This window comes from Aquarana catesbeiana, linkage group LG13 (assembly GCF_042186555.1).
Source record: "Aquarana catesbeiana isolate 2022-GZ linkage group LG13, ASM4218655v1, whole genome shotgun sequence".
NCBI classification, from domain to species: Eukaryota; Metazoa; Chordata; class Amphibia; order Anura; family Ranidae; genus Aquarana; species Aquarana catesbeiana.
The window spans coordinates 92368105-92440193 of record NC_133336.1 but is presented as its reverse complement, the minus strand read 5'-3'; the positions used below and the strand labels follow the sequence as shown (position 1 = coordinate 92440193).

Below are 72089 nucleotides of genomic sequence, written 5' to 3'. Positions count from 1 at the left end.
CTGCCCCAGGAAGGCCATGTTCATTGGCCAGGAAGTAAAGGAGGCTAAAGAAATGAAGAAGATTCTAGAAGGTTCTAGAAGTGCAGTTGTGGACAGGGGATTGCTGGGATTGGTGTCTCGCAGAACTATAGTCAGTCAGACATGTAGATGGGTCAGTTCAGGTGCAGGCAGAGACATGGTCAGCAAACTGGTAATGTAGTGGTCCAGGCAACTGGCAGAAACATGGTTAATAAACAAGCAAACCAGGAATACTGATTCTAACTACACTGGTCTGGCAACACTGTGGCTGGGGAGGTGGTGTTTGGGGAACTGTGAATAGCCGCACTATTAGGGCTTCACATGTGAGGTCGAGGGATTGTAAAACATCACAGTTGAACTGCAGTTTTACCGCCCCTCAACCGCTACCCCCTTTAGCTGCAGAGGCAGCGGCTAGGGGTGTACACCTGCCATGGTTGAGGTACTTAGCTTCATAGATGCAACAGGAATTATACCCCATGTACACCCACCGATCATGACCCATTTAAGTGAATAGGGTTGCTTGTGATTATTTACCATAGTGACACTGTACTACTCTGGGAAGGTGGTCTGGATGTTTTTTTTTTACACTGTGATTGCTTGTTACAGTGATAATCACTGTAACAGCAATCATTTTACCTGTCATGAATGCCTTTCATTCATGACAGCTTGCTTACTATTGTGATTGCTGTGATTGGCTACAACTATCGCATAGTACAAGGCCGCTGTGAATGGTCCTGTACTGTGTAAGCACTGTGACAAATCACAGAGATCACAATAGTAAGCAAGCTATCATGAATGAAAGCCATTCATGACAGCTATCAAGTGATCTCTGTGATTGGTCACAGCAATCACATGATACCTGGGCTGATCACAGTGGCCTGGTACCAAGCACAGAATTGTGCTGCTGTGCACCCCAAGGTATCCTCCCAGAATTAGAAAGCATCTGCCCGGCCGTATTATTAAAACGGGCCGGGTGGGAAGTGGTTAAATAGACTCAGATGAGAAGATACCAAATAAAACTGCACTGTGATTTACTGCTTGAGAAGTTGCAGGTTACGCCAGTGTTTGTGAATGCAGCAAAGGAGACTGGTTGGCGCTCTCATTGGATTGTGGAATGGTAGTCATCTGATTCTATAAAAATAAAACAAGGTGCACCAGACCAAAAACAAGTGAAAGAGTTCAAGATAATTTAAATTGTTGGTAATTAGATCATAGAAAAAGAGTTGCTGCATCTCCATTGTCGCCCAGCAACTGTTGTTACTCTGTAAAGAGAGTTTATTACTGGTTCTAAAATAGATCTGGGAGATCATCCAAGTTGTACCCTGTGTTGAGCCCTGAGGAAGGGGACGTGGTATTGATCCTGAAACATGTTGGATGTTTTTAGCGGATTTATTTACCAACAGTTAAAATTATCTTGGGCTCTTTTGTTTTTAATCTGCTTGTTTGAGGATTTCTTCATCTGACTACATACAAGTTTGAAAGTCCCCAGCCCCTTGTTATGTTGAATAATTTTTTAATAAGAGTTTGAAAGCATTACAGGTAATCCAAAAAGAAAAAAACATACATGTATCCTGTAATAGTAATTTAGCAAAACACCCATATACCTAGAGTGAAATACTTAGAGTGCAGTGTGAGGCAAGAGTGGGCATTGCTTAGAAGGCATAACAAACAATATATGCAATAATCTCTAGCCGAGTACAGTAGAGGAAACATTAGTAAAATCCAAGGATTCAGTAGGCATAAGACCTAATAGATACATCCATAGTATGTAAGGATACAGGTGCATTAACATCATTAGAACAACTCTTCTAATACCTGATATAAAATAACGTAGAGAAAAGACAAAAGCTCAAAGCTCAAAGAGAATAGTGAAAGAAAAAGAGAGAACATGGGAAATAGAAAACAAAAAAACAAAAAAAAGGGATAATGGGAAGAACAAGGATGTCCAGTACTCATGGGAGGCACCTGGAACAACCAGATCCTCAAGTTGTCGCAGAAACAAAGGTGTCAAAAGTGGAGGAATATCTGAAGTGGGAACACACCATCCACATGAGGTTGTAGGATTCAGGCCTATCATCATCCCATGCAATCATACATTCCACAAAGTCTGGTTAATTTCAAAGGCCCAGCGCCTCTTTAAATATGCTTTTCTTGAGTCATCCGATTCAGCTGTTTTCAAACTGATTGGGTGGCGATATCATGTCTTCAGTGGACATTCCTCTGTCAACTGCTCTCAAGCATATGCATAGGTTAGTCTGATTGCTATTCTTGTTGTGCAAGAGATAAATGACAACAACAAGACTTGCATCTCCTTGTCATGGTCACAAAGAACCTTTTACTCATTTAACTCTTCAATTGAGGCATGCAAAGTTAAGCCGCCATGGGGGGGGGTGGTTACTAAAACTCAAGCGTGCAAAATTTGGTGCAGCTATGCACCAATCAGTTGTCACTTGTCAAAGCTTAATTGAACAAGCTGAAGTTAGAAGCTGATGGGCTACCATGCACAGCTGCTCCAGATTCTGAGTGCTCCCATTTTAGTAAATCTCCCCCAGTTCCTCTTCTCGGGGAGCAGGCTGACAAATCTGAGCGAATTCCTATGCTCCTTAGCCATCTCTGTAGTCGCCATCAGACAATATGGGAAGATTATTTGGAGAATCTGATTAGTTCCTATAGGAGAGCACAAATCATACAAACCCAGTTCTTGCCTCATTGATGATTGAGGCTCAAAGTCACCACACTACATTACCTAATGATTGCTAGTGATGCCAAAACTGGCTGTCACCAAAATGAATTCGGTATTGTAGTTCTGTTTTAAAAAGTTGCAAAATGAACACAAAATTTATAACAGGCTGGTTTGCTTCAAAATAGGAAACCTAGGATTTTTGTTGTTCATCTAGAAACACAAGCTTTAAAGAAAATAGTTTGAAGGATCTTACAAAGCTCAGCTGTTGAGATTGTTGCATGCAAAAAATGGTTAACATTTGTATATTTCATTTTGCCATTGCATCAACAATACTGTATAAATAGTATATAAAAAAATAAAACGTAAACATATTAAAATAGTTTTAACTTTGATTCTATATATGGTTAAAAAACAGATTATTTCGAGGTTCCTGATTTTGAACATCTCCCAAATTGAGTAAATAAAGTTAATGAAACACTTTCAACAATTCAACAATTCAACAATTTGTTTAGGACACAAATGTAATAGAATCAATCCTACAATGATCAGAAATTTTATTTCTAGTGCTATACAAAGCCATACAATGTAAAAAAATATACAAAATATCAATTTCACTGAATAAGGTGGATTTAAAAATAGTCAATAAATTAGAATCTGATCTGTATTGTGTTATCATATAAAAATAAAACAAATTATATTAATACATCGCAAAATTGAAGCATATATAAAGTTTTTGGATCATCAGCTGAAAATGGGAACTAGTCTTTACAGTTTTAGTAACCAATAGATAACATTTTTTTGAAGTTGGTATTATAATGAAGGTTCTTCATCATGTGTTGTATACCTTTCTATAAAGTGTATCTATTTGTAAATTATAAACCGACATATAGGAAGCAGTCTATCACCAACATTAACACAGAAGTTGTTTTTCCCACATACCATAGTTTTACTATTTGTTGATTTTGCAGAAAATCTGTTATTTTTCTTCCAGTAATAGGAGTCAATGCTAATTCCTCTAAATAATTTCACATAATTGTTTTCACCCTGTGGACAGGATAGTCTTAAGTGGACATATACTGTAGTTTTAAACAGGCTTTGAGTAAATGGTAAACACATTTTAAAAGGTTAAAAAAGCATAAAGATTAAAAAACCGTAAGAGTCTACAATACAAAACAACTTTGAAATTAACAAGATTTGGAAATTTGACCCATAATCTCACCTGTTAATCTATACCAAAGGCAAAGTACCTATATGTGAGTAACTTTTATATACCTGTGCAATCAAATACATCGCAGCGCTCATATAAAGATTTAATAGAATATTAACAGGCAGGTCCAAGACATACAGAACCATTGCACTGCAAACATTTTGTTAAGCAATTGTTTCTATGTAAAACATATAGGAGTCGATTCACTAAGAGTTAAATAACAGCTAATCTTATGCTGTAAAATACCACATGCGGTAACAATTGTGCAAGTGTTCAATTCACTAAGAATTTGTAGTTAAATACTGTATGTGGTATTTGTTCGATTTAGCAGTAATTACTGTATTAGTTAATGCGGTAATTTTCTGCATTGAGCTGTTGCTAAGGAGCGGGCAGGGAAGCCGGCCGCCGCGTCCTTAGCAACCGGTGACTCATCAGCTGTGAGCAGGCTTTCCCACTCACAGCTGATTGTAAAAAAAAAGCAGACAATTAAAAATTATTTAAAAAAAACAGCGTGGGCCCCCCCCAAAATCCACACCAGACCCTTATCCGAGCATGCAGCCTGGCAGGTCAAATAGAAAAGAAAAACCGCGCTGCAGAGCAGATAGAACCACAATAAAAGCTGCACTAAAAACACACCAATATCAGTGTTTACCAAAAAAAATAAATAAAAAATAAAAAGTGCGCTAACAATATGAAAATGCACAAATATAAATGCATATAAGTAATAGTGAAAACCACAATCTACTGAGAACAAATGAATAACTCAATAAATAACATGAGTGTATACGTGCAAATCGTGATAAAATGGCAAAATAAAACTCGTAAAAGATGTACATATGAAGTAAAAAAAATGTGAAAACGTGAAAATTACAGATCCTAATCCGTGAATTCAGACATGAAAAGTTCATCAATAAAAGCACTTCCATCCACAATGCAGCTTTGCCACCACCAATATCTCTATGAGTAGGTCGACAAAAGAGAAGGATGTGCAAGGTAGTACAACACAGCTGGCGATGACTCCAATCAGTAATAGTCGTAAAGGTGGACTCTTACCCTCCTTGTTGGACCCCCTCGCTGGCAGGGTCTATCCAGCATGCAGATTTTGCCCTCTGCAGGGACCGTATGTTGAGAAGATCTCCCCAGCAGCTGTCAGAGATGCTGTCTTCGGTCCGGGCTAATCCAAGTGAAACGCCTGGTGGGGGGAAAAGAAAGCTCTCTTGCTCCCAATATGGCAAAGAAAGAGAGCGGGGCTCCAATAGTGTAAAAAAGTTTCGAAATTTATTAATAAAAATAGTACAAGCCAAACCGGAGAGTGCACGCTCCGTAAGGTATGAAAAACAATTAAAAACAAGCCGGCATATAAAACTCGCAATAACCCGTGCATAACATGGGGCAATCGTGACGGCTTACGACGTAGCCACGCCCTACATGTTTCGTCATTAGTTGACGTCTTCAAAGGGGCCCCTCCTGAACCACACCAGGCCACATGCCCTCAACATGGGGGGTGGGTGCTTTGGGGCAGAGGGCACAAGGGGGAGATCTCCAGGTGACATCACCAGACAGCCACGCACCATGGCTATATAAGAAATGACAGACAACGGGAGCCAACACAATGGAGGCAGCCAGCATTGGAGGAAGACCGTGTTTTTTATTGTTAGTGGGCAGTGGCGGTGGCGAACAAAGAAGACATCACCGGAGAGAGAAGGGGGAGAAGAAACACGGGAGGGAGAAGACAAAGGAGGGAGAAGAAACCACCGGAGAGAGAAGAGGGTGAAGAAACACTGGAGGGAGAAGAAACACTGGAGGAAGAAGAAAGCACCGGAGAGAGAAGAGGGAGAAGAAACACTGGAGGAAGAAGACACGATTTTTAATAAAGGACATGTCAAAAACCGTCTCTTGTGTTTTGGAACACTACATTTCTTTTTTTTTGGTGAATGGGTAGGGGTACAATGTATCCCATACTCATTCACATAGGGGGGTAGAGCTCCCCCTGCCCAAAAGCACCTACCCCCCCCATGTTGAGGAGGATGGTTCTCGTCCCCCCCTTTTATGACCTACCGGGCTGTATGCTCAGATAAGGGTCTACTATGGATTCTGGAGGAGTCTGCTTTTTTTCCAATCATCCGAAGGGCTTGGTATGGACAGGGGGGTGACCCCACATTGTTTTTTTTAATAATTTTTAATTGTCTGCTTGTTTTTACAATCAGCTGTCAGCGGGGAAGCATATAGCATGAATCATCCAATTATTAAAACAAAGTGACAAAAGTCCATGTGCACAGCCAAACAAACGATGAAGTCACATGATGTGACGACACGCGTCGGGATTGGAGCAATAGGTATCATCAAGATTTGACAGAAGGATACGAGAGTGGCGCTCGTGGTTTGTTACAGGTTGCTTTTTTATAAAACTGAAGGGTTTTGGACAACAGGTGTCACCAAGATTGGATGGAAGCATATGAGCTCAGCACTCGTGGATTGTTGCCTATTTTCACATTCAAAAAGTGAGTGTAACTTTTTTTGTCTGCCACATCCACCCTCCCTTCTTTTAATGGGATTACGCTATGGGCATTTTTTCTTTTTTGCTTAAATCCCGCATATTGAGACCACTAGAGAAGGATTAAGTCAGTAAATGAAGAGGGAACCACTGAAGACTGTCACCTGTGATTGATTCATGCTGCATACCTTACGGCAGTAAGGTGAGAGGCTTGTACACACACAGGTGTCTTCTCAGAAGACTTGTTCAGCACTGGCTATTTGCCATTTCATGGTGGAGGGATTCACTTTGTATGTAAAAAATCATTCAGACTGTCACAGACTTTTTTCAGGATCACATTGTCTGATTTTCTACAATTTGGATTACGTTTGTCTGGCTGTGCGCATGGACTTTTGTCACTGTTTTAATAATTGGATGATTCATGCTATATGTTTTATAATTATTTATTAGCACACTTGTCATGCTATTCTTCACTTGGTAATGTAATTACTTGATATTTAATTGCACCTTTTTTGTATTTACGTTTATACAGCGCAGCATCATTATTTATTAATTTCCCTTTTTTTCTGTCAAGGATCAGTTTAACAGGTGTTTGCTGCAGTGTACCCTAGGTCTTTATATTCTTATATTCTAATTTTCTGATAGCGTGGGAGTCATCTATTTATACATCGGTTGTTAAGGATGCGGCGGCTGACTTACTGCTTAGCAACCAGCTTTTTGTCAAAAAACAGCCTGGTAGTCCCCCGTTTTTTTTTACCGCATGTATTAAATATTGCATGCTTTTTAATACTCTGGTCCATTTGTGAATTGGACTTAAGAGCTTTTCATGCGGTATTTACCGGCACATTTTTTATTTTTTTGTAAATACAGTATAATTGTAAAATACTATACTGTTGAAAACGTATAATTTTTACTTTTCTTTTTTACTTTTGTACTATTTACTATTACTTGTTACCTGCATTAAAACTTAAAAATGTAATTGACCTTGTACAAGAAAAAGAGTTTAATGAAGTATATAAAAATATATTTCCTGACAGACTTCATGGCAGACTACGTGTGGGTTAACCCCGCCTCCTCTCCAATGCTATAGGACCCCACTCCCATAAATTTGAGCTCACCACTAGAGACTGCGTTCCTTTTTTGTTCTCCTCTTCTGACCTACAAACAATGCACTTACGTTTTTCAGATGTCCAAATCGATCAAGGTTGTTGCCGGGCATACGTCCTAGTGGTGTGAAGTGCGGCTCCAGGCCCCTATGTCCGATGGTGGGGACGGCCTTTCGTATGCCCAGGCAAGGAAGTGGTGGATCGGCTGGCAGGTCTGAAGATTTATCTTTCCTCCATGGCAGAAAGTTTTTGTATGTGATCGTCTGTCTCCCCCATTTTTGCGCAATCCTCGGGCGAAACCGAGGTTTAATTTCACTCATGCACAGTACAGCCAGGGGACCCGTCAGTCGTGCAGGCGCTCTATGGCAGGTCGCCATTGCACAGGCGTGGATGGGGCGCGGGCGGTGACGTCATTACAGCGCGGAATTTAAATCCCTGTTAGCCTTGGGGATTCCTGTGGGCAACTTGCTACAGCTCCTCCATGCACCAGGCTTCCAGGTGAAGGTAAGCTCCAGCCTAGGGCTATGGTGTAGGGTGAGGGGGGGTCTGAGATTACTCTTAAAGGGGAAGCTACATTGCATTTGCATTCCTTTCTCCTAGGACGAGTGAGTGCTCCTACAAAGCTGCAGGATCGTTACCTATTCGTCCGCCAGGTTGCCATGGACAGGTCACTGCCTCCGTGCGGCCAGCCCTTACACTCTAGGTACGTTGGGTGTGAGAAGAGGGGGCCAAGTCCACACTGGTATGGACATATCCCCTAAAGTCATGTTTTATTTGCTCTTCTTTTAGCCCTTTCAGGTCAGACCATCAGTTTATTGTCCAAAGCGACAGGGACCTTGCCAGGCTGCAACGTCAACCTTCCTCATCCAGGTCCAGACGTGACTCTCCATCTAGGACCCACCAGACAGAGGAGATGTTCCCATTCCTGCTCCAGACAGAGGATATGTTCCCATTCCTCCTCCAGTCACCGCACCCACCGCCATGACAGCCGCTCTGATCTCAGAGCCTGCTGGGGATGTGAGATACGAGTCCCGGAGGGCAAGTTACTGTGTGATTCATGTTATGCACAGGCCGTCCGGGAAAAAGAGATGGAAAACCAACAAATGGAGTCTCTTGTTAAGTGTGTGGTGCAGGAATCCCTAAAGAAGTGGGATACAACCCACACGAGGAGCCAGTCCACCACTCTATCTGGCTTCCTGACTGATGATGCCCAGGAGGATCCGGGCCCATTCCAGCCTTACAATGCCTCCCCCGGCTCTTCAGATAGCGAATTGGAGGGAGATGATTTTGTCTGTGGCCTCGGCTTCACTCTTGTTTCCCCACTAATTAACCACTTGCCAACCGCCTCACGCAGATATACTGCGTCAGAATGGCACGGGCAGGCAAATTCACGTACCTGTATGTGATCTGCCTCCCGCGGGCAGGGGTCCGATCAGACCCCCCCGGTGCCCGAGGTGGTCGACTTCTGCCCGGGAGCGATCAGAGGTGAGGGGGAGGCCATCCATTCGTGGCCCCCCCTCGCGATCGCTCCCAGCCAATGAAATCCTTCCTCTGCTGCTGTATAGTAAACAGCGGCAGAGGAAGTGATGTCACCTCTCCTCGGCTTGGTATTTTCCGAGTGCAGTATGGATCGATCACTGTTACTTACAAAACACTAAACACATAACTGCAGCGTTCGCAGAGTCAGGCCTAATCCCTGCGATCGTAAACAGTTAAACAGCAAAGGCAAACGCAAGCGTCGATCTGGCGTCAAATGTAAACAGCATATGCACCATGCATGTGAGGTATTACCGCGAAGGTCAGATCGAGGGCAGTAATTTTAGCAGTAGACCTCCTCAGTAAATCTAAAGTGGTAACCTGTAAAGGCTTTTAAAGGCTTTTAAAAATGTATTCAGTTTGTCGCCACTGCACGTTTGTGCGCAATTTTAAAGCATGTCATGTTTGGTATCCATGTACTCGGCCTAAGATCATCTTTTTTATTTCATCAAACATTTGGGCAATATAGTGTGTTTTAGTGCATTAAAATTTAAAAAAGTGTGTTTTTTCTCAAAAAAATGCGTTTGAAAAATCGCTGCGCAAATACTGTGTGAAAAAAAAATGAAACACCCACCATTTTAATCTGTAGGGCATTTGCTTTAAAAAAATATATAATGTTTGGGGGTTCAAAGTAATTTTCTTGCAAAAAAAAATTATTTTTTCATGTAAACAAAAGTGTCAGAAAGGGCTTTGTCTTCAAGTGTTTAGAAGAGTGGGTGATGTGTAAACATAAGCTTCTAAATGTTGTGCATAAAATGCCAGGACAGTTCAAAACCCCCCCAAATGACCCCATTTTGGAAAGTAGACACCCCAAGCTATTTGCTGAGAGGCATGTCGAGTCCATGGAATATTTTATATTGTGACACAAGTTGCGGGAAAAAACTGAAAATTCCTATCATAATACTTACCGTAATTTTCCTTTCCTGATGGACTCCATGGCAGCAACGTGTGGGTTAAGTCCCGCCTCTACTACCCTATAGGACACTACTCCCATAAATCTTTGCTCCCTGCCCCCGGCCGTGTTCGGTAACTAGCCTACTTCAGCCATTCGGGGAGGGAACTCCTGCTGCCATGGAGTCCATCAGGAAAGGAAAATTACGGTAAGTATTATGATAGGAATTTTCCGTTTTCCTGACAGACTCCATGGCAGCAACGTGTGGGAAATAACTCGCCAAACACACGGGTGGGCTAAATGCTGAACAAAAGATTTATTTAACACTGTCAGCCGGCAGCACTTTTAAACCAAATTTAACAGAAGATAAGGTTGCTGGCTCAACACAATAATGGGTCATGAAGGTATGAATCGAAGACCAAGAAGCTGCTCTGCAGATCACATCAGGAGCAACATGACGTGAGGCCGCCCAGGACGTCGAAAGACTTCTCGTAGAGTGAGCTGTAACCGCCTCAGGAGGAGTCAAGCCTTTCTCTCTGTAAGCCCATTGGATGGCTTGAACCACCCAAGCCGCGATGGATCTGACAGAAGCCCTAGAGCCCCTGTTTTTCCCATGGAATAGAACAAAAAGAAATTCAGATTGACGGAAAGATGCCGTAACTTCCAGGTATTGATTGAGAGTAGCTCCTACATCGAGAGGGTGTGGATCTGGACCTCCAGTGGATTTGAAGGTAGGGAGAGTGATATCCTGGTTCTCATGAAAGACCGAGGTAACTTTGGGATTTGTCCCAAGCATTGGTATTAGGACCACTCTGTCCGGAAAAAAGGTGATGAATGGTTCCTTGGACCCCAGGGATTGAATTTCCGAGACCCTCTTCGCCGAAGTTATAGCTATCAGGAACGAAGTCTTGAGGGTTAATTCTCTGACTGAGAGAGAGATCTGTTAAGTTGAGCAAAGAAATCCAGGACTAACGGAAGATCCCATTTGGGGAATCTGGGTTTCCTCTGTGGCCTAAGCCTGACTGCTCCTTTGAAAAATTGCTGGACCAGAGGGTGCTTGGCCCATGCGACTCCGGAGAAAGCTGATATTGCGGACACCTGGACACGAAGAGAACTGACGGACAGTGAGATGTCCAGACCCGTCTGCAGAAAACTTAGAACGTCCTGAATCACCAGATTATCACAGGAGTTGGACCTGGAAGACATATGGCTGCTAAATTTCGCCCAGATCCTCTCATACACTCGGTTGGTACTATTCCTTCTTGAACTAAGGAGAGTGGGAATTACTTCATCCGGGCAGCCTAGCGCCTCCAACCTTCCCCTTTCAAAAGCCAAGCCCTTAGGCGCAGGTGATCCGGGCAAGGGTGTAGCCTCGACCCCTGAGACAGGAGGTCTGGTCTGGATGGAAGAGGGATCGGATCTCGGACACTGAGGAGTGTTAGGAGAGGGAACCAGGGCCTGTTGGGCCAGTAAGGAATTATCGCTAACACCTCTGCTGTCTCTGCCCTGAGCCTCTTCAGGAATTGGAGAATGATCGGAGTTGGCGGAAAGGCATAGGCTCTGTTGAACCACCATTTCTCCGTCAGGGCGTCCACCCCATACGCTTGAGGGTCCCTGTACCTTGAATAGTATCTTGCCATCTTTTTGTTGCAGGGGGAGGCGAACAGGTCGACTTCCGGAAGGAACCCCAACGAAAGAATCCACTTGAATACTTCTTCGTGGAGAGACCACTCGTTGTTGTCTAGGAGCCTCCGAGAAAGGAAGTCTGCCTGAACATTCTGAACCCCTGGAACATATGTCGCTGTCAGATCCTTCAGGTTTTTCTGGGCCCAGGACATAATTGGCTCTACCTCTTGTAGTAAGGAGAGACTTCGAGTCCCCCCTTGCCTTCTTATGTATGCCACTGCTGTGGTATTGTCCAGTCTGAGTAGGACCGAGGAGCCTTGAATGAGATGCCAAAACGCCAGAAGTGCCTGGAAGGCTGCTCTCAGCTCCAGGATGTTTGACACTATCCCTCTGGAGGGGAATTCCCAAGTGCCCTGAGCCACTTCCGCCAGACAGTGGGCACCCCAGCCCCTGTTGCTGGCGTCTGTTGTTATAGTCACCCAAGAAATGGGAAGGATGGAATGGCAGTTGGAGAGGTTCTCCCGTTGGAGCCACCATAGGAGAGAGTGCCTCATGGATGCAGTAATCCGAATCAGCTGGGTCTTGCTGCCCTTCCACTGGTGAAGGAAGCCCTTCTGAAAAGGCCTCATTCTCCATTGGGCCCACCTCACCATCGGAATCGTCGCCACCATAGTGCCAATGATCCTCAGGCATTGGAGAGCGTGAAGATGAGGAGTAGAAAGAGCTGGGTGGATCCTGTCTCTGAATGTCGAGATCTTCTCTTCCGGTAACGAAATGGTGCCTCTGACCGTGTCGAAGAGGGCACCCAAAAACACCAGAGACTGAGATGGGTCTAACTGGCTCTTCTCCTGGTTCAGAATCCATCCGAATTCCTGTAGTGTGGAAATCACTTGCCCTCTGTGTGCTATGAGTTGCACCCTGTCCTGTGCCAAGAGAAGCAGGTCGTCCAGGTAGTGATGTAGACGAATCCCCCTGGTTCTCAGGAGAGCTACTATTGCCAACAGCACCTTTGAGAAAACCCGAGGAGAAATTGATAACCCGAAGGGAAGGCATGTAAATTGTAAGTGCAGCTTGCCCACGGAGAAGCGGAGAAATTGTTGAAAGTTTTCCGCGATGGGGACGTGAAAAATAGGCGTCCTTGAGGTCTATGGACACCATCCAGTCCCCTGGTTGAACCGACTGTTGAATGGTGGAGAGTGTTTCCATCTTGAACCTCTCCTTTTTGATGAAGCGATTTAGATGGGTTAGGTCTATGACCGGCCTCCAGGCCCCACTCTTCTTCTGGACCAGAAAGAGGGGAGAATACATTCCCATGCCTTGCTGGCTGACTGGGACTGGAATGACAGCGCCTTGGGCCAACAAAGATTCTATGTAGGCTAAAAGTATTGTCCTTTTTTCTTCTGATGCCGGAAGAGTAGTGGGTACCCACCTGAGTCTGGGAGGGTCGGTAAAGGTCCAGGCATGACCATAGGAGACTGTCTTGATTGTCCAGAAGTCGTGAATCGAAGCCGCCCAGACATGCCGAAAGTGGAAAAGACGGGCCCCCACACGGTCTGCCTGAGCGGGCCCACTTTCAAAAAGATTTGGAAGGTTGCCTCTCCCCTTTCGACTCACTATCTGCAGCCTTCTTAAAGGACGATTGCCTTGATTTCCAGGATCTGGAGAATTCCCGGCCTGGCTTGTAAGTACGAGCCTCTCTGGATCGGTCTTGATATTGCCTCTTCGGGAAGGATCTTCTTTGGCCTTGCAGGCGCCTATCCTGAGGTAGGAACCCCGACTTCCCGCCAGTAGCCCGTGTAATGGCCTCATCCAGCTTGTTGCCAAAAAGAGAAGAGCCCACGTAGGGAATTCAGCACCAAACCTGCTTAGAGGCTGGGTCAGCCAGCCAAGGGCGGAGCCAAAGAGCCCGCTTGGCGGTGACCGACGAGAGCATTACTCGGGCCGCCAGACGAATGATGTCAATCGAGGCCTCACCCAGAAAGGCCGATGCTAGCCTTAATTCTTGAATAGGTGAGTTCTTCGCTGTGTCATCTGAAATATTCCTTAGCGTATCTTGAACACTATCCGTCCACACCTCCATAGCTTTGGACAGGGCTGCCAGGGCTAAGGCTGGTTTGCAAGCCATGCCTGCTGTAAGGTACACTCTCCTCAGATCAGCATCAATCCGTCTGTCCAGAACGTCTTTAAAGGACACTGTGTCCTCCAAGGGGAGTGTCACGTGTTTCACCAGCCTCATCACAGCTGCGTCCACCAATGGGGCTGATTCCAGATGCTTCACTTCTTCCTCCCTAAAGGGATAAAGCTTTGAAACTTTAGTAAGCATGGAGTTTTTCTTCTCCACCTTGCTCCATTCATCTGTGATGATCTCGCCCAACTCAGAAAAGAAAGGAAAGTTAACTCGCTCCTTCTTTAGCTGTTTAAAGAATTTTCTCTGTTTGGGAGGGACAGCCGTCGGATCCTCCCAATTTAAAGTTTCTCTAATAGCCTTGACCAAGGGAGGTAGCAGAGCGAAGTCAAAACCCACACAGGTATTATCTTCATCCGAGTCACTGTCAGAGTTGACCACTGAAGGGTGGCTAGGTACAGAGGACTCCCAGGTGTCCTGCAACTGAGTTTCCCTCACTGGGGAACCTGGTGGCTCTGCCTGAGGGGTAACAGGCCGGACTGCCTCAATACCCTTAAGTGATTCCTTCACAACCCTCTCAACTAGGGCTTTAAGTTGTTGGTCCGAATCACCTCTTTCCCTGGAAGCTTTGGCGAAGCAGGAATCGCACAGCGATTTACCGACAGGTACTTGTGATCTGCATCCCCAGCAGACACTTGATGAGTGGCTGGAGTGAGCCACTGAGGAGTGCAAGCGCTCCTCACTACGGTGTCCTGATTTTGAGGAGGAGCCGTAATGCTTAGATTTGGAAGAGGATTGCCGGTGATGCGACTTTGACGAATCACTTCCTTTGTGCGAGCTGCGACGCTGTTCTGACCTGGAAGGGCTAAAGCAAAAGACAGAGAACCTCAGAAACAAAACAGAGCAGTTAGAAAAAATGATCATCTGCGGAAATACACCCCCCCCCCACCCGCCTAAGGACCCTCGGCAATGGGACCTGCCCCTGTACCTTGTGAGAGGAGGCTGGCCAGAGGCAGGCGGTGGAGAGCTCATGTCTTCAGAAATATCCATCTGACTGCAAAGTTAACATAAAGCAAACAAATTAACTTGGCTATGAGCCAGGGAGCGACAGCCCTCCTGTATGTAAAGCTACTTACTAGTAGCTGATTCACTGGAGCGTGGGGAAGAGCCAAAAACAGCCTGCAGGCATTCCCAGGGTCTGCAGGCTATTTTCCCAGTTTAAATAGGGCGCCCCAGTGACGTCACCGCCCGTGACGAGCGAACGCCAGTGCGCATGCGCGATTAGCGGCGATTTGCCGCTATCGCGCATGCGTGAAAAACCAAGCCTCGGTTTTGCGCCGTCCGCGCATGCGCAGTACGGCCGGACACAAAGTGAAAGTAAAAACGCCGGCTGGAACGCAGGAAGAACCAGCCGCCATGCCTGCAACCACATAAACAGTAAGACGAAGGGGAAAGACACACAAGGGAGAGAAACAACAAGGAATTCCAACAGAAACTGCTGCCATGATAGCAAGGAAACATCTCACCAATCCCGCCACGATCATCAGGCCGAAGGTAAACACCGGACTTTCCAGGGGCAACAAGGGGTCACCTGCTAATAGCTGGCTATCCAACCCATGCGCGGCCTCGCCTGCCAGTGGCCAGGGAAAAACGGCTTCTTCCTGCGCCTCTTCCAACGCCCCACTCCATACCCTGCTAATAGCTAGGGCTTAGCGGAGTAATGCGACTTATCCTGATCCAAGTCGCAGCTCGGCCAACCTTGATCGTGGGGATAAACATCTTCAGGTAGGAAGACCAACACTAGGTCTTGCGAGGAGGACAAAAAAAGAACACGGCCGGGGGCAGGGAGCAAAGATTTATGGGAGTAGTGTCCTATAGGGTAGTAGAGGCGGGACTTAACCCACACGTTGCTGCCATGGAGTCTGTCAGGAAAGACAATTTTTTTTTTTTTTTTTGCACAAAGTTGTCACTAAATGATATATTACTCAAACATGCCATGGGAATATGTGAAATTACACCCCAAAATACATTCTGTTGCTTCTCCTGAGTACGGGGATACCACATGTGTGAGACTTTTTGGGAGCCTAGCCACGTACGGGACCCCGAAAACCAAGCACCGCCTTCAGGCTTTCTAAGGGCGTAAATTTTTGATTTCACTCTTCACTGCCTATCACAGTTTCGGAGGCCAGGGAATGCCCAGGTGGCACAAACCCCCCCCAAATGACCCTATTTTGGAAAGTAGACACCCCAAGCTATTTGGTGAGTATAGTGAGTATTTTGCAGACCTCACTTTTTGTCACAAAGTTTTGAAAATTGAAAAAAGAAAAAAAACATTTTTTTCTTGTCTTTCTTCATTTTCAAAAACAAATGAGAGCTGCAAAATACTCACCATGCCTCTCAGCAAATAGCTTGGGGTAATTGTAAAAAGTGCTCTGGTCAGGAAGGGGGTAAATCCTTCCGGGGCTGAAGTGGTTAAGGCGGTCAAAAAGGCCCTTAAGTGGGAAGATCCTTCCACTCCTCCGGCTAAGCAAAGAAAGTTTTTTAAGCACCTGGGGAAGGAACGTTCCAACTTCCAGCTCCTTTCCAAATTGAAGGATATCATTGACGAGGAGTGGAGCAAGATAGACAAGAAGACTTCTATGTCAAGCAAAACCTCCAGATTATACCCCTTCAAGGCAGAGGAAGTGAAGTATCTGGAAAATGCCCCTCTTATAGATGCAGCATTTATGAGACTGGCCAAACACGTCACTTTTCCTTTAGAGGACACTGTGTCATTCAAGGACGGGCTTGAGAGGAGAATAGCTCAAGACCTCAAGAGAATTTACGGGCTAGCCGGTATGGCTTACAAACCCGCCTTGGTCTTGATCTTGGACTACTGGACCATCAAGACGGTCTCCATAGGCCACACATGGTCCTTCACCAGTACTCCTCCCCCAAATTTATCTCCACCCTGCTTCCATGCTCAGAAGAAAAGAAGCATGTGTTACTGTCCTACGTGGATTCACTGATAGTACAAGGAGCCGTGGTGCTTGTCCCGAAAGGTGAAGGGTTTTAGGGGGTATATTCCCCTCTCTTCCTTGTGCAGAAGAAAAACAGTTCCTGGCACCCTGTGATAGACCTAACTTACCTAAACAAGTTCATAAAATACAAAAGATTCCAAATGGAGACTTTGTCTACCATCCAACAAGTGGTGCAGCCAGGCGATCAGCTAATCTGAGTTGACTTAAAAGATGCCTATTTTCATGTGCCTGTGGCAGAAGAATTCCGCAAATGCCTCCGGTTCAGAGTCGGGCAAGAACAGCTACAGTTCACTTTTGGGTTCACAACCTCACCCCGAGTCTTTTCAAAAGTTCTTCTGGCTGTAGTGGCCCTCATCAGAACAAAAGGGATATGCTTGTACCATCTCGACGACCTCCTGCTACCGTCCCAAGACAAGAAGCAGCTATTGATCCACAGAGAGCCTCTGGCGGTGCTCATGTGCCCGCTAGTGGTCTTAAAGTAGCCATCGTACAGCTACGACTGCTCGCCCAGGGGAGCCAACCTGCCACAATATAACTGTGGCGGCTGGTCGGGAAGCAGTTATGTTAAAAAAAAACTTTTTGATTTTAGAACCACTTTAAAGAAATGTTTTCTTTGTGAAGGGCTACTCTGTTACATTCCCGCTTGGGTGTGGGAGTGATGTTACAGACATTTCCTAAAGGCCAGGATTGCAACAGCAGATGGGTGTGCGCAAAGATTTAACTGCTCAATTAACCTGCTCCAGTAATGATTGCTCCCAGACTGCTGGTGCATACATTATGTCTCCAGGATTCCCCCCTGCCTACCAGGCTGGATCTCCTTTCTCAGGGGGCAGTCCTGCACCCTTGTCAGGCAACACTAAGACTGATGGTCTGGTTTTTGAGAGGGAAAGGCTGGAATCTCTCGGGTGCGCTTCAAGAGTGATTTCCCCCCTCATGAGCTCAAGAAAAGCAAGCACAAATAAAGTCTATGGGAGGATATGGGCCAAGTTCGTTGAATCCTCATCCTCTATGGGCAGATCGTTCAGGGATCCAGGAGTCCAGGATATCCTCGGCTTCCTCCAATCCGGCCTAGATCTGTCTCTATCCATCAGCTCTCTCAGAGTTCAAGTCTCAGCTCTGTCAGCCTTCTCCGGAACATCATAGGCGGTGCACCCTTTAATCCGGCAGTTCTTCCGTTGGGTGACAAGACTCAGGCCCCAAAGAAGAGCAAGATTTCCCAAATGGGATCTACCCCTTATTCTCGACTCAGTCTGGTCTCAGTATAGCAGGATCTGCTCCACTTTCTTTCAAAGATCTTTCTGCAAAAGTTGATTTCCTAGTTGCCATCACTTCAGCCACTTCGGCCAAAAGGGTTTCGGAGATCAGGTCCTTGGGTCATGAAGAACCTTTCCTGACTTTCTTTCTGGACCGGGTGGTCATCATCCCTATGCTCGGCTCTAAAGTTACCTTAGTGTTCCATGAGAACCAAGAAATTGTCCTACCTACATTCAGGACCCCGGGGTTCTCTAAAGTTCATCCTCTGGATGTAGGCAAAATACTGAAGGAATACTTGCAAGTTACTTTCTCCTTTAGATGCTCCGACTACCTGTTTATCTTGCACTCAGGCAGAAACAGAGGGAAACGATCTTCGTCTTGCACTCAGGCAGAAACAGAGGGAAGCGATCTTCGTCCAGAACGATTGCGGCTTGGATTGTTCAGTCCATCCAGCAAGCTTATAGGGCCAAGGGCTTGGCTCCTTCAGAGGCGGTGATGGCACATTCCACCAAGGGTATGGCAGTGTCGTGGGCAGCAGCCCGGCATGTGGCTCCAGACGTCATCTGTAAAGCGGCCTCATGGGCCTCCAATAATACCTTTATGTCACATTATTGCATAGAGCCTGCGTTTCTATCTTCTGTGAACTTTGGTTTAAGAGTCCTGTCAGTTGACGGGCTAAAATAAATTTCTTTTTGATCTGTATACCCACCCGTTTGGATTGGCTAGTTATTTCCCACACGTAGTCTGCCATGGAGTCTGTCAGGAAAACTGAAAATGTATTATCAATACTTACCGTAATTTTCCTTTCCTAATGGACTCCATGGCAGACGGAGTTCCCACCCATCGGTCAAAGAGTTGGCTAGTTACAGAACGCAGTCTCTAGTGGTGAGCTCAAATTTATGGGAGTGGGGTCTTATAGCATTGGAGAGGAGGCGGGGTTAACCCACACGTAGTCTGCCATGGAGTCCATTAGGAAAGGAAAATTACGGTAAGTATTGACAATAAATTTTCAGTTTTTTTTCACAGTATATTTTTTGCACAAAGTATAATTTCATGTATTTCTTTACGTTGTTATTACTTCTCCCAAGATATCTTCAATAAAAGGGTATATCTTGGTGTGACTAAATCCCCATATTTTTTTAATATGTTCAGGTGTTTTAAATAGCTTTGCAGGAGGTAAATGTCATTTTTGCATATGTGCGCAGAAAAATTTTGTTCTGTTTATAGGGTCTTATGGCTACACCATCATTAACCACTTAAGGACCGAGCCTCTTTCTGAGATTTAGTGTTTACAAGTTAAAAACAGGGTTTTTTTTGCTAGTAAATTGCTTAGAACCCCAAACATTATATATATTTTTTCTAACACCCTAGAGAATAAAATGGCGGTCATTGCAATACTTTCTGTCACACCATATTTGCGGAGCGGTCTTACAAGTGCACTTTTTTTGAAAAAAATACACTTTTTTGAATTAAAAAATAAGACAACAGTATAGTTAGCCCAATTTATTATGAAAGATAATGTTACACCAAGTAAATTGATACCCAACATGTCACACTTCAAAATTGCACCCGCTCGTGGAATGGTGACAAACTTTTACCCTTAAAAATCTCCATAGGCGATGTTTAAAAAATTCTGCAGGTTGCATGTTTTGAGTTACAGAGGAGGTCTAGGGCTAGAATTATTGCTCTCGCTCTAACTATCGCAGCGATACCTCACATGTGTGGTTTGAGCACTGTTTTCATATGCGGGCGCTGCTCACGTATGCGCTCGCTTCTGCGCGCAAGAACGGTGGGACGGGGCGCAATTAAACATTTTTTTTCTTATTTATTTTACCCTCTATTTTTTATTTTCACACTGTTCTTTTTAAAAAAATGTGTCACTTTTATTCCTATTACAAAGAATGTGCAAGCAATGTAATAGAAAAAAGCATGACAAGACCTCTTAAATATGAGATCTGGGGTCAAAAAGACCTCAGATCTCATATTTACACTAAAATGCAATAAAAAAATAAAAAATAAATTAAATGTCATTTGAAAAAAAATGTCTCTTTAGAAGCTATGGGAGGAAGTGATGTTTTGACGTCGCTTCCGCCCTGCAATGGTATGGAGACGGGTGGGGGCCATCTTCTCCTCACTTGTCTCCATACCTAACAGGACACAGGACCCAATCGCCTCCGCCACTACCGATGTCTCCCATAAGCGGCGCAGGGCACCGGATGGCGACGGGAGGGGGGGCCCCTCTCCCGGTGCCGATAAAAAGTGATCTTGTGGCAAATCCACCACTGAGGCCACTTTTATCTGAAAGCGGACTGCCCGCTGAAGAAGAGCATACTGGGGTTATGGCATCCAGCTGCTGCCATAACAACGATAACCCTCTTCAAAGTACCGACGTATAACGAAGGCGGGCGGTCCGTAAGTGGATAATGCATCTTTTAGGGTGTGTCCCCCAAATCTTTGTTTGTCTATTGTATGGATTCTGACCAAATCCGTTTGGGCTGGAGAACCCCACTCCCTCATCATTACCTCTTATTAGTGTCCACCTGTGTTATAGTAGGAGTCCTTTAGTTCTCCCATATAGAAGAGTGTATTTCTCCCATTGTTTAGAGAAGCAGGATCTTCCATTCAATGATAGCGTAGGACCCACTGATAATGGGGTACTTTGACGCAGTAAGTGGGCTTAAGCACCATGTAGCCATATGGTGTGACTAAAGCCCCATATTTTTTGAATAGGTTCAGGTGTTTTAAATAGCCTTGCAGGAGGTAAATGTAATTTTTGCATGTGTGCGCTATAATATTTTGTTCTATTTTGTTACACACACTTCTGGCAATTGAAGAGATAGAGCAAGAGACTCCTGCGCTGCTCGCGGACTCCTAAACTAACAGGGGGGCACTGCTGCAACACCTAAAAACTGCTCCACACAGACAAAAACGCATAAAAAATAGAGGGGGGTGGTGGTTGCGCTGTGATGGGGAAGGGGATGGGAAAAAAGGGGGGGGGAATCTACACTAGAGTGTATCTGGCAAATATGCCAAGTGACCTGAAGGTAAAATATATAAAACAAAACACAGCACACTAGTGTATAATAAATGACTAAAAAAGTGACTAGTGCATATAATAAACGAATGGATAGAAAGCACTAAATAGTGTAGGTATAAAAGCAAAGTGGTAATGAATCACATAAAAATGAGCAATGCACATGATAAGAAGGGCAATCACACTGATGACATATAATGCATATCTCACTAGGTGCACAAAAGAGCTAGTGAGTAAAGAATAGCGAATGATCTTAAACATAAATCAGAAACGCTTAACCAATAAAATACATCAATAAATAATGATAAATAGTGATGGCAAAAGGAAATATAATTCCAGAAAAATATAGAAACCGTGGATCTCAAAATGTATATATAAAAATATAATGATGGTGTTGAATATAGACGACAGTCCCACCACCAAGTGTAATAATGCTGGGTCACAATTCAAGTAGACATCCAAACAAATTGACAGGTGAAGGGAGGGGGGTGGTCTTTGATGGGGGCACCTCAGTGAACACAGGCCCCTTACCTTACAGCTGTAAGGTATACAGCATAAAAGACACTCAGTGGAATATGGAATCCAGAATGGTTGCGGCTGCCGGTATGGCTTGTGAATGCAGTGGTATCACATACGGAAAAAACATATAGACAGCATATAGTGTGATACCATATGACACTGGGGGGATGGACGAGCTGAAGGGGGAGGGGGGGTTGCACTCACTTTGTGGCAGATGAGCGCAAGCCTCAATCCACGAGTGCCGAACTCGTATAGTCCACACTGCTGGCCGTAGACCCCTCTAGCATCTCATATCTCCTGTGGCTCTCCACCCGTCATCCGTCATAAAGATAATGTGGTAGCAAGACAAGAAGACCGCATATAGCGTAATCCAGTACAGTAAACACACTTTATTTATGTAAAAAACAGTGGTACACTTACAAAAAACAGACAGCTGGGGGGTAAAACTCCGCGAGCGCCGTGCTCGTAACATCAGCTGTTGTGTGGCAGCGTCCCGTGCTCCTAACGCGTGTCGTCACGTCACGTGACTTCTTCAGAGGAGCCAGCAGTGTGGACTATACGAGTTCGGCACTCGTGGATTGAGGCTTGCGCTCATCTGCCACAAAGTGAGTGCAACCCCCCCTCCCCCTTCAGCTCGTCCATCCCCCCAGTGTCATATGGTATCACACTATATGCTGTCTATATGTTTTTTCCGTATGTGATACCACTGCATTCACAAGCCATACCGGCAGCCGCAACCATTCTGGATTCCATATTCCACTGAGTGTCTTTTATGCTGTATACCTTACAGCTGTAAGGTAAGGGGCCTGTGTTCACTGAGGTGCCCCCATCAAAGACCACCCCCCTCCCTTCACCTGTCAATTTGTTTGGATGTCTACTTGAATTGTGACCCAGCATTATTACACTTGGTGGTGGGACTGTCGTCTATATTCAACACCATCATTATATTTTTATATATACATTTTGAGATCCACGGTTTCTATATTTTTCTGGAATTATATTTCCTTTTGCCATCACTATTTATCATTATTTATTGATGTATTTTATTGGTTAAGCGTTTCTGATTTATGTTTAAGATCATTCGCTATTCTTTACTCACTAGCTCTTTTGTGCACCTAGTGAGATATGCATTATATGTCATCAGTGTGATTGCCCTTCTTATCATGTGCATTGCTCATTTTTATGTGATTCATTACCACTTTGCTTTTATACCTACACTATTTAGTGCTTTCTATCCATTCGTTTATTATATGCACTAGTCACTTTTTTAGTCATTTATTATACACTAGTGTGCTGTGTTTTGTTTTATATATTTTACCTTCAGGTCACTTGGCATATTTGCCAGATACACTCTAGTGTAGATTCCCCCCCCCTTTTTTCCCATCCCCTTCCCCATCACAGCGCAACCACCACCCCCCTCTATTTTTTATACACTTCTGGCAATGTTTTTGACATTATAAGAATCCGATGACCCACATTTATTCCAGGGGAATTATTTAAATGGTTAAACTAATATATAACCATCGTATAATATTTGTACTCACACATAGGTGTGCTCAGCCTATTGCATTAGGGTGTGCACCCCAAATTTATTAAAAACATGGACAGTGTTAGTAGGGCAGTGGACAGTGTCAGTAGAGCAGAGGTTGGTGTCAGTAGGGCAATGGACAGTGTCAGTAGTTTTTTATTTTTATTATATTTTTTACAATTTGCACCAATGCCCCGTTCAGGGGCATTGGTGCAACAGCAGCAGGGGGAATCGGCGCCTCTCAAGGTGATTAGGGTGTGCCCAGACACACCCGGCACACCCCCTGCGCACGTCTATGTACTCACAGTAAAATCCTATATTAAGGGATGCTGAGACAGTTATACCCTGTACACATGATAGAATTTTCCGACAACAAAATCCATGTTTTTTTTCCGACGGATGTTGGCTCAAACTTGTCTTGCATACACACGGTCACACAAAGTTGGTCAGAAATTGCGAACGTCAAGAACGCGGTGACGTACAACACATACGACGAGCCGAGAAAAATTAAGTTCAATAGCCAGTGCTGCTCTTCTGCTTGATTCCGAGCATGCGTAAAACTTTGTGCGTCGGAATTGTGTACAATCAGAATTTACGACAATAGATTTTGTTGTCGGAAAATTTGAGAACCAGCTCTCAAATTTTGTGTGACGGAATCAGTGCCTGCCAGTGCCAATCAGTGCCTGCCAGTGCCACCTGTTAGTGCCACCTGCCAGTGCCAGTGCCATCCAGTGCCATCTGCCAGTGCCAACCAGTGCCACCTGCCAGTGCCAATTAGTGCCATTCAGTGCCACCTGCCAGTGCCAATTAGTGCCACCTGCCAGTGCCAATTAGTGCCACCTGCCAATCAGTGCCAACCAGGGTCACTTGCCAGTGTCACCTGTCAATGCTAACCAGTGCCATCTGCCAGTGCCAACCAGTGCCACCTGTCAGTGCCTGCCAGTGCCACCTGCCAAAAAAAAAATTGGCCTAAAATATCGCCCGCAAAAATCTGCATCATATATCGGCAATTGGCTGCCCCGATTTCTAAATATCGGCATCAGCCAGAGAAAAACCCATATCGGTCAACCTCTATAAGAAGGTGTTGAAGAGTGAAGACAGTTACCCTGTGTAATGCAATGGCCGCTGCGGCAGCCGTGGACTTTTTTTTTCTACGTCTGCTGGCCTGGGGCTGCTCTCAGTCTGTTCCGACTTATCACAGATTGATACAGACATCCGTCCCTCCCTCCCTCACCCTCGGCCCGATCATCAGATTGGCTCTGACTGCCACTCAGGCCTCTGCTCGACATCTTGGCTGTTCCGGAACGTGATTGGCTGTCTCAGCCTGCCTGTGTAACATCGCTATGCCGATCCGGCCGGCGCGGCACCGGCTCCTCCCACAGGTGCGTGCAGTGACCGAGAGAGAATACGCTGCCAGTGCTATCGCATCACTGAAGAACCACAGGTAACAGCACTGCAGTGCCACTGTGCCAGTTAGGAGAAGAATATATATATATATATATATATATATATATATATATATCTTGGAAAGTTGGACAGCTGAGCTATTGCTGGAAAAATATATTTGTGTTGTGTGTTATAATATCTTCTTCACTTTGTATGGAAGTTACTCAGTCTCTCAGGCATACCAGTCCATGATGCCCATATAAATATAGCCTAGAGAATGTACATCTTTCTATATTGCAATGTATTGCAATACATCTGTTGTGGCCATATTTTGATCTTGATGAAAACAACCTATACAGTATAGGCTGTTTTCAGAAAGATCAAAATATGGCCACAACAGATGTATTGCAATACATTGCAAATAGAAAGATGTACATTCTCTAGGCTATATTTATATGGGCATGGAGTGAAGCTGAATTATCTCAAGAGCTATTTCACACTGCCATCTAGCTGTACTTGTTGTGTGTGTACTTCTATGGGATTGTACAATAAAAGGACTTTCGCTACATCGGTGTGCAGCCATTCTCTTCACATTAGCTCATACATGGCTGGCGAGCCGAGGCGTGCACCTGCGTGAGGTGTCCCACCTACCTAACCTCACCATTTTTCTTTGCTTTTCATTTCAGTTTACAACAAGGACCGAAGTTGACTGGCAGGATCAACTAGGTACTGCAGATGGAAGAAGTGCAAAAAAATTATAAAGACTATGATTTATAAAATACATATATGCGACTTGTTGACCCACCTAATTGGGTCTTTCGTCATATATATTCTATTTTTCTTTCCCTATTTACTTCCCTCCCTACCCTCCCCTGATCCTGGTTCTCCCTTTCCCCTCTTCTTATCCCTAACCATTGTATTTCTCTTCTTTTCTCTCAGTGGAGTCACCTGGCTTTTATAGAGCATAACATTATTGTGGCTACCATCATTTTATGTCCTCCTGTGATGATATATTTGGTTTGAAGTATGGACTTCTTTATTTGAATAAAATGTGACTTAATTGTTTGTACTTTGTTACATTCTAAATTCAATAAAAACTTATTGAACATACATCAAAGTAAACTGTCTTCACAGAATATTTTTATTTACTGTCTATAATTCTGCCTAAGCATCTGAGTCAGGCCTTTTTCTCTCTAAACCCCCTGGAGTTCCAGGGCATTTTTTGTTTTAGATAATTTTTTAGTTCTGCATTTAGGGTTTCAATCTAAACTAACATAATTGACACTACTTTTCTTTTCTGAACAGTTAGAGCTTTAGCAAATTAGCAAAATTTGGTAGCAAATTTGGTTAATATGTTTTAATATTTTGGCTTGAATTGGGAGTAAATAGTAAAAAATTAGAAAAGGGCATTTTCCTGTAATTTTTCCCATCGCATTGTTTACATGTTTTGCAGTCCCATACATTTACCACAATATAAAATTCTGCTGGCTAAAATGATATCACATTAGTGCAACTTTTATATATCATAGCAGAATAGTAAAGTCCAAAAGTGAATATGTATGTATTTTACATTAGGAGCGTTTTGTTCCCCTTTTAACTATTCACCGTGGCACATGCAGTAAAAAAAAATTGGTTTGCAAACATTGAGAGCAAACCAAAAAAATAAGATTAAGTTCGGTCATTGATTACAAAAATTAGTGTAGCACCCTCAAGTGTGCTAGAAGAATAGTACAAGTTTTGTGAGAGTAGGTACAATTTCCAGGCTTGGCTGCTTGTGTTTTACACTGGGCTGGCAGTGGCTCAGGGTAGTGCTGGGTGACTTACAGGCAGCATCACCAGGACCTCCCACTTTTTTCCAGAATGTTATGGTGTTTTCTGGAAGGAGAGGTGGAGAGGGGAGGTGGCGCTTCCTGGGGTGTTCTGAAGAGCCCTGGCCAATCCTCAGTCTGGATTGGCAGAGGGTAGGCCTCCTTAAATACCCAGGGTCAGCCCAGCTGGGGAGGAGTTGTATTGGGTGGAAGCTGGAGATGGAGCGCTAGGCTGTTGTGGCCTTTAAGGGAGCTCCCTTGTCTGGGGGGGACCTTGGGCCTGGGCTCCGGTGCAGATGGGACCCTCTGAGAACACGTGGAGGTGTCCTGGCCAAGAGGCACAGGAGGAGCAAGAGAGGACAGTGGGAGAAGTACTGCCGGGCAAGTCTCCAGGGAGGAACCACAAGTCACAGCCAGGAGGGCTGGTGACTGCAACACATGGTCAGGAGGACTGGGAAGGCACGCCTGAGAGGACTGGGAGATTGCAGTCTGGGATGGATGCAGAGCCAGTAGGATGGACTGTGGTGTTATGGGCAGTGGAGAGAGAGGCAGTTGCAGCCAGGAGGGCTGGCTGGTACCTGAAGATGTGGTACTAGGCTCAGTAGCCACATGGACAGCTAGCACCAAGAACTATCATATTTTCTGCTACACTATAGAGGTCCGCGGTCCCTGCCTGCAAAGGGCATTTGCGAGGTCCTGGCTGAGCCAGTGTCAGGCCTATCTATCTGTGCTAGCTGGTCCGGGAAGTGCAAGCAAGTAATGTCCTGGAGGTGTTAAGGAGAGATAGTCTGCAAGCAAGTGAAGTGCTGAAGAAAGAGAGAGGAGACTATATATACTGTGGATGTATATAATTGGCCCCAGCATTGACTGTCAATTATCTGGGCATCTCATAATTTCCCTATCCCTATCCAAGTTAAATTCCCCTCAATAAGAAACAAAAAAACAAGTGCAAGGACTGTTTCACGTCTCTGGATGCTTGAAATTGTGTGCCTGGCTGGGCAGGGTGACAGACAGACCACAACACACAGCAGCCCCTACGGGGGTACCGCTACATTTGGGGACTCACTCCAGGACTGTTTGTTCACGGGTAACCTGCCAGTCGTTGCCCCTAGCAACCAAAGTTGACCGAGTCGGGGAACTGCACTTTGTTCCACCATTTGAGGAACTGAACTCCGGGGAAGGACTTGTGCTCTGCCTGCATTCAGTACCACAGAATCGAGTGCCATTGCCCATAGCAACCAGCAAGATCTGCCTGTCAAATTATTGTTGCCCTGCTTACCCAGATGCCCAACTGCAGCTGGGACAGACATTTGTGCTATTCTTGAAAAAGTAACTTTCTACCATGTGCTGTCACCCGTGGCAACTACGTTGGGCGACCGCGCCCATGGATTACAAATATGTCCAGGGATCTGCTAATGCTGGACATCTCGAGGTGGATTACAAATATGTCCAGCGATCTGCTAATGCTGGACATCCTGAACTTATGCTTCAAACTCCTGCTTCCAATAGTAAAGTGTGCCTGAAAGTGTCTACTCTTTCCAGGGGTGACCTGGGTCAGCCTGCGGGTTCTTGCTGTGCTAGAAGTGTTCCCTTCAGTGAGGCATGGCCTACAAACTTTATTGTTGCTACCGGCAACCACCGGAAAAGTCAGCGGTCATTTGCTCTCAGTTGCTCGGGGTACAGTTGGTGCCGAGCGACATGCCCGGACAAGTCCTGCTAGTTCCAGTGTGCCTGCAAACTTCAGTTTGTCTAACAAGGGGTTACAGCAGCACACCGGGGGAGAGGCCTGCCTATCAGTTTCACAGATGCCAGCCTGTCTGGAAGCGAGGGGGCCATGCCACGCCCTAGAGGAGACCCAGCTATCCTTGCTAGGAGACATCACGAGGTGGAGGAGCAAGATGGCGGAGTGTGCTCGTGTGTTTCCAACACTGACCTGGTTGCTTGATCTGCAGAAGCAGACACTGGTAGATACTGGTGCCCGGTTGGAGCAACACGGGGGATTCGCCCTCAGGATGATTGGGGAGATGGAGTGACTGTGCCTGCTGTGTCCAGAATGCCGGATACAGACTGTGGTGGTCAGTGCATGGATCTGGTACGGTCATTCTGGCAAACTGCTCACCCGGCTTGCATCCAGCCAGCAGGAGCCACAGTACTACAACTTGGACCTGCAGTCAGGACTGTGTCGTGTGCAGCCGCGGAAGTCCCAGAGGCCAGAGCGGGCCTGGAATCATTACCGAAAGCCGTGGTGGAGTCTGAGCCTGGTGACTCCCCTGCGAACATCCATGACATAAGGGAAGAGGAGTCTTTTTTGGCCAGCGGCCTGGTCGGGGACCTGGTAGCTGTAAGTACTGCCCAGCAGGAATCAGACATAGTCCCTGAAATGCCGGCCGCCCTTGTGTCTCTTGCTAACCCCATCTGGAAGGAGCCAGTGTTGGAGAAGGATTAGCCCTCAGGTGAGCCAGAAGGGGAATGTGAGGACAGGGCCATAGATTGGGGTTCACCCAGATTGCATGCCGAGTTTGGGTCCCTTGAGAAGCCAGCGGAGTATTCATCTCACAGTAGCAGCTTGGAGGAGGAATGGGAGACAGGAGGTTCCCAGGTCCTGGAGGTCCAGTCCGAGGGAGGAGATGTGCAGATCCAGCTATGGGAACTGAAGAAGCAGCAGGAACCCGTATAAGCAGCAGACAACTTTTTTTGAACAGACCCTCCACCACCCAGACCAGAGCATCTGCATACAGGCAGTGGGTCAAGAGGTCCCACGATGCTTGTGTCCTGCCAGGAAAAGGGAAGCCCAAAGAACTGCCCAGGTTTTCTAGATTCCAGTGGGAAGTGCAGCACAAAGTTGCTCTGAAGTGGGGTCTGGACTACCCTTATGTCCCTCTAGAGACCATGGACATTGTTGAGAACTCCCGGGAAGAGTGGGAGAATGACCTGGTTTAGGAGTATCTGCATATGCCCAAGCCTCTCCGGGTGCCGGAATGTGAGGAGACATTTGAGAACATTCGGAGGGAATGGAGGCTGGGGAGAGCAATATATATAGGGACAGAGTGATGGTTGTGAAGGCAGGATGGCCTACAAGGAAGTCACTCTGTCTCCATCAGGGAGGAAGGTGGCGGCAGGAGGAGATTGCCTGACTCACACATCTATGCGTGAAGAGGACTGTTGAGATGTACAGCCACCATGGAAGTAGCCACAGAGACTGCCGGAGAGTTTCAGAATGTGTTTCTCCCTGACTTTTTCAGGATCAGACCAGCCTATCACCCTGCGTTGCACCTGATGGATGGACTTTTCCTATCGATGAAGTGTAGATATTCGACAGCACACCATGGATCAACACTTCCCATCTAGAGGTTTATTTTATTGAGAAAGATCACATCACAGAAATAAGTACTAAATTGGACTTATTTCTGTGATGTGATCTTTCTCAATTAAAGAAACCTTTGGACGGAAATGCTGATCCATCGTTTGATGGCGAATATGTACACTTGCTTGATGTTTCCAGGACCCAACTGGTAATTGCTACAGCACCCACCATTTTATGAGCCATACTTTCCAGGAACGTGTGCATTAGGAATATTGACAAGACTTTTCCTATCGATGGACGCTGGGTGAGGTCTGATTCCTATTGTAACTCTTTTAAGTAGCCTTTCAGTCCAGGGAGGGGCCCCTCCCACCAGGAACTCTGAAGAGAACTGTTCACCTTTCATTTTGCTTTTCTGACAGTAATCCCCTGTTGACAGAACCTGATACAGGAAATAATGGACATGAACTAAAATTATGTGCTTTGCTGTTTAAATTTCTGTTGGCAGGATGCTAACCCTCTCCTGACAGAAAGTGTTGTAAAGTGTATAGATAGTTACTAGTGCAGGATGTTGCTGTGTTTTGTCTTCACAAGTTTCCCTTTTTGGTTGGGACGGCTGTTCATCCATCTCCGGCTGGAGCCAAGAATCCTGTGGTCAGAGTATTTTTCTCAAGGGAAAAGTTCTCTGACCTGAATGTATAAAGTTTGCTGTATTGATGTTAGCTGCAGGGATCTGTAAGGTGTATAGTGTGATGTACATGGTGTAAATACTCACAGAATATCTTCTATTTTTGTAAATACAGTACTTATTTGTGAATAGCCCTGTCTAAGTTTGTTCCCTTTTCCCTTCCAAATTGTATATTTTATGAGATACCCTAGCTTATTTTTGTAAATTTCCCAGCTAAGGGACTAGCTGGATGTTAGGGTGGTGAGTGTAGCACCCTCTAGTGTGCTAGAAGAATAGTACAAGTTTTGTGAGAGTAGGTGAAATTTTCAGGCTTGGCAGCCAAGCCTAGGTGTGTTTTGATCTGGGCTGGGAGTGGCTTTGGGTAGTGCTGGGTGACTCACAGGTAGCATCGCCAGGACCTCCAACTTCATTACAGAATGTTCTTGTGTTTTCTGGAAAGAGAGGTGGAGCTGCCTGGGGTGTTCTGAGGAGCCCTGACCAATCCCCAATCTGGATTGGCAGGGGGCAAGCCTCCTTAAATACCCAGGGTCAGCCCAGTTGGGGAGGAGTTGTATGGGGTGGAAGCTGGAGATGGAGTTCTAGGCTGTCGTGGCCTTTGAGGGAGCTCCCAAGTCTGGGGGGGTGACCTTGGGCCTGGGCTCATTTGCAGATGGGGCCCTTTGAAAACACATGGAGGTGTCTTGGCCAGGAGGTACAGGAGGAGCAAGAGAGGACAGCAGGAGAAGTACTGCTGGGCAAGTCTCCAGGGAGGAACCACAAGTCCCAGCCAGAAGGGGCTGGTGAGTGCAACACATGGTCAGGAGGACTGAGGAGGCATGCCTGAGAGAACTGGGAGATTGCAGTCTGGGATGGGTGCAGAGCCAGTAGGATGGACTGTGGTGTTATGGGCAGTGGAGAGAGAGACAGCTGCAGCCAGGAGGGCTGGCCGGTGCCTGAAGATGTGGTACTTGGTTCAGTAGCCACGTGGACAGCTAACAACAAGAACTACCATATTTTCTGCTAAACTATAGGGGCCCACAGTCCCTGCCTGCAAAGGGCATTTTTGGAAAGGCCTGGCTGAGCCAGTGTCAGGCCTATCTATCTGTGCTAGCTGGTCCGGGAAGTGCAAGTAATGTGCTGGAGCCTGGAGGTGTTGAGGAGAAGAAAGAGAGAAGAGACTGTATATACTGTGGATGTATATAGTTGTTCCCAACATTGACTGTCATCTACCTGGGCATCTCATAATTTCCCTAAGTTAAATTCCCCTCAATAAAAGACAAAAAACAAGTGCAAGGACTGTTTCATGTCTCTGGATGCTTGAAATTGTGTGCCTGGCTGGGCAGGGTGACAGACAGACTAATACACTCAGCAACCCCTATGGGGGTACCACCACATTAGCATGAAGGTAAATGTTTTACAGATTTTCAATCACAAATAATTCCAAAAGACTTTGCATTCTGTTACATGACCGTTTGATACTTGCCACAGTGAACGCAAATGTTATGCAGAATTATCAACATCACTGTTAGCCCCGGTTCACACAGGGGCGGCACGACTTGCAGGTCGCCTCACTGAGGCGACCTGCAGATGACTGCCATGGCGACTTGCAAAACGACTTCTGTATAGAAGTCTATGCAAGTCGCCCCAAGTCACCCCCAAAGTAGTACAGGAACCTTTTTCTAAGTCGGAGCGACTTGCGTCGCTCCTATTAGAACGGTTCCATTGTACAGAACGGGAGGCGACTTGTCAGGCGGCTAGGTTGCCTGACAAGTCGCCCCTGTGTGAACCGGCACTAAGGATCTGGTTATTTCTTTTAGGGAAGGACGATTTTTATTTATTTTTAGGATATATGCCTTGTATATATACACTATGAGGTATACAAGTAAAAAAAAAAAGGATTCACATAGTAATTCACCCAGTAAAAGTGCATGCTCGCTCATTCAGTGCAAAAGGGGCAAAACCCCCATTATTTGACTATTTTCTGTGCTGTTGAATGTTTTCCATTGATTTAAAGCTAAAAATAACACCATATATCTAGTATTTTCCATTTAGAATCAATTAAAAATATTTGAACAGAAAAGGAAATAGCTTAATAACAATGTTTTTTTTTTTTTTTTGCCCCCCTTTTGCCCATAATGAATATACATGTATTTTCACTGGGTGAATTGCTATGCGTTATTTTTTTTTCTGAGAAAGCCCCTATGTGATTATTATTATTTAATTTTTTTCAATCTTTAGAAACTATTTTTTTTTTTACTCTTTTTTTCATGGGGGGTGTGTGGATCTGTTCAGTGGAGGCCAGATCCAGAAAGCCATGCAGTTGTGTAGCAACAGATCACTTCTAATGGTGTTCTTCTGCTAGCTGCAATCAGACGATAGATAGCATGATCTATTGCTGCGGGGAGACACTCTTGACATCCCATCCAATGTAAATACAATACAGGAGCACTGAAAGTGTGTCCAAACCTAAGAACAAAAATGTAATATATTGCAGCTTTCCACATCTTGGATGTGGTGGCTTCATTAGTTTTCTTTTTTTTCAGGATTTTTTTGCTTTTTTTTTTTTTTTACCTTGTGATCATGACAATACTCACTGTGCTATGGGGGTTATTTACTAAAGGAAAATCCACTTTGCACTGCAAGTGCACTTGAAAGTGCACTTGGAAGTAAAGTTGCTGTAGATCCGAGGGAGACATGCAAGGAGAATAAAAAACAGCATTTTAGCTTGCACATGATTGGATGATAAAATCAGCAGAGCATCCCCTCATTTCAGATCTACCCCTTAGATTTAGAGCGACTGCACTTCCAAGTGCACTTGCAGTGCAAAGAGGATTTGCCTTTCATAAATAACCTCCTATATGTATTGTCAGCCTAGGACAGTAAGGGGCTGATTTACTAAAACCGGAGAGTGCAAAATCTGGGGCAGCTCTGCATAGAAACCAATCAGCTTCCAGTTTTTTTGGTCAAAGTCAGAACAAGCTGAAGTTAGAAGCTGATGGGCTACCATGTACATCTGCACCAGATTTTGCACTCTCTAGATTTAGTAAATCAACCCCCGAAATGTGCTAGCACTACAGAGCTGCCTCTCATCTCAGTAACATAGTGGGGGTGTTACATAGATATTGAAGGTGAACTGGGTTTATTGACCCTGCTTCATATAACAAAGTGGAGTGCACAGAACAGCAATAAGAGCTAGATTTCTGGTAGGATCAACAGTTTTCTTGCACTTATCAAATACTGTATAACAAAACATTTTTCAATAGTTATGGCTTACATATACAACATACTATTATCTGAGTCTTATGAAGAACTAGGCTATAATACCTTTCATTGGGAAAAGGACTGGAAAATGAATTACTGTTGATGTTTGGTGAATTTCCAATGTCATCCAATAGTAACCTAATTTTTAAAATAGGATAAGGAAAGCAAAAGTAGAAATGTTACCTACAGTAAATAGATGCTCCATTGTTTTATTTTCAAAGTGCGGCATCAAAATGTCAAGTGGAATAGTACGATCAACAAGTCCACTTTTATAGAATAACATGCATATAAAACAGCAATTTCCTAACATTCAGCTCTGCTTTACAAGGGAGATCATTTTGAGTGTAGGGCTTTACTTAACTGTGTTTACAGACATTTATGTTGAGTGTCTCTGAAGAAGGTGCACAAGAGGACATGTGCCTGAGTGTGGGAAGATGTATCTACAACTGTCAACCTAAGTGAGAGGTTTGTGTATACTCCCTAATGTGGCCAGGAGCGTTATCTAAGTGTGGTCAGCTTCTACGAGGCAGAGGGGTTAATTGGCTTTCTTAAACTATCTAATTCTGTCCTATTGTCACGCTGAAGGCCACCATGTTTCAAATAGATACTATTGTCCTACCTAAAACCCATAAAATTGTCACAGGGGACAGATTTAACAGCCTCCAATAGAAACAGGGAGGATTTGTTTTGTCCCATCCCATTTAATGCTCAACAAAAACCTTTTCAAGTTAGTGGACAATGGGAGACTTAAGGAGAGACATCCCTGGGAGGACCTTCCAAAGATGGTCTCTTCCATATGTGATGCAAGGTGGCAACCAGCTGAAATGCTAGTCCCAGGTGACAGCTACAGGGTTATAGGATTATACTACTGCCTGAAAACAAGGGAGAAGACCACTTCTCTAACCCTATTCCATCAAATCCCCCCCCCTTCCCCTGACCCTCTCATTGATATGCACGCCTCCTACATTTCAGCCTTTACATTAACAATTTGTCCTATTCACACTCCACTGAGCATCTCCCTAAGATACACTGCTTCACCTCCCACGTACATGCCCTGTATTACACGACTGACATGTCTTTTTATGGCCCTGGGAGACATTTATATACGTTCTATAAATTCCCTCATACTGGGATATAAACAAACAGATACAACCTGCAACAATGCACTATTTGTTTTACAGCACAGAAGCTGCATTTGTGGATCTACAGCTATAAAATTGTTCAACGAGCTGAGGGCTGGAAAGCATTACAAAAAGAATTGGTGTTTATAATGCTAGCTTTTTGGTTCGGTGGGTTTGTGAGCAGTTGGAGGTCCTCTAACCCATGGTTGCCATTTTATGGCTTTTAAGCAGGATTAAAAAAAGATTATAAATAAAATATGAATTTTAAGCTTTTTCAAACATCTGCAGTTTTAAAAAGAGTTTCTTTCTTTTTTTTTTTTTTTTTTTTTTTAGCAAAGTTCAAACTAGTTCAAAAAGTGACCAATGACACTCACAAAACGTTGAGGATCATTGACTCTGACTAAATATGAATTTATTATTATTATTTTCATAAAGGATGTATATAGCGCCAACAGTTTGCGTAGCACTTTACAACGCTAGGGCAAGCAGTACAGTTACAATACAATTCAATACAGGAGGAATCAGACTGCCCTGCTCATTAGAGCTTACAATCTAAAAGGGAGGGTGAAGTAATGCAAAAGATAATGACTGTGGGGGATGAGCTTATGGAGAAAATAAATGTACAGTTATTAGGTGGAGGCAGGGTAGGCTTAAGAGAAAAGTTTTCAGGGATTGCCTAAAAGTTGATAGAGTTGGAGATAGTGGGACAGATTGGGGTAGGGAATTCAAAAGGATGGGAGAGGCTCGGGAGAAGTCATGGAAGTGAGCATGGGAGGAGATGACAGGAGAACTAGACAGTAGGAGGTCTTGGGAGGAACGAAGGAGGTCTTGGGAGGAACTGGGAGGAAGTGTTTGCATCAGTTAAAATGGGTGTTAGGCAGGCCATACATGGTGCAAATGTATTTGGTTGCAGGAAAGAAATTTGCAGGATTCCCCCATCAACACAGACTGTGCTGACAAGGGAATCAGCAATTTCACCGGGAGAAGACAGTGATTATCACTAGTGGCTATAGCAGTCGCTAGCGATAATCACAAGAGAATTCAGCAGGCTGGTTGTACCCAAGTTGATCGATCAATCAACTTGGTACATTCAGCCTGCCCATTCATTCCTGCTGAATCGGCCGAGATTCAAACTGTGTATGGCCGGCCTTAGAAAGACCAGGGTGGAGGAGGAAGAATATGGCCCTTGCAAGCTTATCAGTGGGGAACATAGTGATTGGAATAACTTTTATTGGCCAGGTAGTGATGCCTGCTGGCACCCATAAATATGAGATCATCACCAACCATCATCGCATGTCTTTGAGACAGAAGATTTCCAACTTTGAGGCTAGTTAGTGTAAAGGCAAATCTTTTTTTTTATATAAAATTTTGGATAATGGGGTGAAGGGTTATAACCTCTGTTGAGTTTTTTTTTTCTGTCTCTTTCTCTGTTAGGCAGATTCACCCTTTTATTTGTACTGGTGACCATTGTCAGCTAAAAAGAAGGTGAGGAGGAATCCAAACTTTTAGGATTGTCACAAGAGCAAGAGGTGAGATGCAAATTATTCAGCAGGGATACCAGTTCTGGTAGCAACTGTCTAAGATGGGGATTCCCCTCACTTTGCGTGTCCTGGACAGGAAGTGAATAAAATCCTACAGTGGGATACAAACACCAAAAAAACACCTTGATAAGGGTTTTAAGCCTTTCCTACTAATGGCTCATTCAGACCGGCATTTAAAGTGTTACTAATCCCAGGGACCTGCATTCACTATATCTCGACTTCCACAGTACACAGAACATGGAAATGCAATTATTTTAGTAAATATAAACTGCTAAATACCTTTTCTCATCAGCAGTATATAGCAGTCTTATGACTTCTATCAGTGTCTGGTTAAAGCTTGTAGGAGGGAGAGTAAAGCACATCCAAGATGGCAGCGGCCATAACTGCGTCATTATGCAGGTCATTATTCCGGATCCACCGAGGGGAGTCCGCTGCTGGCAGCCTACTTTCTCAGAGCTGTATTAACATTACTGCTGCTCTGGAGAGACAATGTTGGGAGATGAAAAACTGATTTGTGTATCCACCTCAACTTTCTGATGAGCCTCGAAGGCCAGCAGAGGTATTCCACTGTCAGAGGCAGATCAAATACAGCCCAGATAAGATGTGGTGTTTGGCCAAACTGATCAGAGGGATGTCTATAGACAAGCTATTGCTCAGCTGGAATTCAATGACAAAAAAGGAGCAAAGGTCATAAAAGAGGTCTTGTTTGAAACCCAGAACTTGGCTGTAAGAAATCACCATGTGGAGTACAGGTCCAATCTCTATATAGCTGAGTCGTTTTCTAACAAAGGAACATATCTAAAGAGGATTCGTTACCATGCACGAGGCAGATTCGGCATCATGGACAAGGTGCACTGCCATTACTTTGTCTAGTTGGTGGAGGGTCCTCCGCCTCCTAAAGAACAACCAATTACAGGCTTCGATCAGGCTAAGGACTATGTTCAGCAGCTGAGAAACTGCACGATCATCCACTCCCTGTGACACTGTCATTGCAGATTTTTCTTGGAGCTGCAGTGTCAAACAGTGCACTGCCTTCTTATAACCCGTACTTGTGTTTATAAAATCCTGTCTACAAATGAAATGTATTACGTTAAGTTTTTTAAAGCCATTCTGTTTTTCAAAAAAAATAAATAAAAAAAGCTTGTAGGAGGAGTTTGTCTGGACAGTGCTGATTGGCCCTGTGCCGATCACATGCATCTTCCAAAGAAAAAAAACTCTCTAGCAGTACACACCAAACTGAGCATGTGCAGAGTGCCCCCAAGGCTCTGTACTTGATGCTGTACTCTCTATCAGGAGATGAATTGGGGACTGTGGAAGAAGGGAGGAAGGGGAGGATCAGAGAAGACAGGATCAAACAGCCTTTTTACACAATGCAGAGGATTAACCCCTTAAGTTCCACAGTGCGTATAACAAGCATGCTTTACTGCATATACAGACTGATTTTACTGTTGTGGGTTTAGTAACACTTTAAGCCTGTCCTCTGTGCAGAGCTTCTGACAGAGGAGTGAGCATCCACCTTAGGCAGGCCATACATGGTTTGAAATCCTGCTGAACCGGCCAAGATTTCAACCGTGTATGGGCAGGCTGAATGTACCAAGTTGGTCGATCAATCAACTTGGGTACAACCAGCATGCTGGGTTTTTTTCTGCGATTATCGCTAAAGGCTGCTATAGCCTTGTTTCTGCGATTATCGCTAAAGGCTGTTATAGCCACTAGCAATAATCACTGTCTTTTCCCGGCGGGGACAGCTTAACCCCCCCCCTCCAGGAGAAGACAATGGCCCAGCAGGAGGGATTGCCGCATTAACGCTGCCTGTGTTGATGGGGAAATCAAGCAAATTTCTTTCCTGCAACCCGTGGTTGCAGGAAAGAAGTTTGCTTGTGTATGGCTGGCCTTGGAGTTGCATGCAGCAGCCCATAGAAGTGGCTGCACATGCAGAGGCTGCATGAACACAGTCGCATGTCAAAGTTTGAAATGCAGGCAGGATCGTGTCCACGGATCAGAACGCACAGCCTGTGTGTTTGAATCCGTGTACCCTCTGCTAAACTAATTTAAAAAGTTTTGGCTGTTCAAGCACCTAAACATTTTGCAATGCTTACACAGACCCCAAGCTAAAATGTAGAATATACAGTCAAGATGGAAGAGAAAAATAACTGGATCTAGTACTCAGCTTTTCCAGATTTTATATTTGAAAGTTTGAGAGGCATGTTTATTTATTGTTTTAATCTGATCATAGATCTAAGAAGACGTCACATTTCCAGGAGTAATTCTACTTCTCAGTGTCTCATCTGTCATCTAGATGTCACATAAACATTCAGTTTCCATGAACACACATGTGTATGTGAATGGAGCAGGGAGGGTGGAGGGGGCACAAATAACTATAGTTTTGGCACATGGGCAGGAAAAAAACAGAGATCGAAACAAAGATTTTTTTAATTGATATAAAAGCATGAACGATACTAACATATAAAAGCGCCATCATTTTTCATCTTTGGAGACAGCCGGCAATACATGTCTTTGTTTATATGTTTTGGGCTATATAAGCCTTTTTTATAGCAACTTGACATTTCCATATAAAAATAAAGCAATAGCAGCTTTTTATTCCTTCCACTTCCGTGTCATAGTGAAACATCGCACCTACAGCTAATGAGTGTGCAGCTGTATTTCCACAATGATAACAAAAGATAAAGAAAACACTGCAAGTCAACAGAATAAAGCAGGGAGCAGCACAATAATGGAGTATTTCAAAATATTAACCTAAAGTACTACAATATAGGAGATATATGAATAAATTCTATAAAGATTCTCATAACCAGTGCTGATCTAAGTAATACAAGCAGAGTAAAATGTATCTTGCTATATTTGTTAACTGTCCAATAGAAATAGGTTTTACTGCCCACCCAGCAAATCACTGGAATTCTGGCAGCCTAACCGGGGGGCTGTACACATACAACGGCCACGATACTTTGCTTCATGTTTTTGTGAGTTTAGGTGGGTTTTTTTGTTTTCTGCCCTTGAACTCCCCTAATGTTATCCTATATGTCCATGCACACATTATTACAACCATGTTTCCTCGAAAATAAGCCCGGGTCTTATATTAATTTTGGCAACAAAAGACACAGTAGGGCTTATTTTCGGGGTAGGTCTTAACATGTAATGTGTTGCCTTCGCTCCCCTTCTCTCTCCCTGCCTGACAGGAATCCCCAGTGTGAAGTTGAAATGCTTGTAAAATCCTATAATCCACTCTATTACAGTAGTATATAATGTATAATGTGTGTGTTTCTGTAATATAATTGTGCCAAATACCTTCGTTATAGCACCGTTCTGCACTTCTGACCCGCCAGAGCTCTCTTCCCTGCAATTATATTACAGAAAACACACACATTGTACATTATATACTACTGTAATAGAGTGGATTATAGGAAGTTACAAACATTTTAAACTAGGTCTTATTTTCGGGGAAACATGGAAGTACTTATATAGTGCCATCAATTTACACAGCGCTTTACATATACATTGTACATTCACATCAGTCCCTACCCTCAAGGAGCTTACAATCTAAGGTCTCTAACTCACATTCATACTAGGGCCAATTAACCTACCAGCATGTCTTTGGAGTGTTAGAGGAAACTAGAGCACCTGGAGGAAACCCAGACACAGGGAGAACATGCAAACTCCAGGCAGGTAGTGCCCTAGTTGGGATTCAAACCAATGCCCCTAGTGCTGCCAGGCAGAAGTGCTAACCACTTTGCTGTCCACATGGATGTTTTTAGCAGTTTAGCAGCAGGGAAGCTTAGCGGATGTTTTCTGAATGCTCTAAAATCACGTTCAGGAGAGGGAATTTCAACCACAAAAAACGCTGAACTGTTAAATGTGTGTACACACTGTTAAACGCATCTAAACGCTGGGCGTGTTTAGCACTTCAACGTTTATTTATTTTGTTTACAAAGGGCGCGCTTATTTACTTCAACGGCCAGAATAAATTGCAATTCTGGCCAATGAAATAAATAAACCCAAACTCCAAATGCTGCTAAAGTTGCCTACACTCTGGTTTTAAAAAATGCAGCTTAGGTGAGTTTATATCCCTGATTTTTTTCTGTCAGGATAAACAGCATTTACAAGAAACCAGTGTGCATGGGGCCTAACTCGGGCTGCAGACTTTGACATGTGGCCCCGCCTGTCAAACTTGCCCTATAAGATCAATAGGGCTGCACTGCGACAGCAAGCCAAATGTTTGGCTCTTAGTTGGGTCACAGTCCTTCAATGTAAAATTGCTGTTTAAAAAAAATAAATGAAAAAACAGCCATCGGGAGGTGACAGTAACACCTCCTGAATGCCTGCCAGCCACTGCTCAACCGCCCTCTTAAAAGTGATCCACTGCAGATCACTTTTCTGAGGGTGGAAAGTATCATTGAACGCTTTGGCTCTGAGGAAGAGGGTACACCCTTGAAACGCGTTAGCCATGTGTGATGCCACCTGACCCCTCCAATATCAGGTCCGGGTTGCAGGCGTTCAGAGATGCAGTCTCACCTACAGATAAGCCTCTTTACACGCTCGTTTTTGAGTATGATTATTGCTGTTATAGCTTTTAATAAAATTTACCATTGGTAATGCACAAGGTCGGTGCGCCCTCCTTTCCTCTTTTTATGTTTCAGTTTTAAGAATACCCATTGTTCTGAGGAGGGCAGCAAGACTGCAGGCACTGTTTGATTTAGAGGGTTGGCCGCACCACTTACCCATAGACTAAGCACCCAAGCGCAGGAGATTAATGTTGTTTTTGGGGAAAGTATCACTGTCAGTGTGAAAGAGCTCTTAGCCAGTATCTTTATTCAAATCTTTTATATTTGGTTCTGGATAGAGTAGGGAAGAGTTAGACACTCTATCGAGTGTTTGTTGCTACTGCTAATGGCTACCAGTGCTGACACCTGTTCTATTGACAATGGTGTAGGATAGGATTCCCTTCCCTTAGATCTCCCCAAAAGGACAGAGACAGAAAAATAACCTACCTCTTTCATACTTTAAAAAAAAAATTAAAACAATAACAGTAGATACTCCTTAACCTCCCTGGCGGTATGATTATTTCGGATTTTAGGTGCTGAAAGCCGTACAATTATTTTGCATGGAAATTTGGCGTTTTATATTGTAGGCCTGTAATTCTTAACAAAAACACACTTAAATCTGTCCACCAAGAGTCTAGTAGATATCCCGGGTATGATGAAGTTTGAAACACAAAAACATAAATTATAATATAATAAATAAATATAAATAATTAAAAAAAAATAATATAATAATAATAAAATAAATTTCTCCACGATTCACTATCGCTCAATTCTGCAAGTGTTCTAATTTACTATCGCTGTTTTCTAGTTGGTCTAAAGTCACTTTTGACATAAAGGGACGTTTTTTGGTTGCTATGGACAAGCTCCAGTTTCCAGGCAGAAAGAACAGTATATATAATATAAAACTGCATGCAGAGCATTGGACAAAACACTGGGGACAAAAGGAATGTGAAATAATTTCATACAGTTCTGTAATCTGTAAGATTACAGTACTGTATGTGTTATGATTTTTACTTTTTTTTTTAAATTTGCCGCCAGGCTCCGCCCCATGCGTCGCGACGCTCGCAGGGAACAGAGCCCGGCACAGAGAGGCTTCGGAGGAGGACAGAGCCTGCAGACAAAGCGGGGGACATCACAGGATCCTGGGGACAAGGTAAGTAATGCCGCACCAGGATCCTGCAAAGTAATCCCGAGTGTGGCTCGGGGTTACCGCTAATGGTGCTAAAATTTAACCCCGAGCCACACTCGGAAAAACTGTCAGGGTGGCTACGACTCCATGCACACTAGTGTTTTTTATAAGCTCAAAAAAAGCTAGAAAAAAGTGCTGGATGACAAATGATAATAATGGCATTTTTGCACCAGCTTCTAGTAGCATTTTAGTAGCTTTTTAAAGCTTTTAGGAGCATTTAGGAGCATTAACATTTTATTAGAGTTTTTGCAGCACATGAAGAAAAAAAAGCTAAAAAAAAAACTGTTAGTAGCATTTTAGTAGCATTTAGAAGCAGTTAGGAGCACTTAGGAGCGTTTCAGAGCATTTAGCGTATTTTTCTGCTGGAAAAACGCTCCGAAAAACTCTAAAAAAAAATTTTTGCTACTAGACGCTGAAGCTCAAAAAAAGCTAATAGCATAATGTAGTGTGCATGGACACATAGGATAACACTATTTAGCTTCTTGGAGCAGAAAAATGCTAATAACAGCTTCTAAGGAGCTTAAAAATGTCTTGTCCTTCTGCTATTCCTACAATCTCTTTGGCACAGATAACAATATAGCCACCAAGTGAAAGCATGGAAACATACTTTACTATAGTTTCAGAAATTGTTTTGGCTAATGGTTTAGGACATTAAAGTGGTGTTCCGGCCGAAATCATACTTTTTAAACAAAAATACCCTTATAATACACAAGCTTAATGCATTCTAGTAAAGATAGTCTGTAAACTAAGGTCTGTTTTGTTAGTTTATAGCAGTAGTTTGTTATTTTATAAACTTACAGCAGGCCGTGGCCATCTTAAGTCTGGGCATCTAAAGCCAGACTGTATTTCTTCCTGGATCTCATCCTTGCAGATCTCGCACATGCTCAGTGCAACACAAGCAGTGTAATAGGTTTCAGGTCAGGTTTCCATAGCAACGGCAGTGTCAGAGGAAGTTGCCGCCCCTTCCCAGAAGGCATTGCAAACAGGAAATGATGCGATGGGCCGCGGCCAGGGAGGAGGAAGTGAAAAATGAATATAGCAGATATACAGTAAGTGCTGAGAAAAAAAATTAAAGAATATCCAATTCGTTTACAGTGCACAGTTTAGTGAGGGATGCTGAAGAGTTGTAAAAGTGGGTGGAACTCCACTTTAAATAACAAATTGTTCAGTAGTATTGAGTAGAAAAGAATCAAAAACTCTATATGACCTTTACTATGATTGCCAGGAAATAAGGATTATACGTTTTTATTTTTATGAAAAAGAACAGGTTTTGCTTGCATTATACCAACAAGATCATATTTATGTAAATCATTTTTATTCACGAATGTCCACCTACTTTAACTCTGCAGAAATTATTTTGAACTGTTATAAAATGTATAGATGTGTTAATGGATAAAAACATTAAAGGTGGAATTACATATTTTTTTAAGTTTAGATATGTAAAGGATTTCAAGTTTTAATATTGCCAGACACATTTATGATAGAAAAGTGAAGTAAAAGTGATAGTAACATCAACACAAAAATAAAATATAATAAGTATCAATGCATAATACAAGATACTGTACATTTAAATAAACGTAGGCTACCCATGTAGGAGACGGATATCAGTTACAGTGATTTCTGCAAGCACTGACTATTTAGCTGTGATTGTGAATCATCCTAGGAGTTGCATAGCACTGCTTATGTCTATAAGCTGTTAAAAGGCACACATCCTAAAACCATGAAAACAGTTTTTAAACAGTTCCCATTTAGACGGTATTCATTTTGTAACTATCATAGAATGCTGGGACTTGTAGTCTCCTAGTTGATGGTTAGAACACCGGGGGGGGGGGGATTTACCGAAACTGGAGAGTGCAAAATCTGGTGCAGCTGTGCAAATTAACAAAAAAAAAACTGGAAGCTGATTTCTATGCAGAGCTGCACCAGATTTTGCACTCTCCAGTTTTAGCAAATCAACCCCAGTGTCAACTTGTTTAGCAGGAACAATGAAGTCACTACATTGTACAAGTAAAAATCCCAAATTGCGCAAACCATACATCTGTAAAATTAAGGGTTTCTTTTAAAAGCTACTTTCATCCCAAACTAAGAAATTCTATTTTGGATGACCCTTATTGGGTATAATTAATGTCCTTCTCCTGTAGTTTATGTCTCTACCCTCCTATACAATGCCACAATAGGAGATTTGCTGGATTCCCCTACAGCTGGATGTCCCAGGTATTTTTTATTATTCTGCATTATGGAGAATTCAACATTAGAAGCTTCCTAATGGTCACAATTCTAATAAAATTAGAATGCTGAGGGACGAGGAGCTGTTCTCTGAGTGATATAAGCCTTTGGTTTCAGTTTTGCAGTAAGCTTGAAATTCTTAATAAAAACGGTCTGTTGCCAATATCCTACAAATACAAGACTCTGAAAACTGCAAAAGTCAGTTTATTTGCAATATGTGCAGATATCTCCATGGATTCTATTCAATATGAACATATTTTACAGTTTGCAGCAAATAACATTTTAAATTGCTATAAAATTGCAATAAACAAATAACATCACATTTTAACAGAGGTATATATACAAATACATACATTTCTCATTATTTACAAACTTCTATGAGCCAAATACAAAAATAACATAAAACTATTATTTAGGATTTGGCAGTTTGTTCACCATATTTGTCCTCATCTTTTGTATCACAGTTATGAGTCCATGTTGCTGCTCATGAAATACATGACTACTGTGTCTTGTAGAGTTCTCACAAATGTATAAAAACTATAATATGGAGATGGCGATGTTTTACATACTGTAGATTCCCATTACCATCTCCAGGAGAGACTGGCTGGATGAGCTATATGCTGGTTATTATGGTAGTTGTTAACAAAGCTGAATGCACCTGTAGGTTGCAGTGCAGGAAAGATGGGCATTTTATTGGTAGAGTTGGTGGGGGAGCAGGTCTGGCAAGGCTTACCATCCCTAACCAGTACTGGCACCATAACGTGTTTCATAAGAGGTGGAGAGCTTGATATTTCGGGTTTGGCTCTTTTCATCTTATAGCGGTGGTTCTGGAACCAGATCTTCACCTGGGTTGGGGTGAGCTGGAGGATGTGTGCTAGTTGGTCCCTCTCTGGGGCAGAGAGATAGCGTTGCTGGCGGAACCTCTGTTCAAGTTCCAAGGTCTGCGCCTTTGAGAAAAGGACTCTGCGTTTCTTTTTCTTCTCCTCGTGGTTGTCTGTTTCCTTGTCTGATCTCTGCATGGTGTCTGTGAGAGTGGCCTCTGAACTGCTTTCATCCGAAGCTGCAAAATATTAACAAAAAACATTATTACCCTGTGTATCGTACAGTAAGCATACTATGCTAATAAATCAGGTAAGACTTAGGTTGCCTTAGTCACTGTGGCCAACTTTATCCCACGTTATCATTTGGTACTTATGTGTGCATTCTCTTCCATCTTATTCATGCTTCCCTGATGCTTTACAATAAAAGCAGTATACATGCAAAAAAAGGAAACAATCACAACAAACAGCATTAAAACCCATATTAATGAGTTTATAGACTATTTTCTCTCTATTTTTACTTTTAAAATAAAATAAGTACCATCCATGAGTTACGTTTATGTTAAGTATCATTGTAAGAAATGTTTACAACAATTTACTGTATATTATAAGAACACCCACAGTTGCCTGGTGTCTGGATAAAACCTCTTTGCCAACTCAGAGAAACTTCAGATATGAATGGCTAAGTAGTTAGCACTTTTGCCTGGTAACACTGAGGTTGTTGGTTTGAAACCCAGCCATGGGACTAGCTAATTTGAGTTTGCATGAATTCCCTGTGGGTTTCCTCCAGGTACTCCAGCTTCCTCCCACACTCCAAAGACATGCTGGTAGGTTAATTAGCTTCTGTCTAAATTGGTTAATTGGCTCCTTTCTAAATTGTCCCTTGTATGTGTATGTATTAATGAGAGTTAGGGACCTTATATTGTAAGTTCCTTGAGGGCAGTGACTGATGTGAATGTACAATATATATGAAAGGAGTTGCATAAATAGCTAGTGCTATGGAATACCTGTAATAAATGATATGCAAAGCACATATCAAACTATGAGCATACTACTGGTAGTTTGCTCCTAGCTTGAAAAAGGGCTAAACCTGGCTTGAAATGTTGCTGTTTAAAATATGAGTGTTTTTCTGTGCTGCCATTTTTAATGCAATAAACTTAAAACGCCAATATTTCTTGAAACAGAAAACATGTACAGTAGATGTCTTACATTTTTTTCATGTATACTATAGCAGAAAGTTTTACCTTCCCAAAAGAAAAAATTGACCTACATGGGCATAATGGATACCCTAAGATAATGAGCAATATGATACTCCATTTAGCCTAATAACTAAAGAAATATATCTTAATTTTCCAAAAATTTTTATACTGCCACATTTTCACTGACAGTAGAATTTGTAAAAACGTTGGCAGGACTGCAAGAAGAAGTGTTCTAAATAAGATACAATGAGCATCAGAAAGGACAAAAGTATGCATTGTTGTTTGTATCAAGCATCCTTAAAGAAAGAGAAACAATCCATCTGTTCATCAAAAAAAAATTAAAAGAAAATAGCTTACTCAAAACTCATTTTTACCTTGAAACTGATAAGAGAGTTGTCTTTGTATGCTTAAGGGTTTGCCAGTCCAGTGATCAACCCTTTGGCTGAAACACTCAATCACGTCAAATGAAGGTAAATTAGAAAAAAGAACATTTTGTTTTAAAATGACAGACTGTTTTAAATAATCTATTGTTGGTTTTATGGAGCTTAAATGAAAGTGAATTTAAAAAATAAATAAATATTCTAATGCATGAAGATCAGTCCCATATATTAATGCAATTGTTCTTCATATTTAGCAAAATTAAATATTTGCATGGTGGAAGCTGATACTTACATAAATAGTGGTTTCTGTCACTCTTGACCCAGTCCTGGTAAGATGGGCTCCTGATGTAGTTCATGGATGGCTCTGAGTCTTCATACTCTGGCAGATCCAGAATCCTCCGAACTGTGAAGCTAAGGCTGCTGGTGGAAGACATGGCCAGAGAGGGATGGAGTCCTTCAGAGATAAGAACTAGGAAAACAGCCACAGAATTGGATGGCTCCCTGGAGCTGGTTCCACACTTAGTTCCTTCTTTCTCCCTGTACAGCCTAAATATTAGTATCACTTACTGGGAGATGCTGTTTATATAAACATGCCACCCCATTTACACCCAAACATAAACTAACTGCTTTCAGACCGTCCCTGTCTATGGGATGCTAAGTACCAGTGTGAGTCAAGTGCTTAAGACCCTAATGGAAACAGAAGCCCCCCTCCCTTTACCTTCACTTATCCACACTCCTCCCCAGAGATAACTCTTACCTCCCAATGACAACAGGAAACAAGATTCATCTTTACATATTCTGTCTGATTAGCCCAAAGTGGGAACAGATAATGGCAATTGTTACTTGTGAATAACATCCTGGGTGGCATGCAGTGACCAACATCCCCCTCCTATACTGACCCTGCCCCCCTCTTCTTACACCCCCCCCCCCCCTCGTGTAACCAAGGGATGCATCAAAGTGAGTTACAACCACAAATTAAATAAGTAAAATGATTGATTCAGTTTTATGGGGAATGCAAGGATCTATTCAGATCCTGGAAGACTTGGGCGATAGAGATCGTCAGTTTTGCATTATTCAGGATGTTTTCCAGCAAGATTTCATTTGCATCCACCTGCCCTGCGTGAGATAGGACAGGCAATTCAGGCTGCACAGTTACTATCTCCCCCCTGGACCTGCTGAAAAGAGCCATGCTCCTGCCGATAAGGGCACATATTTACTTTCACTCTGAATAAGAAAGGCTGTCTGAGAGGGAATAAAAATGCCCAGATTATCCTGATAAGAGCCTTGTCTGTAACTTATTTTCTTATGACCACTGCTTTCATTCTAGTCCCTCTTCCTTTCTCTTCCTCCTATTTTCTGTATACAAAGCACTTTTCACTGCAGTTTCTGCCTTGTTTAATGGGACAGTCTTTACACTAGTTTTATATGTTTAATAAAATAACTTTGCAGCACATTTACCAATTAACACAACTTTCCCCTGTCAGCTTCAATCTGATCTGCAGGGGAAAAAAAATCTTTGTATCTAAGAAAAGAAAGAACAATTAAAGGATAGTCACCATGCAGAAAGAAGTAAAGGAAAGCAGAATATGTTGCGACTTTGATAGCAAGGTGTTGATGTATTATTGAGAAGTTTTGTGTAGGTAGGATGATTGAAAAGTAAAAAAACAAAACAGAAATATACCTTGAAACATAACGGAATTTGCCATGTCTGAATTGCTAGATTCATTTTGTTGCCTTCAAAATTTGTATTGATCAACAGGTGAAAAGGAAAAAAATGTAAATAAATAAGAAAAAGAAGCAAGCCCTGGGATACATAATAAAACATAATAGTGCAAATATAATAGTGACACATACAGACAAACTACTTTTATAACTAGTAGTAATAATAAAATATTCCTACTAAAAGCTGGGAATGAGTTAGGAGATGTTTAAAATATTAGCAAATCTGTGTTCTGTTCAAGAAGTGTAGTTTTAAAAACTAAAACATCATAAAATGTTAATGTTATTTATCATATAACACATTTCTTTAATTTGATTGGGCATTTGAAGGGAACACATCTTGCAACTTTAATTTTACAAATGAAACTTACCTTTTTTTTAAAAAAAAGTGTTTGTTTTTTTTTCACTATTTTTTTTTATTTACTTTTTTCACTTTTTTTTTTTAATTTACTATATTTGTAGTATTAGTAACAAAATAATATTAAAATTAGTTGCAGTAGTTGTAGTGATATTTGTAGCAGTAGAAGTAGTATTTATAATAATAAATACAGACTACTACTTTTATTAAGCGCACTTTAACAAAACTTGTAGTGACACAAAATTTAATTTCATACTTTTGTCTTATATTAAAATTTAGATCTCTTATTAAATGTTACATTAAGACCTCAAGTCAGGGAAAAATATTGAAATATATATTTAAAGGTAAGTGACCATTAAAGTGCTGTAAAATATGTAATAAAAGCACAGCATAATAATAAGAATGGAGAGTGGAATTGCAAAATGTTGTAGTTTCTATAACAAAACTTTTAAAATGTTTTGAAACTCTTTAGCTGACACCATTGTGTGTGTTTTATTAATTTAATGTCCTTTTAAGCATTTTAGTACATTAAAGTCTTTAAAACCAACAAAGGTTATCGGCAAGAGGAAGTCTAAAAATAGAACTATAGGCAAAACTTTTTTTTTGTCATTTTGGATAGAGCAAGGGAGGGTTATAACCCCTGTCAGTTTATTTTTTTTCAACATCTGTCTACCATTGCAGAGGTTTCCCTTCACTTCCTGTCCCATAGCCAAACCGGAAATGAGAGGAAAATTGATTGACAGGAGCGGGAGCCAATGGCTGCGCTGCTATCAATCTATCCAATCAAGAGTCGAGAACCCCAGGCAGAGAGCTAGAGTGCGTCTCTGCTGAGGTAACAAACGGGCTCGGGTGATTAAAACGGTTGGGCTGGGGGCCTGTCAGTGTCTGAAGTTTTTTTACCTTAATGCATAGGATGCAAGCAATATACCACTATGTGGTAATCCACATAATCTGGGTAAAATCTACTATTTTAAAAAATACTTTTTACTTTGCATTCTCTTCCAATGCTCTAAACATGTTAAATTCCTGATGGGCTTCATGGATTTCGCTATACCAAACTGATAACTAAGTGGTGGTGGGCATGACCTCCAACTCAGGTGAACTTCATTGGTCAACCTTTGCATTGTGGTACTACATCTCTGTTTTAGTTCATTTTCTTCTCTTTGTGTTGAATGTAAAATTCATTAACTCACATCTTGCAATACTTTTATGTGGCTACTCTCTGTTAGTTTAATTGAGCGTAACAATTTTACTACTACAAATTTTCTGATATGTCATTGTTTCATACTTAACTTTTGACCGAGCATGTACAATTTTGTATGGTTTAAGCTTCAATAAAAAACTATTGAAAGAAGAAAAAAATACTTTTTTATAAAATATACTAGGTTTACAATGCAGTGAATGTGACATTTACAAAGCGTTCATAAAAAAAACAGTGATTGATCCACCTGCAGAGCATATTCAGTGAATGTCACATTCACTGCATTATTAATATGCCCCATATGTTATTTTTGTATTTGACAGGAAAAATCCAAGCTCTACTTACATACCAGCTTATGACCAACCAAATGAACCTGTCTTACAGTATGCATTAAAAACAGGGTTTTAGTCTGCACAGGCTGGTCGGTAGGTAGAGCTTGGATTTTTCCTTGGTTGTTTTTTGTCATTTTGTTGCTCTCCAATGCTCCTTGCTGTAAGGCCAGTTATAGATGGGGCAGCGGCTCACTTTTTGTATTTTTGTTATATTTGTGTATGAGTTTGGTGTGTGATAGCAGAATATACTAACAGCAGACCTTGGCATTATGACCTACAAAAAATTCTTCAGTATCAAATGAAGATGATATGTTGTTTATTGGAAAAACCTCCTGAGGTAGACAGGCCACTGAATCTCCCTGCCTCTTCTGTCATTGTGTACTTTTCCCTGCCTATACACAAGACTGTATTTAAACATGATGCTTACTCTTAACACAGTAGTACAGCTAAAGATCTAGGACCCCTCATACTAGGTTTGGAGCTGGAGGCCTCTTTTTGACTGCCTTCCCCTTTTATTGAGTTAATGCTTTCTTTGCTAATGAGAAATAAATGGACCATACATTTCTGTATGCCAGCAGAGTTTAGATAATGATTTCTAAGGTAGACCTAGCGTGGAGCGCCGCAGGAAAGTTACACATCCAGAGAATAGCACACTGGTCATGTGATATTTGCCAGAGCAAAACACACTTTGCTTGATCACCTGAAAAGCATGTCAGATCCATGCCTTAGCTGTTTAACTTCCCTGCAAAGCTCTTCACTGGATCCTATCAGCCGTGATGTAAGTTTTATCTCTGGCCAGCAAAGGAAGTGGAGTAGGAACCAAATATGACTGCTACAAATCCAGTTACTACACCATTAGCACACAAATGAAGATCCCCTTTTATATGGGCAGCACCCCATTAAACAACCTTGGGAGGCATACTGGGGTTGATTTACTAAAACTGGAGAGATCAAAATTTGGCTTCCAGTTTTTGTTTTTTGTTGTCAAAGTTTAATTGAACTAGCTGAAGTTAGAAGCCGATTGGCTACCATGCACAGTTGCACCAGATTTTGGACTCTCTAGATTTAGTAAGTCAACCCCACTGTCCGCTTGTTATGCAGTGCTACTATTTAACTGTGCATGCAGATCATCAAACAAGTGAAGGGGTAGAAGAGTAGGGTAGAAGAGTAGGGTAGAAGAGTTAAAGTGGAACCCTATTTTACCACCCCCACAACCCCATCCTGGCTTCTTCCTGATGCACCCCTTAGATCTAATACTTAGATTTCTTAGATTCATATCTTTTTCTGGCTGTCTGCAGACTGGACTAATGAGGTCATGCCTTCCTCATTTTGCTCCTTGGTGGTGGCAATAGGTGGTCTATAGGTTGCTAGAAAATGGAAAAAACTTTAAAAAATGCAGCTAAAAAGGTGTAGATGTGTGTGGTTGCCCCTTGTTACAATGCTGGACTTTCAGATACTGACCTTGATGTGCCTTATGGTAAATATGGCTCCGTCTATTTAGGTTCTTCCTTTGTTGTGTTTACGCACTTCACATACTCCGCTTTTGTATGTTTATCCAAGGCAATTAGGCTTGCTTTTGTGTGTTGTGTTATATTTTTCTGCATGTGCACTTACTTTTATAAAGACTTATTAATGCACCAGTAAATGATGTTGTGTGTGGTTCTCTCTCACCTATGTGATCTCTATGCCACTTCAAGTGTAATAATCAACATGCAGTCAAGAATGTTACCCAGAATATTAATATGCAAGGTAATACAGCAACAATATGTTTCTTATAAAAGCAAAAGTGTTTTTTTTAAGTATTCTCTGATACTGCCTCTGAAAAAAACAATGTGCAAAGCAGAACTGAAGGTATAGACCAAATCTAATTTGGATAAAAAAAGGAAAGACACCATCCCCAGCCTTTAATAAATATAAAGAGCAGCTGCAGCTGCTATACTCACCTTATCTCTGATCCCTCCCCCCAACAGTCTTAACTATTCACCAATGATGTACTGCTCATCCGACACCCAGGGAACCAGGGGTGTCATGGACCTGCTGCCCACCCTGGATTCAGAGGAGAATGCTGCAGAAAGTGTCGTTATAAGGGTCTTCTGCCTGAAGCATTTAGGATCCACCTACTGCCAGAGGAAGAAGAGGTGAAGAGGACCCGTGATTTTTATTGCTTATGTTGTAGGGGTGCTCCAATAGGAAGGGGAGGGGGAGTTTGGTTAATAAATCTTTGTATATTTATGATGCTCAGCCTCCATGATTAAATAAACTGAAATCCAATGAATGAAAGGGGTGGGCTAGTAATGCTGGGGGAAAAGCGCTAGATGATGCTTGATGTCCTCCAGGAGGGAAATGAGGCAGGATCTGAATTGCTGCAGCTACTAATGCACACAACAAGAAGCTTACAGTGTGCAGCGAAATCTAAGCAAGTAATTCCAGTACAGGAGAGGAGCCTGGGCAACTGTGATGTTGAATGTTATGTTGGATTTCAGCTAGTACTTGGCTCAGGAGAAATTAGGACAGTATACTGTATTTCAATGTGTTACTTAAAAGTAAAATTGTAAACAGCTTTTTAAAAATCACATATTGTAAGGCTTAACTTATCTCAGTCTTCCCTAAATCATTAGGTTAAAGATGCAATAAGTGAACAACAGCAATGGTTGTAGAGTCTACAATGATTTTCAATTATAATACATTGGGGAGCAAGAGATAAAATGTTATCCTAATATGGAATAATTAAAAGAATACACTTTTATCTAATGTTACCCTAATAGGATGTAATTAAAATTCATCCTGGGCTCTATGACAATCAATGAGTTGTGTTTCGACTGTGAAGACATAGGACAGTAATTTAATATGATAAAATCCAGTGCCTCACATACCTATATCCTTCCCCAGATCAATGCCATTTTTTTCTAAGTTAAAGGGTTTGTAAAGGTAAAAGTTTTTTCACCTTAATGCATTCTATGCATTAAGGTGAAAAAACTTCCGAAAATACCGCCGCCCCCATCCCCCCCGTTTTACTTACCTGACCCCTCGAAAGTCCCGCGCTCGCTCCCGACATCGATTTCGCCACTCAGCCTGGCCGCTGATTGGCTACAGTGGATGGATTGAAAGCAGCGCAGCCATTGGCTCGCGCTGCTGTCAATCACATCCAATGACGCTGCACGCCGGGGGGCAGGGCCGAGTGATACAGTGAGTGGCTATAGCCGCCAGCTGTATCACAGGAGCGCGCCCGCAAGAACTAACCACCATGTGAGGGAGCTTGCATTAAGGTGGTGAGTCCTTGCGGGGAGGAGCTGAAACAGCCGCCGAGGGACCCCAGAAGACCAGGTTCGGGGCCACTCTGTGCAGAACAAGCTGCACAGTGAAAGTAAGTATAACATGTTTGTTATTTGAAAAAAAAAATACCTTTACAACCCCTTTAAAGAGGAGCTCCAGGCTCCTTCAGAAAAAAATTAAAAGTTAGTAGCTACGAACACTGTACTGCCAAATGTGGCATCCGGGGGGGGGGGGGGGGGCAAACAAGTGGAGCTCTACTTTTGGGTGGAGCTCCACTTTAAGTGACTACCAAAACAGACATTTCAGTTTTGTGAGGTTCTAGGCAAGCTGAACAAGATCTGAGTTTCTAAGATAGTACAGCTGGCCATAGATGGATTGAAATGTGATTGCATCGGCAGGGACTTGGCGGAACAAAATAAAACGAATCACCTAAAATTACCTTAGAGTCTAGATGTATTCACCAGGAATGATTGCTTCACCCAACCGCTAAGGTCATTACAAAGTCAAAAGTGATCATACTGATGAGTTTTCCAAAATGGAGAATAAGCAAGTTATTGTGAATTTCAACTATGAGAGAGTGAAACCTTTTGTCCTAGCCTTGTAGAAGGGATAGATATTTATACTTCAGTGGGAATATTGAAGATGTAAGCCAGCAAAATCGAAATCTTTATTTTTTCATCTGCTTCTCCTTCAAAGTCCAATCACAGGCTGGCATGGGGCAGGGCCAAGACAAGGAGTGGTTAGGAGGGGAGGCCGCCCCGGGCACAATTGTTTATTGCAGGGATAGGGGCACCTTGACCCTAACCCTAAGAGTAGGGGCGGGGCGCAATTTGTCATCTTTGCCCTGGGCACTGAAGGATCTTGTCCCAGCACTGCATGGGGGTGTCAATTGCTATCTGTGTCCCAGTTAGCCTCATTAGGAAGATTCACTCTCTCTAATTATCCTGATCACTTATGATTATCGATATTGACACACATACACCTACACAGATTGAACTGGATGGACTAGTGTCTTTGTTCAACCTTACCAACTAGGAAACTATGAAGATGACCACCAATGTCACTGGGAATAAACGTAGGGATAAATCAAAAAATGTAAGTTGCCATCAGAATGGGAATAGAGGGGACACTTGTTTCCTTAACAGTTGTATAGTGCTGGATGTGAAGTGAAATCCCCCTAATTAGATACAGATGGCAAAAAAACTGACAACGGTTTTAACCTTTCCCTATGAAATCCTTTGTTTGTTAAATATTACTTAACTGCAGCAGAATAAAACCAGGTCTCCTGGACTGCCAGACAGGATTGTGCTCTATAATAGAACTGTGTAATTCTCAGAACTGGATGTACAGAAATACAAATTCTTGCACTCACAAGTAAATAAAATGTATATAAAAACTACTCAACATGCTCAATTGGAAGTATTGAGAGCTCAAGTCTTAGTCTTCTGTTACTCATATTTTATTGTCCCTACATCTACTTTACCTTCTTGCCCTGGACAGCTGTCCCAGCCTCTAAGTCCCTGTTTGCCCTTGGTTATGTTCTACTATCTCTACTATTACCGTCCTTGCCTGTCTACTAGTTAAGCTTGCTAGTAGAATTTTATTTGAACTTTTTTTTTTGTTTTAAGAACATTCATTCATTTTCTTATTATTATTGGGGTCAAATTGATGTATGTTTTTGACCACAGTGACAAGAAAATTCAAAGGAGCAGGATAGAATGAATGAAATTCTAACAGTGGATGTGGTTTTTGTTCAAGAAAGTCCATTCATTACGAAATCAAATGTTAAAAGCAAAGGAAATTTTGAAGTAATATCAAACAACATTCATCAAATCATCAAATGTACTAAGAATTTGGAATTTTCATACAAATCTTGGTTTGAAAATCTACTACAGTCTGACAAGCTTTAGTTTGTGTCTCTCACTTTGCTTCATTAAACACACAATGCACCTGTTGTCATACTGTTGTCTTAGCTATTGGATTATTTAGAATGGTTAGTTACTAGGCAACTATACTATGTTTAAATACAAAGAATGAGTATGCTATAGTGATCCTATAGATTCTATATAGGGACCCTTGATTTATTCATTTATTTTAGAAAAAAAGTGTTATAAATAATACATTTTTACTACAGTATACATTTTTTGCTGATAATGTACTGTCACATAAAATTACAGAGTCAAATCCATTCCCCCATTTCTGCTCATACTGCAGGGAATAGCATCTAATCACTTTCTCAGCTGCAGCCACTATTTGAGTATTGAGACAAATGCGAAAAGTGTCATGGCTGCCTGTACAAAAGCTCAAACCATAGAAATACAGAAAGGAATACCAGACCAAAATCAGATAAAAGTGTCCAAGATCATTTTACCTGTTGATAAAAAGGTCATATCAAAACATCCACTGAATTTCAGGGGCAGCACCAATTCCCCTTCATTCAGGGCTTAAAAGAGAAGCTCGGGATTAAAAAAAAAATGTATACTCAACTAGATGGATGCAGCATTGATCCAAACTGTCCCCCGCCAGTTCTGCAGTGTGAAATGAGCGATCAAATACCGCTGATCACTCAGTTCTCCCCTTCCATTGTGACAAAAGAGCTATGGCTGTCAGTCAGCAGGGCTGTGAAGGGGGTAGGAGGGGCTGGCTCAGGCTCCAGGCTAATCACTGAGAGGCTGGACCAGGGGCCAGTCCAGGTTTCTGGATGGATAGCGACCTTATAGTCAGGATCTTTCCCAGGATCATTCAGCGGGCTTTAGCACACTGTCGGCTAAAAACAGGTCCCACGAGTAAAGCTTGGATGGACTCAGAGAAAACAGTGGCTTCACAGATCTATATTAGAGAGTATTAAACTCTCCTCATGAAAGAACAACTTGACAGCAATCCCTGGAGTCCATTGCTGCTCAGCAACTACTGTCACGTTGCTGACAAGTTTTATCCTGTTTTGAGCCCTGATGAAAGGAGAGTGGTGCTGCCCCTAAAACACGTTGGATGTTTTTATAAAACGTTTTAACAACAATTTAATTGTTTTAGACTCTTTTATCCAATTTTGGTTAGATGCACCTTTCTGTATTTCTGTGGTTTGAGATACTGTTGGGTGCCCATCAAGGGAGACCTTGTTGTGGGAGCCACCTTGCCAGAGCTATTTGACTTGTTTGAAATTTAACTTCATCTGACTACAATTACAAGTCTTAAAGTTCCCAGTGCCTCTTTGAATATGCTGCTAGTGAGTGCAAAAGCCAGCAGCAGAGATTACTCCATCTATAATGTTAGCATGGATGGAGGAATCAATTGATTTTCTCATGTGCAGCCCATTAGTATCAATAATAAGCCTTTATCTTATAATTCTTGATTAGAGGCAGCACAGGACTTCTGCATATATGACAGTGCCTGGGCACTCTGTTTTTCTAGCCTTTCCTGAATCTATCAGACGTTTTACCTCATTATATACATAATGCATGCCCTACTGCTTCTGACCATTGTATCGCATTAAAAGTGTCATCAAGGGATCGGGTCTAGTAACAGGAACATTTGCCCATTAATACCTTGTGCCTTCACTATGGTGGCTTCCACACAGCCACAAAGTTCTGTGGAATAGGTAAAAAAAACAGTTGCACTGCGCCTACTGTAAGTGCTGTATTATACGCAATGACTTATTGTTTTGAGAGTGCCAATGATCAGGATCTTCTGATAAGAGCTTGGTTCTCCCATTGGGGACATTTCCTCTTACTCCTTGTAGCCTCATCACGGCAGTAAGCAATCTGAATATATCCAGTCAGTGTCAGGGAACGCAATAATAACTCTCTACTTTGGCATCAAGAGTGGCATAAAAAACCCTGCACTGGTTCAGTTTCCACAGTATCAACCCCCATTATTGCAACAATAACCTCACATCATTGGTGCCAATTTTCCGCAGTAACAAATCCCAGCATTGGTGCCAGTTTACACGGAAATAACCCCCAGCATTGGTGCCAGTTTACACAGAAATAATCCCCAGCTTTGGTGCCAGTGTATGCAATAATAACCCCAACATTGGTGCCAGTGTATGCAATAATAACCCCTAGTATTGGTGCCAGTTTACGCAGTAATAACCCCTAGTATCGGTGCCAATTTACACAGTAATAGCCCCTAGTATTGGTGCTAGTTTACGAAGCAATAACCCCTAGTATTGGCGGCAGTTTATGTAGTAATAACCCTAGTATTGGTGTCAGTTTACCCAGTAATAATCCATAGTTTGGTGCCAGTTTATACAATAATAACCCCTAGCATTGGTGCCAGTTTATGCAGTAATAACCCCTAGTATTGGTGCCAGCGTATGCAGTAATAACCCCTAGTATTGGTGCCTGTTTACGCAGTATTAACCCCTAGTAATGGTGCCAGTTTATGCAGTAATAACCCCTAGTATTGGTGCCAATTTATGCAGTAACAGCCCCTAGTATTGGTGCTAGTTAACGCTGTAATAACCCCTAGTATTGGTGCCAGTTTATGCAGTAATAACCACCCGAACCGGGGATTAATAAACACTGAGCCTGGCCACGAATTTGGCTTTGTACAAATTGTTAAATCCTTGGGGAAGTGAGGGGGATCATTAACATTGCCACTAGCCAGTAATGCAAGGGGTTAATGAAAATGACAATGACAGTTGCCACTAATGCAGCTTTGTACAAATAAATTATTAACCCCCTAGGGGGAGTGAGGGGGTTAAACAACATTTCCACTAGCTAGTAATGCAAGGGGTAAATAAACACTGTCACTGGCCACTAATACAGCAATGACCAGTGACAGTGTTAATTAACCCCTTGCATTGCTGGCAAAGTTAATTAACTCCCTCATTCCCCTTAAGGGGTTAATCAGTTCTTTCTATTAAGCTGATGTTGTCTTCAGCTGTTACACTCACACTTGTGTAACCATAATACTGTTCCGCACCCGCTCACTTCCTGGCCTGGAGATGACATCATGTCAGAGCAGCAGTAGGTGGACTAACTTTCCTCTGTCAGGCAGAGATGACTCCGCCTGACAGTAGAGCTGTTTCTTTGTGCCAAGTGCAAGAGAAGACAGAGTCCTCAAGTGCTTGGCACTCCACTGCCACTCTGCAAGGAGTCCCGATCTGACAGTCCTGATGCAAGAGCTGAAGTGGCAGGCGTGTGAAGCTGGATAGGAGAGAGAGCAAAGCACACCCCCCAGCTCTCTCCTCCTCTCCTGATTTGGCTTCTCTCATCTATTGCCAAGTTGACAGGAGTAGTGATGCCACTGTCACTACTCCTGTCAGCTTGTAATGGCAGAAACTCACCTCCCGGTGCCCTTCCCACTTCACAAGTTAATGGAGCTCAGGGCAGCCTCCCCTTTTGCCCCCCCCCCCCCCCGTCCCGGCTCTGACCACAATAAAAACTTGAAATTCTGACCCTACTCTACTCTATCTCAAACTAAAAAACTGTTTCATCTGGAGTTCCACATAAAAAGTAAAGCCCATGTCTCATTAGGGAGATTTTAATTCACTTCCTGCTCCAGAGAGACAAAGAAGAAATTTCTCCTTAGTAAAGCCTATTAGAAATTTTCACTGAAACTGCTGTTCCAAATAGAGAAGATCATCTCAGTTCCTGTTCTGGTGTATTTGGTGGCTTTGTATTTCTGTCCATCACATTCTGGGGTTAAAACAACTCTGCCATGCATGGAACAGGAAACTTCGGATCGGTAGCACACCCACACAAAAAAAAAGTAGAATGTCTTTATTGAAATATGAATAATAATAATAAAAGCAATGGATGAGTACTCTGCCACACAGTACAGCCCTATCTGGCAAGGGAAGAGACCCAATTCAGTTCAGGCATTTCTCCCACCTCCGGCTGTTACTGGACAGTGAAAGGGGAAGCACCACACTGATGGTTTATCTCTCTATCACTCTGCTCTCTTCTCATATCAGCATGCTCATTGCATTACAGCAAAACTGATTGGCACCTTGTGCTGTTTCTCTCTCACCCAGTGTGAACTCTACTGTCCAGGGACTTATACCAAGTGAAATTGAAGTACTTACACTACATAATAAGCATCTGTGCTTTATTGAATACAGAGCTGCAGTAATGTGTGTCATTTATTATCAGCCTGAAGTTCAGCTCCAGGAAACTTAAAAATTATCCGCATTCGCACCGCAAGGGTTAACTGCTCATTTATGTTCAGGGAACTTAAAAAAGGAGATGTACTTACCTACTACTCTGCGCTACAACATCAATCCCTGCAGTGTTTTCTTCCCCATGCTCCATCAGTCTAAGGTCCTGAAGTTATTAAGACCAATGCAGGGTCCATAGCCTGTGGGTGTGGTGACACCAAGGGATAGTCCACCGCCAGAGCATGGAGAAGCACTGCTTTGCTTGGGGAGTGGAGGATCAGGGAAGTAAAAATGCTTCTCCTCTCACTTAACCCCTTTGAGCCAGCGCTTTTCTGCCCAATACCGGCTTCAATACCGGGCACTTATACCGGTGTCACTGATGGGCAAAGACTGGAATCACTCCTGGGCACTGCTGGGGCCACACTGATCATCAGGGCACTGATGTTCAGTGCCTTGATTACCTGTACAGGTCTCCCCTGCAATGAGATGCCGCTGATCAGCTCTCCGCACCACACACTCTGCCAGTGTGAGGGAAGGAGAGCCGATAATCAACACTTCCATGTTTATATGTGATCGCCTGTGATTGGACACAGCCGATCACATGGGTAAAGAGTGGCGTCATCGGCTCTTTACCGAGATCGGGGGCGCGCGAGAACGGTGACACTGGGGCGACGTCATATGATCCCACTCGCTGTCATTTTTCATATACAGCGGGCGGTAGGAGGTTAAGGGGTTTAGGATGCCAGGAGATGGGGTGAGGTTTATGATCATGTGACCACCATGATTGGCTCTCACGGTGGTCACATGATCGGAAAGCTCCTTATCGCAAGTAACAATAAGGAGCCTTCCGTTAGCCACCGGTAACTGTGCTGGATGCGCAGAGCATGCGCTCTAAGCACATCTGTATTGAGACAAATATGTGGCCCCAGGCTCACCCGCCAAAAGGCCACATATTTGCCTGCGGCCGGCGCCAAGGGGTCAAACTAAAGGAGCAGTTAGCCCTTGCAGTGTGGATACTTCCCCACTGCAGGGGAGAATTTTTAGGTTTCCTGGAGTTGGGCTTAAGCCCTCGTTCACACTGAACGCGGGTTTGAAATTGTGCGAGTTCTGCTGAAATCAGTGCGGTGCTGCAAAGCCGGCATTGCACCGATTGAGACAGTGCCGTTGCCGGTGTCTTGCCGAAAAAGTCCCCCACGGCGCATAAGGACCCCCCTGTACTGCGCAGGCGCAGCGCTTGCGCAGTACGGTGTCTTGCCGAAAAAGTTCCCCCGGTGGATAATGACCCCCATGTACTGTGCAGGCGCAGCGCTTGCGCAGTACGAAGCACTACCGAGCTGAAAATAGCCGAACATACACAGCTGAGTGTCAGCTCTACACCGCGCCTGCACACATTTAACACCACATTCTACCACATGCTACCAGGCAATGCCGCACGCTCCCGATGCTCGTACTACTCTGCAAGGGGTGGATAATAAACACATTATCACAGTAATACACCCGCCCCTTGCAGAGTACCACGAGCATCGGGAGCGTGTGGCAGCGTCGGCCACAATGTCCTGCTCATTGCGCAGGCACTGTCTACAGCTGACTCACAGCTGTTCAGCTTCGGATATTTTCGGCTGCTCCCTTGTTGTTCATACTGCGCAAGCGCTGCGCCTGCGCAGTACAGGGGGGTCATTATCCGCCGAGGGGTACTTTCTCGTCAGAACACTGGCTGCAATTTGGCATGTGATTTGACACGTTAAATCGCACCGATGTGAATAGGGGCTTAAGGATAGAGGTTATCTTTAAAATACAGCCAATCAAACAAAAGACGCATTTTTTATTTAGTTGCCTAATATGTAAAAGGATTAACAAACATTTATATTAAACTGATATTTCCCTAACTTTCCCTCAAGTACTTCTAAAGACCACATTTTCCAGATATCCAAGTTTCGCTATAGCTATGTAAGTTAGGACCATTGTAAAAGGAACATACTAATTATCTGTATGTGAGTGACAAGAGCCGGTGAGCATAACTTATTAGTGACACTTGAGGATAGGTTTGAAAAACAAAACGCTGCACCTTATATTTTTTCCTGATAGCTTCATCTATCTTTTTCTTTCATGCAACTTTCAAGATTTTGTGTGTGTGCATTCGATGATTAATAAAATGAAATTGTACTAGATGATTCTCCCTTGTCCCTGTTCTTGAAATAAACATAGGTTTCAACAAAGTGAACTTGTGACTTCCCTAGTTCCATTACCAAAACAAAACAGACTTTTTACATTAAAAATGAAAAAGAAAAATGTGGAAAAGGCAATTTTTAAATAATCACGAAGAAAATTGGAAGAGTTGTTGTGTTAGTGCTTACCTGTCACTGCTGGATGGAAAAGGTACTTGGGAACATAACATAAAAGCAGTGATTTGCATTTAAATTTCTTATGGAGATTATTAATACCTTAAAATGCTTCTGTTTAGCTTAAGAACATTGGGGGTTATTTACGAAAAGTAAATCCACTTTGCACTACAAGTGCAAACTACAAGTGCAAAATGCACTTGAAATTGTACTGAAAGTGCACTTGGAAGTGCAGTCGATGCAAATCTGAGGGTTAGATCTGAAATAAGGGGATGCTCTGCTGATTTTATTATCCAATCATGTGCAAGCTAAAATGCTGTTTTTTATTTTCCTTGCATGTCCCCCTCAGATCTACAGCGACTGCACTTCCAAGTGCACTTTCAGTGCAATTTCAAGTGCACTTTGCACTTGTAGTTTGCACTTGTAGTGCAAAATGGATTTGCCTTTAGTAAATAACCAACATTGCGATGACCGATGAATTTTCTAAAGGAATGTTCATTTAGCATAATAAATATCCAATCATCTGCAGAGGACTGAAAAGCAGGACTTTTGGCTTGCATGTGATTGGAGGATTGAAGTAAGCACAACCTTGGTTTGACAAGAAACAGTCCTACTACACCTTTAGAAAGTCATCCCCATAGACTTTTACAGAAACATTACTTATATTTCTTATGTTGTTTTATTGGATAGCAGGGGTCTCTGAACTTTTCAGTATGAAGGCCACATTGTATATTTTTCAAACATCCACAGGCAAAAAAAAAAAGTTTTCTAAATGTAGAGCCACACCCCTGAGGGTCGCTTGAAAATGATTGACCCCAAAGATTGCCCTCACCATGCAAGTCTCCCGACACCTCTGACACCCTGGGTTCAGACTTTTCTAAACTGCAAATGCATTCCTACAGACACCAAACTGCAATAGAGTAACCAAATGTTATTTTACTTAACGCTCTTAAGATACGTAGGTAGTACAATAATGGCTTAGGTAAATATTGTTATAGTCTCAGACTCTCAACACACTTGAACAGGTATGCAATTTAAAGAGAATCATAATAAGATCAACAGCAACAACATCAAACTCTTAAGCCTCGTACACACGGTCGGACTTTCCGACGGGAAATGTTCGATGAGAGGCTGTTGGCGGAAAATCCGACTGTGTGTATGCGCTATTGGACAATTGTTGTGAGATTTTCCACGGAAAAGTGTTGGATAGTAGGTTTTCACATTTTCAAATGTGTGTTGTCGGATTTTCCCCAGGTGAATATTATGCAATAGTCCTTTAAATAAGAAGGGGGGGGGATGGTGAAGAAGCCCTGATGATGTAGAGATCTGGTGTCTTCAGCTAGCTTAACAAGAGCTCCTCGCCAGCCCAGGCTATTTATTACCCCTCCCAGCATTCTGTTCTCTCCCTCCAGCCAGTTGGAGCTTGTAGTTCACGATGGTCCATTCCCTGTGTAAAGACATGCAATATTGTAAATAGCCTGTGCAAAGTGTCTCCTTGTTAAACGTTATTTGGTGCAAAGAAATGGAATAAGGTGTCTGCATGCAGTGTAGGTGGGCTTTTTGCCAGCTCACCAATCCAGACGATACCAGGCTCAATGGAATAGGGAGTCTCAGGATAGGTCCCTGTCGAATCTGTCACCAGGGAAGAGGTGCCAGACCATACACCTTGCATTGCTGGGGTTCAGCAGGGTCAGTGTCTAGGGCGAGGTAGGTGACCCCACCAATGATCATTCAGTCAGCAGGAAGCTGGCAATGGTGACCCGCTCACCCATCCACAAAGTGCTCTTCACATTGACTAGGTCACAGAGCTCCTTGCAGTCCTCCAAACAACCGGGTCCCTGTTCTCAGCTGAAAGCCGAGGTCCCAAGAGGCCGGCTTCTCACCAAGCCAGGCTATTTATTAACTCTCACAGCATTCTGTTCTCTCCTTCCAGCTGGCTGGAACTTGTAATTTGCTCCGTTCCCTGTGTCACCGTAGCTTTCTGGACAACATGTCCCAAGATCCTTTGCTCTTCTGTCAGATCTCGTTCTGCCTTCAGGATAAGACAATGTAATATCTAAGCTGAGTGCTGGAGGGAACAGTCTCCCTGTGGCTGAAGCTGTACAGTGTCTTCTTTTCCCCCAATGACGCAGGCAATTTAGCCAGCATCTGGCTATATAAATAAATGAGTCAAATTTAAATAAATGTATACATTTCACTTGTTTTTTTTTTTTTTTTTTTTTTTTTTTTAATCAGCATGATATGATTTAGAACAGCAGAGAAAAAACTTCAGTAAAAAAAAACTAAGGAAATACAAATAAACTTGAATCCCCCCTTACATCAGAATTCCTATCAGAGCCCCCTCATATTAGAGTCCCCATCAAAGTTCCCATACAAAAACAAAGAAAAATTCCCAGATCAGCCTACCAGCCAGCCTGCAACAAATCGAATAGTCTGCAGTCCTAATTCTGTACAGTAAATTTTGAGAGCCTCCATAGTACGAGCACACATAGAGTAATGGATAGATTGAGGGAAGGTTTTCCTGGAGGGAGCCCACCCCTCCTTAATAGGCAATAAGTAAAGAATGTTAACCATTTGGCGCCGAGTCTATGCAAATATGCAGGCCCACTGGACTGGGCTTTTTTCTGTGGGGCCACATATTTACGCATCTCCCTTTGTGCTGGCGATTCCATAGTAACGATCGGGACCCGGAACTCCAGAATACGGGTCACCTGATTACTGATTAGCCTCTGATTGGCTATCATAGTTATGAGTCACTGTGAAGACCTCCGTGTTTTCTCTCTCTGTGAATGGAGGAGGGAGATACATTGTATCTCTCTCTCTCCTTGCAGAGAAAAAAAAGTGTGTAAAAAAATAATAATTTTTTTTTTTTTAAAATACAAAATTTTTTTTTTTAAAACCTAGATCAAGGTTTGAGCTAGGTCAGTGCCAGCGTTAGTGTTTGGGTCAAAGTCAGGATCAAAGGTCAAGATCAGGGTCAAAGGTCAGGGTCAGTATTTAAAAAAAAATGAGTTAGTGTCAGTGTGTTTTAGGTAGGATAAGAAAAAACCAAATCCGCACTATTGTTTTTGGGCTCTACTACGGGTACAGACAACAACTAACATACACATCTGTAGTATTGCTGCGATCGTCAGGAGCAGGAGAATTTATTTTGGATTGTTCTTTGGTGGAAGGTTTTGGTAGTAGCAAGAAATATACAGCTAAATTTTAAAAAATATATATTTTGGTCCAGTTTTCCTTTGATAATAAAAAAAAAATCATAAGATATCTATTACCATTTACCACCAAATGAAAGCCTAATTTATCCTGAAAAAAACACTATATAATCCACTTAGATGCACAAAGCAGTTGATATGTGCGGTTTTATTAACATGTCAAAGTTGCAAAATGGAACTTCCACTTTAAGTGAAGGTGACCCCCTGACATGCCACATTTGGCATGTGCTTTTTTTGGGAGGGGGGCGGAAACCCTCTTTTTAGAGGGTTCCAGCTCCCACTTCCTCCGGGTACCGGAAGGAAGTTCACCTCTCCCCCCTCCCTCTCGGCAATCATCTGGGACACATCACGTCCCAGATGATTGCCCGGCCAGTCACAGCATGCAGCGCAGCTCGCGCATGCGCAGTGCGTGCCCGGCTGTAAAGCCACAGCAGGGCGCCCACAGTGACAATGCTGGCACCAAAGAGAGGAGGGGGAGACGAGCGGGGCTTCGTTCCCCCGCATCGCTAGACCCTGGGACAGGTAAGTATTCGATTATTAAAAGTCAGCAGCTGCAGTATTTGTAGCTGCTGACTTTTATCATTTATTTTTTACAGTGGAACTCCGCTTTAACATTTGTTTTACCCTTAGGCACACAGGGGTTAAAGTGCCTTTAAAACCAAATCAAAATCTTTTTTTTTTTTGCATAGGAAAGTAAATTATTTTTTTAAAAAAACCTTGTGATGGAGACACTCTCAGCCTTAATGATTTTTAAATATTGTTTAGTGGGAAAGAAAAATATGCAAAAAAGTTAAAGAAAAGAAAGGTCTAAAAGTGTAAAAATACCCAAGTAGAGTCCGGATCTTCAGTACAGTACAGAGTTCAGATCAGTTGAAGATTAAAGTGGAAGTAAAGGCTAACTATATCTGTTCTAAAAAATGATGTCTTCCCCTCCTACCTATGCTGCCCAGCCTTTACAAAGAGATCAGTGGAAGTACCTTTTTTTAATCCTCTCTGGGGCGGTATCGTCACCCATAAGCTCAACATCTCCTGTGTCAGAGAGCTGCTGCTGCAGGGGAGAGGGCACCAACAATGGGTGAGCAATGAAAGCAGCCAGGTCATGTCATGGCTTTGATAAATCAGAGCAACTGTCAAGCATCTCCTGGTACAGGAGAGTTGGCACTTGTGGACCATGTGTCCACATCAGAGGGAATTAAGAAAAAGGTATTTCCACAGATCTCTTTTGTAATGGTTAGGCAGCATAGGTAGTAGGAGGGGGGAAGCAGCATTTTTAAGAATACTTTGCATTTACTTCCAGTTTAAATCCAGTCTGATGCCAAAGAGTCACTGACCCTTATAACAGACCCAAAGAGGTCTACTTGTAGAAAAACTTGCTGTTCGAATGTCCCAGCATTTGCACAGCAGTCACAAATAGTCCCTGAAAAGTGCCTAATATGTTTATTCCCAATAATCGTCAACTCTATCTAGTGGCCATAATGTGGTATTTTCTTTAAATACCTCTATCAGGAAAAAAGGACTTATCACCACTAGATGGAGCTGATGATCATAGAAAATAAACATATCACACACAGTACAGGGATTATTTCTGATGGCTGTACAAATGTTTATTTTTTAATAATTATCCCCCTTAGTACTCCTTAACCGCTTCCCAACCACCTCACGCAGATATACTGCGGCAGAAAGGCACGTACAGGCAGATTAACATACCTGTACGTTGCCCTTTAAGAGGCGGCTTGCGGACACACGCGCCCGCCGGGAGCTCCAAGACCGTGATTGCGGGTCCTGCGGACCCGATGTCCGCGGGGATACCCACAATCGTACCCACAATCGTAGAAGAATATGTATCGGCCTAAACTGAGGAAAAAAATGTTTTTATATTTTTGGGGGATTTTTATTATAGCAAAAAGGAAAAAATAATGCGTTTTTTTCAAAATTGTCGCTCTTTTTTTGTTTATAGCGCAAAAAATAAAAGCCACAGAAGTGATCAAATACCACCAAAAGAAAGCTCTATTTGTGGGAAAAAAAGGATGTCAATTTTGTTTGGGTACAACGTCACACGACCGCGCAATTGTTAGTTAAAGCGATGCAGTGTCGAATCGCAAAAAGTGCTCTGGTCAGGAAGGGGGTAAATCCTTCCGGGGCTGAAGCGGTTAATAGTTTCAATTGAATATCAAGAACTAATAGCTGCTAGTCTCCTGACCAGCGCATTGCACCTAATCCACCCAATCAATGGGTCTGAGGGGTATGTTGTAAATGTGTTGGAGCATTTATATAGTTATTATGCCCTGCAGAAACACCCTTATGCTAATTATTCTGGGTACATCTTTTTTTCCACAGTGCAGGGTTTTATGATCCAAAAATCTGCATATTGTGTTAGACATATATGTGAAATGAATAAATTGAGGGCAGGTATAGCAGGAGGTACCCCATACCTCTTTAAAGCGGACCTTCAGTCATTTTTTCATCTTTCCATCTATTAAATCTTCTGCCCTTGTTGTTTTAACTTTGGATAGTAAAACATTTTTTTTCTGCCAGTAAATACCTTATACAGCCCACTTCCTGTTTCTTGTCTGGTCATTAGCCTAGGCTTATGACATCATGCACAGCTCTCTCTCACTCTCGTGAAAGTTTGTCAGAAAGGGAGGGGGGTGAGTCATAAGAGGACCAAAGAGAGCTGCAGAGCTTTAAGCGTTTCTCTGTGTGTCTGTGTAAATCCAGGAAGTGAACAGGCAGCAGCTTCAGCTGTCCACAGTTAAAATGGTTGCAGCCAGACTCAGTGGAGGGAGATTTCTGCAGCATATTTGGCCAGTACAGAATCACGGTATTTATAAAACAATATGCAAAGTGGTTGGAGGGAAGCTTCAGAATGGCAAAGATGATTTTTTTATTACAGATTATGTGAGCAGACTGCAGTTCCTCTTTAAAGGTGCAGAGGCACACCAAAAGTCCAGTACAGCACAGCACAATGGCAACTGAAGACCCCATTCTAGTTATAAATTGATTACCATATTTGTTAGTTGTCAGCTGCCCCCTAGTATTTGACTGTAAGCCATTTATTGTTATATATGCTCCAAGATGGAGGCTCTCATAGAATAGAATTAGGGGCCACACTTCACAGAGGGGCATTGACAAGGCAGTGCAGCCTCCACATATATTTGCAAATGTGTGTAACTAAAACCTTTTTTAACAAAAATTGATAAACTCTGTATTTTTTTTTTCAACAGCTAGCTGTTAAGTGTGCTGGGAATTTTTTGTATTATATATTTATAAATAAATATCTAACTTTATGCACGGATATAGGAACTTTTTCAAGTATAGATGGAAATATTATCAGTAACTCTTTTATCCAATGCATATAATGTAACTACGGTAGCTTCATTTTGGGTATAGTTTTCCTCTATGGTCATCACTCAGCTGTGGGTTGCAGAGCCTTATGGGGTATTGAACTAGTGTCTGCATGGATGGATAAGGGCAGAATGAAGCTCTAGACTAGGCCACCCCTTCCATTCGATTGACATTATTAAAGTGGTAGTAAAGTTTTTTTGTTTTTTTTTTCACTTGTACCTACAGGCAAGCCTATAATAAGGCTTATCTGTAAGTACAGTGAATATTTCCTAAACTTGCACTGTTTAAGAGATATTCACACGGCATGCAGCCTGTGACATCACAGCATACCTGTGCCGTCCCTTCAGAGCCCCGTGCCACGGCTGTGATTCCTCCCGTGAGTGACGTCATCGCAGCTCAGCCACTGAGATTGTCGGAGCACATGAACCTGGAAGGAAGACCGGGTGAAGATGGATGCCCTGTCAGCGATTTTGGAGTGAATGGACTTTCCCGAATGAAAACTAAACATGAACAATTTGTTTCATCATAAATCAAACTTTGGATAAATTTTTCTTTATTCAGAGATTTGGACGTATTCGAATTTCCGAATCACAATAGTAGCGAATTTCAACGAATCCAAAACAAATTATATTGAAATGAATTATGCGAATTTGAAAATGAATTTGAATTTGAAAATGAATTCAAATTCAAAATGGAAAAATATTGCAATGAATACAGTAAGATATAAAAGTGAAATAAGATGATGATTCCTACTTAAGCTGCTTTATAGAACAAAATAGAATAGAGTAAAACAGAATACTATAGGAAAGAATAAAATAGAATAAAACAGAATAGAATAGGATAGGATAGAATAGAAGATAAAAGAATAAATAAGAATAGAATAAAAAGAGAATATAATAAAACAGAACAGCATAGGATAGAATAGAATGAAAAATAAAATAAAATAATAGATTAGAACAGAACACAAAAGACTATGGAAAATAATAGACTAGAATAGAATATATAAATGTGTGAAATACTGCGCCAACCTATGAAATGTGAGCAGCCAACACAACAATAAGACTAATTGTGATGCGAATGAGGATATAAAGTGTGGCGCTAAAAAAAGGCAAAGCAAGAATGTAAAAAAGAAAAAAGGGGTGTGGAGAGAGGCTAAATAGACTAGTCTCTCTCTTGTGGAAACTTGACACTGATAAAAATTGTGTGTTTCACAGCTACAAAAGTGAAAAAGATATTGTGTCATGCCACTTAAAGTCACACACAACTGAAGAGTGTGTAGTGTCTCAGGTGTTAATAATATATTGCAAGCAGAAGTGCAAAAGGGTATAAGGTGCAATGAACTGCAAAGTGGTAACAAATAAAAGTGACTAATAAAAAAGAACTAACAATATAACATACAAATGAAAGACCCGTGATGGATCTTATATAGATAGCAACGTGGTAGCAGCTAAAACAAATTGAACATTACCTATGAGTCCCAAGAGTAGTATTAATAAAAGGGATGAAATGAAAAGGCAACTTCTGTAAAAATCAAACAGTCTCTGGGGTAGATATATTCGATGGCGGATGAACACCCAAGAGTGCCTTCACCTTCAAAGGGGAGAAGGGAGAAAAGAGGAACCCTTACCAGAAGCGATGGACCCAATTCACCGTACGGTGGTGGGTCAGTAAAGCATAGAAATGGAGACCTGAAGCCGAACTCTCGAGATGGGCTGCACGATGACCTCTCCAGTGGGCAGTTGAACTTCAAGGATGCCAAGTGCGGAGATTAATGGAAGATTGCAACACCAAACAGATATCAGCTTACTGGGAGCTTCTCCTCCAGCTCAGATGTATGATGTTAAAAGCATGTAGGGGAAAAAAGAAGAATCTTCACATGGTGTAAATCCATATGGTGGGATTTATTGACAACAACAAAAACGGATATTCAAAAATGTTCAATAAAAACAATAAAAATGAACAAGTGAAAAGAACGCAGTAAAAGGTGGCCACGGCCGGCGTATTAACCCTACACGTTTCGTCTTAAGAGACTTCAACTGGGGTATTTTTTATTAGAATAGAATATAGAAGAATAGAATAGAGTAGATTGGAATAAAAAAATAATAGAATAGAATAGAGAAAAATAGAATAGAATAAAATAGAAGGAATATAGCCATCTTCTGAAATCCAAATTTCTAATCGATTTGAAAATAACGAATATAAAAAATGAATTCCGAAAACTAATCATTCTAACATAACTAATATGACCAAATGAAATTATTAACTTACTGATTGGATTCAAAACAAAACTCATTTTTTCACCATGCACAGCTCTAATGAAAACCACATTTACTGTTAGAAATTCGTTCATTCAAGGAGAATGTTCCACCCTGCTCCTTTGAATTTGCTTGTCACTGTGGTCGAAAACTAACACTGGTTTGGACCCCACTATTGATAAGCAAAATGAACGATCGTTAGAACAAAAAATGTTGAAGGAGACTCTGCTAGTGGATGACCAGCTGTACAGTAATTTGGTCTAGAGCCAAACCAGTCTTCTAGCACCCATGGACAGCGCTCAGACTGGGCCTAGACTCAGACAGCTTTATCTTCAAACAGTGCAAGGTAAGTCAGTTGGGAATGATATAGCAATCACAGTGGGCATTCCGCTGTTGTTCACTTGCAAAGCGTTACTTTGATATCCATTCTGCCACACTGTAAGCCAACAGTCATATTTTTGGAGGGACAAACTATCACTGGGCGATTCCATCTATTTATAGACATTTCCCCCCAATGTTACCATAATTGCAGTTAAAGGATCAGAACAGATGTGTGGGATGCTTCCAATGATGTCAAAGTCTTGATAAACATCTGTGAGGCTAAAAGAAGACAAAATGCCTCAGCAATGTCATATGAGGAAGTTCTTTTATAGGGGAATTATATGCTAAGCCCTGGTTCACACTGCTGTGGCTTCTAATGCGACTTGCTGTGATGTGCGTCACAGAAAGTCGCATGAAAAATCAAAACACATTCATTTCAATGGAAGCCATCTTAATTGCTGCAACTCAAGTCACAGAGACAAAAAATAAAATAGTTCCTGCACTACATTTCTGCGTCTTCTTTGTGACATGAGAGCCATAGACTGCAATGTTAAAATCACAAAAGTCACAAGGAAGTTTTTTTTTTGTCTTATTTTTTACTTCAGATGGTTTTGTAAGTTCAGTAATATGTGTCACACTCTGTATTGTTTTGATTTCCCAAAACCAAAGCTGCAAAACATCGAGGATGCATGAAGGTCACATTGAAATTGCATCAAGTCGTAAGGAAGTCGCAATGCAACGTTGCACTGGAAGTCAAACGATTTTGATGTAGCAGCAGTGTGAACCAAGCCTTAAGGTACAATTATTAGCAATTGCTTTGTCACAATAAATTGTACTTGTGAATCACAGTTAGGCTGATCATACACTATAAAATGTGATCAATCACCGTTAGATCTACCATCAATTACAATAGCATTGTCACCCTAGTACAGGAAGTGTGTTACTGGAAGAATCACCAGGTGAAAATAAAGAATACAAAAACTAAGAAAATAAAATGATTGCAGCTGCCACATCTAAGAACTGGTAAGCTACAAATAATTATATAGATGTTCTTGATTTTATATACACTTTAACAAACCACTTTCTACTAGGAATGTAGAATCTGTCTGGGTTCAGTTTTGGAAACAGTTTTG

General features: G+C 42.5%; 1 protein-coding gene and 1 pseudogene across 1 annotated transcript; one reads left to right on the top strand and one right to left on the bottom strand.

Annotated features, from left to right (window-relative positions):
- Positions 1-36597: 36597 nt before the first annotated feature.
- LOC141116443 (large ribosomal subunit protein uL22m pseudogene) lies at positions 36598-37137 on the top strand (annotated as a pseudogene).
- A 7523-nt stretch (positions 37138-44660) lies between these two features.
- Positions 44661-47148, bottom strand: NKX2-8 (NK2 homeobox 8). The gene is made up of 2 exons (XM_073610432.1): positions 46791-47148; positions 44661-45161 (listed from the first exon to the last, which is right to left on the bottom strand). Exons 1-2 carry the CDS (start codon positions 46930-46932, stop codon positions 44683-44685), a joined length of 621 nt encoding a protein of 206 aa, XP_073466533.1. The 5' UTR covers positions 46933-47148; the 3' UTR covers positions 44661-44682.
- Positions 47149-72089: the final 24941 nt, after the last annotated feature.

Excerpts from the sequence above, each read along its gene's own strand:
- NKX2-8 (XM_073610432.1), bottom strand. The coding sequence starts at position 46,932 with ATGTCTTCCACCAGCAGCCTTAGCTTCACAGTTCGGAGGATTCTGGAT. Across the intron at positions 45,162-46,790 it reads TGACAGAAACCACTATTTAT|CTTCGGATGAAAGCAGTTCA; the intron begins GTAAGTATCAGC and ends AATATTTTGCAG.